The sequence below is a fragment of the Elaeis guineensis genome, chromosome 5 (assembly GCF_000442705.2).
Source record: "Elaeis guineensis isolate ETL-2024a chromosome 5, EG11, whole genome shotgun sequence".
NCBI lineage: Eukaryota > Viridiplantae > Streptophyta > Magnoliopsida > Arecales > Arecaceae > Elaeis > Elaeis guineensis.
Window position 1 is genome coordinate 121,002,982 of NC_025997.2, and position 72,089 is coordinate 121,075,070.

The 72,089-nt window shown below is 35.9% G+C and overlaps 2 protein-coding genes and 1 pseudogene across 7 annotated transcripts; all 3 read left to right on the forward strand.

Moving 5' to 3' along the window:
- Positions 1-21,983: 21,983 nt before the first annotated feature.
- LOC105046113 (probable ADP-ribosylation factor GTPase-activating protein AGD14) lies at positions 21,984-32,430 on the forward strand. Of its 6 annotated transcripts, none has more exons than XR_012141618.1 (13): positions 21,987-22,798; positions 22,965-23,026; positions 26,239-26,326; positions 26,409-26,470; positions 26,578-26,674; positions 26,840-27,286; positions 27,397-27,975; positions 28,146-28,283; positions 29,890-29,967; positions 31,034-31,163; positions 31,238-31,283; positions 31,366-31,795; positions 31,933-32,430. XR_012141618.1 is itself a non-coding variant. In XM_073258339.1 (12 exons), exons 1-12 carry the CDS (start codon positions 22,703-22,705, stop codon positions 31,418-31,420), a joined length of 1,875 nt encoding a protein of 624 aa, XP_073114440.1. In that variant the 5' UTR covers positions 21,984-22,702; the 3' UTR covers positions 31,421-31,934. The 6 variants fall into 6 exon arrangements, 4 of the variants coding, with proteins under 4 accessions (XP_073114440.1, XP_010922919.1, XP_010922917.1 ...); XR_012141619.1 differs by having other exon boundaries at positions 31,967-32,430; XM_073258339.1 differs by having other exon boundaries at positions 21,984-22,798; positions 31,241-31,283; positions 31,366-31,934.
- A 619-nt stretch (positions 32,431-33,049) lies between these two features.
- Positions 33,050-43,669, forward strand: LOC105046111 (uncharacterized; annotated as a pseudogene).
- Positions 43,670-45,799: 2,130 nt separating this feature from the next.
- LOC105046110 (mitochondrial import receptor subunit TOM40-1) lies at positions 45,800-56,799 on the forward strand. The gene is made up of 11 exons (XM_073258341.1): positions 45,800-46,105; positions 48,531-48,612; positions 48,698-48,797; positions 48,921-49,016; positions 49,101-49,151; positions 51,204-51,269; positions 52,396-52,497; positions 54,791-54,859; positions 54,944-55,027; positions 56,062-56,157; positions 56,384-56,799. The coding sequence occupies exons 1-11, from the start codon at positions 45,928-45,930 to the stop codon at positions 56,438-56,440; spliced, it is 981 nt and encodes a 326-aa protein (XP_073114442.1). The 5' UTR covers positions 45,800-45,927; the 3' UTR covers positions 56,441-56,799.
- Positions 56,800-72,089: the final 15,290 nt, after the last annotated feature.

A 72,089-nucleotide genomic window follows, 5' to 3' on the forward strand; every position in this document is an offset into this window, starting at 1 on the left:
TTAAAAGAATCCTTAGATATTTAAATGGTATACAAACTCTAGGATTATGGTATTCTAAGGACTCATTAATTGACTTAATAAGATATTCAGATGTCGATTTTGCTGGATGTAGATTAGATAAAAAAAGTACTAGTGGAACTTGCCAATTTTTTGGAGTTAACCTAATCTCTTGATTTAGCAAGAAATAAAATTCGATAGCACTGTCTACGATCGAGGTCGAATACATTGCAGTCGAAAATTATTGTGCTCAAATCTTGTGGATTAAGCAACAACTCGAAGACTTTGGAATCAAACTTAATGAAACTCCCATAAGATATGATAACACTAGTGCTATAAATCTCACTAAAAATCTAATTCAACATTCTAGATCAAAACATATTGAAATCAGGCATCATTTCATAAGAGAATATGTCCAAAATAAAGATATAATTCTTGACTATGTTTGTACTGAAAAATAATTAGCTGACATCTTTACCAAGATCTTAAGTGAAGATAGATTTTATAAAATTAAGAGAGAACTAGAAATCCTTGATCTATCTGCTTAAGTGTCTCTCTGATTTCAAGGTATCACCACCAAAAATCCTTTTAGCTTAATTCTCATCTTTTTTTTTGAGCTCAAAAGTCCAAAATTATCATTCTCATAATCAATTTTTGGGTAAACATTCTTCTCCTAATGTTTAAAATTTTTTCGAAATTATTTCATCATTTTTCTGAATTTCTCTGTGCCATGAGTCGACCCCCATGATCGATCCTAGGGTAAACTTGTAATAATGACTAAATCCTTCGGGCGCTCTCTTTTTTTTTGGAAATCTCTCCTTGAGCCGATCCAACTCCCCTCCTTCTTCCTTCCACCAAACCAAAGGTCTTCCTCTCTTCTTCCTCAAATCCAAGTTTTCTCTCAAGATCTTTCTCCCACCATCTCTCACCCTCTAAATCGCCCTCTTGGAATCAAGTCCTCCCCTTCTCCTTCTTCATTTAGAGCGATTCGAGCTTACCCTAGACTCTACCCGTCTTCTCCAAATCGGCACATTACTTTTCCAAAATTCTTATCTTTCCACTAAAAATCCTTCATCTTTTCCTCACATTTGCTCTCCTAAGTTCCGTACTAGTCCTGCCTGTGCAAATGGCTCCCAAGATGAAGCTTTCACAGAGGAGAAAATCAGTTCGCGGGTTGGAGAAAAGTATGCGCCGAAAGAGATTAGCAACCGAGACCACTTCTGCTTCAAACCCTGCTCCTGCTTCAGCTCTAGCTACAACCTGGTCACCAATCAATCCTAGTAAGGTACCCCTCTCTGATAGGAAAGTAGAACTCAGAAAAAATATTGATTTTAGATTTTTTTGAAAAAGAGGGGTTCACCATTGGATCAAAGATTAAGGACTAAGGATGGAAATTTTACTGCTCCTTGAAAGAAAATACTTATGTTGATCTTGTCAGAGAGTTTTACCTAAACTTGAGGTACAGCAATGAAACAGTAAAATCCACAGTGAAAGATGTAGACATTAGCCTAGATCCTGTGCTTTTGGGAGAGATACTTCATTTACCTTGTGAGGGGTATACCAACATGGAACTCCCAGTTAAAGAGAAAGGAATAAATGTTATCCTAGGAAGAACCTTCACTGGAAGTTTGAACAAATTAGAGGTAAAAATTCTTTCTATTGAGATGAGATTGCTGCACCACATGGTAACTAAGTTATTTTTTCCTAGAAGTGGTGGACATGATCTTCTCTCTGGTCGGAACATCTGCATTATGTATCATGTAATTACTCAAACCCCCCTGAACCTCCTGGCATTGATGTTTGAGGCTATGTGAGAGACCTTGAATAGGTCCAAGGCACACTTATCTTTTGGTATGGCTCTCACTTTAGTATTTAGGAAGTTTGGAGTTAGCTTTGAGGGGGAGGCAGTAGTTAGACTATCTCACTCCAACACTATCAACCGTCATACTTTGCACCGCATGGGATTTTTCAAAACTGATGGTGGTTAGACAAAAGGTGTGGAAGAGAGAGCTGAGGATAGAGCAGAGGAAGAAAGACCATCCTCACCCCTCTGTGATCACAGGGCAGTATCACCAGATATTCAGTTTGTTTCTGACCACGAGGCTGGCCCATTAGAGTCTGCGAGGAGGCATACTTCAGTTCAGCAGTCGGACAGCAGAGCATATCCTTCAGAGATCAGATTGGCTGATGATTAGATAGAGATGATATCTCAGCGTGTAGCTTCCATACTATCTCGTCAGTTGGGTACTTCAGCTTTTGCACAGGGATCGACATCTCATGATGTATCTGATCAGACACTGATCTCTCATATCTCTATTATTTTTCAGATGATTTCTGATCAGTCAGTACGCATTGAGCAGCTTGAGGGTTGTATATTGAGACTGACTGGGAGAGTACTTGACTTGCAGGGGCAAGTGTTAGCTCTAGCCCATCCACAGCCGCATGAGGATATCACAGAGGTCTCAGACCTATCTGTAGAGGCGGTCAGACTGCGAGGAGTCTTAGAGAGTGGTTTTGACTTCCTGAGGAGAGAGATCAGAGGCTCTAGTGAACATGCTTCCACTCAATTCAGTGCACTGCTACAGTCTGTTTCGAGAGCCTTGAATCTTCTGGACACCATCAGACTCTCACTCATAGCTCAATCTATAGCTTCTCAGCCTTCAGGATCTTCTCACCCCTCTTCTCGTGCTGGCACTTCTACCCGTGGCAGAGGCAGACACGGTCGAGATTGAGCTCGTAGACATGATCCTTCATCTCCTCACCCCATCTCTGATTCATCAGACTCCGATCCGTCCTGCCATGATATCTATTAGATCCAGTATAGTCTGTCCTTTCTTTAGTTTTTGTCTAGGATCTATCTTGTGGGCCATGTAATGTAATGTTGACTGATTGACTCTTGGATAGTTTCTATCCATGTCTTTTATACTCTAAGTTAACACTTATGTATTGAAACATCTATGTATTCAGTCACCTTTTGGATATATATATATATACTTTGACTTTCAATGAATATCTCTGAATGTGATCAAATTGAATTGCTTTTAATTATGAGATTTGTGCTGTGAAATACTTGAATAGCAATATCTTTTAAATGAGCAAATTGGTATATCTTTTACGTTTGCTATATTAAGGGAGAGTAAAACAATAAGCAATAAAGAAACAAGCAATCAAAGAAGGAAGCTAAAGAAGTAAAATTGATTCCATCAAAAGGAAGGAATAGAGAAAATATGTTCTTTAAAAAGGGAAGCAGAGAATCTCAATTGATACTGTCAAAAAGGAGAAGTAGAGAATCAAAATCGAGATTGAGCAATAAGAGCAATAAAGATTGAACAATAAGCAAAAATCCAAAAATCGAGATTGAGCAATAAGAGCAATAAAGATTTAACAATAAGCAACAAATCAAGAATGAGCAATAAGTAAATTGCTAGGCAAATGGGCACATGTGTCATATGCCAAAGAATCAAAATCAGCTTTTCTTTCCAGACAAATATACTTATAAGTAAATTTTAAATTTATAGTAAATTTTAAATTTATTTTTAAACTACTTATGATGTATTTTGTTCCAATACTTGACTATAATATTTAAGTAATGCATCTTCATAACTTTAAAATTCATGTTCAATACTTTATATATGCTTTAGCTTAAGTGTTTTGTTATCATCAAAAAGGAGAAGATTGTTACTTCTTGAATTGATTTTGATGATTACAAAGCATTTGAGGGGGTTTCTAATGATTTTGGCTTAGAAAAATACTTATTGCATTTCAGAGATAAAATCATAATTTTATCAAGACCTGATTCGGAAGCCTTAAGAGTAAGAACAAAAGATGTACAATCTATTGGAGACAATTTCAATATTTTTGGAAGTGTATTTTGTAAGAAAATCAGGTTTATATTTTTGAGTCGACCCCATGAGTCGACTCATGGCTAGAAGGGTTGAACGGCATGCAAAATTTTTTGGCTGGCACACTCTATGAGTCGACCCCATGGGTCGATCCCTTGGCATGAGTCGACCCTATGAGTCGACCTCTGCTGCTTTGCAGGCCAAAATTACAGAACAGTCATTTTTTGCTCTTTTCCACAGAGGTCGACCCCATGAGTCGACCCATGAGCATGAGTCGACCTATGAGTCAATCTCTGTGTCGAAAAATTTCCGCAATGGCTAGTTTTTAACCCATTTCAATAGCATTTAATGCTCATTTAATGTGCTCTAACGGCTCTATTTCAGTCCAGATTACTCTCCATCATTATTTAAAGTTATATAAAGGGACTTAATGGAGGAAATCAAAATAAGAAAGAGATTTGAAAAAGGTTCTTCAAGCATTCTTCTCAACCCTAAGCAAGAGCCCACTTAAAGAGTTCAAGAAGCTTTTAATTCAAGTTCACCAACTCCTCAAGAGCTCATTCAAGTCTCCAACCACCTTGAGAAAATCAGAAAGAGCTTCCTTCTAATTGTGTAAAGTGTATTTAAAGCTTTATTCACTCATTAAAGTAGCTTCATCTGTATTTTCTGTGCAATTAACTGTAATACTCTTTTTTGAGTTATTATTTTTGTTTTGAAAAGATTTCAAAACGTGGAAAGGTTGATCCGAACCTTGAATCGGATTGTATTGGGTTAGCTTTTACCTGAAAAATAAGTGTTCTAGCTTGAGATAGCTAGAGTCGGAGGTTTCGATGAGTGTATTCAGGTTGAATACAGTTTAGTGGATTTGAATTCTCAAGTAGGAGCTTGGAGAGTAGATGTAGGTGCAAGGTTGGCACCGATCCACTATAAATCTTCTTGTTTGTGTTGTGTTTACTTGCTCTCTTTTTAAATTTCTGTATTCTCTTGCATTCTTGCATCTAACTTCTACACCTTGCATAAATTACACTCTCCATACTTATCTTGCTCATTGTTAAATAATCTTCATAGTTGTAAGTTAAGTTTAAATTTTTAAAAATTCAATTCATCCCTCCTCTTGGATTGCATAGCTGGACAACACGAAGTAACTATCTAGCAATGGTACCCGACGTCTGAATAGGCCAAAAATATGCTAAGCAACACTCAAGAACCTATTTGAATATAGTTACCGTATAATTCATCTATTTGATCCAAATACTCAAGGTGACATAGGGTTTAACTGCCAACCCTGATATGGTTATCCATATTGTATTTTAATTTTTAAAATCAATTATATGGATTATTTTGGCTAAAATTTTACTGAATTGAAACACACTGATACATTAATTTTTACTTATTCGGAGGGGTCAATTCCATCTTGACTCACACACCGACTTCACAAGTACTTGACTATGTCCAAAAATTTTTCATCGCAGAATTTAAAATTTAGATAGTCTGACATCAAAGCATAGTGAGTTGCTTGCAAGTCACCGTGGTGATCTCAGATCGGAGGGATACTTATACCTATATCCCTTTGGAGTGACTCTTGACAGCAGAGTGCTCCGAAGTTGGTCACATTCAGTGAAATGTACTCCTATATTTCACTTGCATGCCATACCAGCATCTCCACACTCCTTAGTTAAGAGGACAACCAACCTATATGGCACACAATGATCTACACTTGATATGTCTATCGTCCTAGTAATAGCATATCATTTGATCATGAACTCATTTAAGAACTAAACGATATATCTTCCTATATCACATCAAATAGTCCTAAAGACTTCATTACATAACAGGAGTTCAAAATGAGATGTACACAGTGATGAAAAAATCAAATAATATTTATTAATTCTATAATTCATATACAATTACAATGATAAGCACAACCGTCAATAGACTGACGATTGACTTTGGAACATAATTTCTATAGAAGATTGTTAGATGTATGTCCTAGAAATCAATATGACTGATATATTGTAATAACTCTAGGATATAATTTTATTCTTAAAATATTGATTTGATCAATAAAAGATAAGTTTTATTTTCATTCAAGTCTAATGTGTCCTTGAATCGTTCATAGAATTAATACTTATGTTACATATTATGAAAATATTGAGAATTAAAGGTATGTATAATTAATTTTTAAATTACTCTCAGTTATGGTATCATCATGAGGATGGTGTTCGATCTGGATAGATCGACGTACAGATCACTTCTTTTATAATAGATGAGTCTTTATTCTATAGTGTAGACATACTGAACGACAAGTACGGATAATTGTTAGAGAATAATCAGTATTGAGCATGATCATATGAGAGATTACGTAGATTTTCACTCGATCATCAGTGATCATCTCGATACTGTAGTTATGTGAATGATCTTTTGATCTGCAATGGCATGATTGCTCATAGTAAGGCTACTGAAATTTGACTGACATATAAACATAGACTCTTTGGGTTCTTGTAGTAGATGTTGGTAATAATTGATTCACTATAAAAGTAGGATATGCATCTAGATGGAATCTATCGATTTTGATAGAAAAAAAGTAGTTCTATAGGATTTAAGAGATTAAATCTGTAAATCTGTGACCACAGCAGTGTGATTGATAAAAAAAAATTTATGAGAATCATAATTGGACTAGAGCTAATTGATTTATCATATAATTGATGATGAGGTTTGATGATTTATCTATGACTAGCCATCTAGTCGGGACTCACGATAGAGAGATGGAATCTAATGAAAACTACACTTTGAGATTTGTTATCAGTTCTGCTGGATTGTCACTACATACTGCTAGGTGTCACTGGTGGATTATAAGAGCTCATTATGATTATTTTGAATCGATGATTCTTATTGAGTTAGAGTGAAATCATTTCAATCCATTGGAAAGAGTTTCAATAATATTATGATAAAGATTATGGTATATCTCACTACCAGATAGAATTGAACCTATAAGATCATACAAACAAGAAAACTAATTTGGATTGACTAATTAGACTTAAGAGATCCTAATTGGATTATGATTTAGAGAAATTATTTTAGGTTTAAGAAAGTCTTGCTAGCACATAGTTAAACATAATTCTTTTTTGAACTTGGATTCCTTATTTGATAAGAATTAAATCAAGTTAAGTTACATGCATTAAATCTAATTCAAATTAGATTGAAAATTGTGTTTATGGAGCTCAATTGTTAGACGCCAACATGTTTTGGATCGAGTCTTTATTGTACCATTTGATTTGATCAAATTGGGTGCATTATATAGGGTGTAATTAGAGGGATCATACCCCCTTAAATCTGATTGGGGTGTGGGGCTATGGGATAGCATGGATGGGGTGCAAACCCATCTCCTTGTGGCGTGAGGACATGATGTGGGTGCCAATAGTTGGCGCCACAAAGCATTAAAAAAAAGAATCCTAATGAGATTAGGAATCCTCTTTAAATAAAAATTTGGAGTTTAGTTATGGCTCAAATCAAAAGCCTATATAAGGGAGTCACCCCTTGACTTTTAGGAGTAAACAAGCCCCAAGCAATCAGCCCACAACCTCCTCTCCATGCCTCCCCTCTTTCCCTCTCTTTCTCCAATGCCCAAAGGATTGGGCGTCCACCTTTCCACACCCAAAATCAGGTTGGACGTGCCCTCTTCCTTCCTCTCTTTAGTTGGTGGCTGATCTATATTAAAAAAAATCCAAGAATAGAAAAAATATTGATCAAAGAGTTGATCTAGAAGACTAAAGGCTGATCAAGAGTTGATCAATTCTATATGAAAAAATCAAGAAGATCAATCTATCTTATTCTCGTATGGATATCTGTAGAGACTGGACATTTGTGCGGCTAAAGTTGAACCTATTCTTCTTCTAGATCCAAAGTTGAAGAAAAAAAAATGAAATAGATATGTAATCCGATCACATGATTTTATTTTCAGATTAAAATTAGCATATTTATTTTCAGTATATATACTAGATCTTTAGGTGCTTAGATCACATGTGTGAATACTTAGATTAAAAAGAGTTTTGATCTATTATTCTGCTGCGTTCTTACTTCAAAAGAATTTTGAAATCTGCATACATTCCCACCATACCGAATTCCAAGAGGAGCAGCATAGGTTGGGCAAGGCCTTTTTTTTTTGGAAGTCCTGAAAATGTGTAAGGCTATTTTCATAGATGCAAAGGGTCACTATTTAAAGAAACTTTTATATATATATATGAAAACATATGCTGCATGTTCGGAGGCCACCCATATGTTTTAATTGCCAAGATTAAGAATATAATATTTCTAAAAAATTTTAATGGATTTTAGTATGATCTGAATAATTATTTAATTATTTTTGAGAGAATTTTATTTTTATATTCAACATCAAAAAATTAAATAATATGATCCTACTTTTCACATCCCCTCGATCTACAAATAAAGTCAAATTAGTACTTGCTTCAACTTCAGGAAAGAAGCTTCTCCTTTTTTAACAATCTTGTACTTATGTTGTTGATCGGTGCTTCCTTTCGCTTGCCATTATAGAGCCAAAAGCATTTCGTAGGCCTATCCATCTCCCCCAATCAAAAAAAGATCTCCCTCCATTCTCTTTCTCCTTCACATCATCAAGGCACTTAGAGAAATCCTAGATTCAAATATTTGATTATTAATAATTATAAAAACCCTAACTATAAAATTTCAAGTGGGAGAAGGGTTAAATAAAATCCTAAGGCTTCCATTCTTGGTTCATGTTAGAAGAATTGAAAATGGCCAACCGACGTTGGAGTTATTCAAATTTAAGTTCTAATAGATGAAATCAAGTTAAGGTTCATATAAGTAGTAGTGAAAGTAGCCAATCCATGTTGTTATTTGTTATAGATAGCTTTTAGGATATTAGAGGGAAGTGGCCACCCAACGGTGGAGTTTTTCTCTAATATTCTAAGAGAACCTTATAAGGGTGGTAATACACTTGACTCAGATTAATACTTTAATTCATATTGGAATGGGTGAGAGCGGCCATCTGATGATGGAGCTTTATACTAATATTCTCAAGGAACTTTATGATATTTATATTAATTTAAGAAGCCAAATTTTAGTGTTTCGATACTATTGGATATTTATTATCTAGATAATAATATTCTGACTAAGGTGGGATCTTACTCAATTAGACTGCGACATGGCCACTCGACGGTGGAATGATTTTATGAGGGTTGAGATGCTAACATATTATTATGAGTAGTTAATGGGTAATCTATTCAAGATTGATAATATGCATATATGATGTTGATTTATGAGTGCATATTTTTTTTTAATATATGCAATTTTATTATTTCTTATGCTCATGAATTTATTTATGCTTGTTATATCCAAAAATATCCACTGGCAGCTATCTTAAAAGATAACAAGCTGATCGGACTAAATTATATGAACTGAAAAAGAAATTTAGACATAGTGCTCATAGCTGATAAGTACAAGTATGTCCTGTATGAGCCCTATCCTAAAATCGGACCAAATTCCTCTAAGGAAGAGAAAGAGGTGGAGTAGGCATGGAAAAAGGCTGATCAAATTGTCAGATGTTATATGCTTGCTTCTATGTCCAATGTGTTCCAAAGTGAGCACGAAAAAATGGACAGGGTATATGATATTATGTAGTCTCTTACAGAAATATTTGCTAATAAGAGTAAGCCCACAAAGCGAGCTGCTCTTAGGGCCATAATGAACACAAGGATGGCTGAGAGTATATCAGTCCGAGAGCACATGCTCAAGATGATTGTGCATTTCAATGAAGCAGAAATCCTAAGGGCTAATAGTGATACAAAGAGCCAAATTGATATGGTTCTTGAGACTTTGCCAGAGTCCTTTAGTCAATTCAAAATGAACTATAATATGGGAAAGATGAATATGACTCTCTCCGAGTTGATGAAGAAACTTCAGGCGACAGAGGCTATCATGAAGCCTAAGTCTAGTGTTCATCTAGCCCAGTTTACCTCTTCTGAGCTTAAGCCTAAAGGCAAAAAGTTTGAAAAAAAAGAAAAATAGCAATGTGGTAAGGGACAGAAGCCTCCTAATTCTAGGAAGAAGAGTGAAGTTGATCAGTCTAAGGAGAAGTGCTTCCATTGTGGACAAAAGGGATATTAGAAATGGAACTATCCCAAGTACTTTGCCAAGAGAAAATCAGGTACATCTTAGGCCCTCTTTATATTGAATCTTATTTAGTGGTTGATTCTGCAAGTACTTGGATTGTAGATTCTGGAGCCACTAACCATGTCTGTAACTCTTTATAAGGGTTCAGGAAGATATGAAGGCTTAGTAAGAGTGAGCGTGGATTATGAGTAGGCATGGGAACCAAAGTATAGGCTAAAGCAGTGGGAGATATTAATTTATCTTTTTGTAATAAGATTTTATTATTAAATGATGTTTATATGTGCCAGACATTAGGCGAAACTTAATTTCAATTTCTCATTTAATTGAATCTGGATATTCAGTTGATTTCTATTCTGATATTGACATCAGTAAAGATGAAAAAAATTTATGTTCTGGTGTCTTGCATGATCATTTGTTTTATATTAATCCCATAATACCATCACTGTACCCTATAAAATTAGTAAGCTCATCTTCTCATAAAAGAAAAACGTTAAACACCAATGAGATATATCTCTGACATTTGAGGTTATATCATATTAACCTCAGTTGGATTCAAAGGATGGTCAAGTATGGGCCTCTCAACTCATTAGATCTTGAGCCATCTCCTCGATGTGAGTCCAACCGAAAAGGAAAATGACCAAATGGTCATTTTCAGGAAAGGGACAAAGAGCCAGTGAGATATTAGAATTGGTGTGCACTGATGTGTGTGGTCCTATAAATGTACAAGCTTGAAGAGGTTTTGAGTATTATATCATTTTTATTGATGACTACTCAAGGTAGGATATGTATACCTGATTGTGATGCAAGTCTAGTTCTTTTGACGGGTTTAAGGAATTTAAGGCTAAAGCAAAGTGTCATACAAATAAACATATCAAAGTTTTTCAATCTGATCGAGGTGGCAAATACCTCTTTGGTGAGTTTGAGATTATCTGATACAATAGGATATTGTTTCTCAATTGACTACACCGGATATATCCCAGCAAAATAGTATTGCAAAAAGGAGAAATAGAACATTAATGGATATGAAGAGATCCATGATGAGTCATGTGACTCTATCCATGTCTTTTTGGGGTTATGCATTGGAAACGACAGCATATCTCCTAAATTTGGTTCCATCTACTTAGTGCCTAGGCTCCCTAGGAAATGTGGACCGACGTATGCTTAGCTTAAAATATATTCGTATTTAAGGGTGTCTAACTTATGTGCTGAATGACAAAGCTGGAGAGCTGGAGCCAAGGTCGGAGAGTGTTATTACATTGGGTATCCCAAGAAAGCTCATAGTGGATTCTTTTATCATCCCGAGGGGCAGAAAGTGCTAATACACACTAATGCTAGATACTTGAAGGATGACTTAGTGAACAATGGAGTGCTTACTAATGACGTAGTTTTAGAGGAGATACAACCAAACATCTTCGGATCATCAATTTCGATTGATCAGGCAATTGAAGAGCAGTAGCCAACTATGTACATAAATCTGGAGCCACGTCATAGTGGAGGAATATCCACAACACCAGATCTGTGGGTTGGAGAATCATTTGAGGTGGTCTCTGACGATCAGATGCTAGATCCCACTAGTTACAATAAAGCAGTATCAGATATTGATGCCGATCAATGGCATCTGGCAATAAATTCAGAGATAGAGTCTATGTACTCTAATCAAGTCTGAAATATTGTAGAAGCACCTAAAGGGATAAAATATATAGGGTGCAAGTGAGTCTACAAAAGAAAAGGTGGGGTAGATGGAAAGGTAGAAACCTTAAAAGCAAAATTGGTAGCTAAAGATTATACTCAGAAAAAAAAAATCGATTATGAGAAAACTTTCATCGGTAGCCATGCTTAAATCTATTAGGATCCTCTTAGCCATAACTGCTCATTATGGCTATGAGATATGGTAGATGAATGTTAAGACTGCTTTTCTAAATGACAATCTCAATGAGAGCATCTATATGATGCAACTAGACGGTTTTATTGCTAGGGGTCAAGAACACATGGTATGTAAGCTTAAGAAGTCCATATATGGACTTAAGCAAGCATCTAGGTCATGAAACATTCATTTTGATGAGGTAGTCAAATCTTTTGATTTTAGTCAAAATATGGATGAACCATGCATGTACAAAATATTAGACAGTGATGCTGTCTCTTTCTTAGTCCTTTAGATGGATGATATTACTCAGTGGAAATGATGTTGAGATGTTGTCATTCATTAAGATTTGGCTATTGACATAGTTTAGTATGAAGGACTTGAGTAAAGCTATTTATATCCTAGGAATTAAACTCTTGTGTAATTGTAAGAATAGGACATTAGGCTTATCTCAGGCTACATACATAGACAAGGTCTTAGCTAGGTTTAGCATGTAGGACTCCAAGAAAGGTTTGCTGCCTTTTAGGCATAAAGTGACTTTATCCAGAGATCAGAAGCCTCAAACTCTTGAAGAGATAGAGCACATGAGATGAGTTCCATATGTTTTCACTGTTGGAAGTCTCATGTATGCGATGCTATGTATTAGGCCAGATATCTATTTTGCTATTGGCATGATTAGCAGATATCAATCAAACCAAGGATCGGCTCATTGGACGATGGTAAAGCATATACTCAAGTATCTTAGAAGAATGAGGGATTATATGCTTACCTACCGAGCAGATGACTAATATCCATTGGGTATATAGACTCTGATTTTCAGTCAGACAAAGACACTAGGAAGTATACCTCTGATTATATGTTTACTCTATCAGGTGGAGCAATATCATGAACAAGTATGAAGCAATCATGTATTGTTGACTCTACCATGGTGGCCAAGTATGTGGCAGCATCAAAAGCTACAAAGAAAGCGGTGCGGCTTAAAAAGTTTCTAACGAATCTTAGAGTTGTACAAGCTATGCAGAATCCAATGACCATATATTGTGACAACAGTGGTGCTGTGGCTTGAAGTAAAGAACCAAGGAATCATAAGAAAAGAAAGCATATCAAGTGGAAGTATCATCTGATCTAGGATTTAGTCCAATGAGGTGATGTTGTGATACTGCAAATAGCTTCAGTTAATAATTTGGCTGATCTTTTTATGAAGTCTCTATCGGAAAGAGTGTTTCAAACACACTTGAAGGGAATGGCTCTTAAGTACATTAGTGATAGTCTTTAGTGCAAGTGAGAGTTTGTTGAAATTCTGTGTGTCCTAAAAACTATATGTCCTTGTACATCTTAGTTTAATAGACATACATTTATTTTTTATGATTATTTTTTTTAATAATATCATTGCATGTATAAGATCCATTGGATCAAGTAAATGGCTCAAGTATGGGATAGTTACGTACAGTAGATCTGAGTCATGGATACTTGATTCAAAAGTAAATATTCATAATCAGTTAATAAAGTTGGACACTTCATTATGTGAAAGATTATAGCATGAGAGTCTCCTAAGGATTACGATAGCCTACCTAGGTCATTGGAATGAGATTCCAAACTCATATTGCTAGTGCATCTGGCATGCATTGAATGGGGCCAACATAAAGAGGATTCCTATGATAGTACTATCACTTAAATAGAATCAGAATCTTCATAGCTGCCTAGTGGATGAGTATTCTCAATCTCGAGCATATGTGGATGGATTGATGAAGTTGATTTTTTTTACTTCAATTCACTATGGGTGAAATCTCACAAGCAGATCAACAGTTTTGTATTTTGGGCATTGAGACTTAGTTAATTGGAACATGCATATATGATATAGAGTCTATACCATTCCATAGAGGATGGAGTAATCATCCCTTTGGATTATCCAGCTTAATTACCATAATCTGAGCTTAGTGATATGGCTAAGGGCCATGTCAGGTGATGGATACTTATAGATTCGAAAGAATGTAAGTATGTCATTATGAATGATTAGTTAAAGGATTAAAGGTCCAAAGAGAAAATGTAATCAGGAGGGTGGATAGTACAAGATAAAGATCTAGTCCTGATTATGGGTGTTACGTAAAGGGATACTTTCGTCATTTCATAAGTAGGTCAAGAATAAGGTTGTATATTACATGACATAATTTTATTATACTTAAGTTAGTCATAAAGTGCAGCTTTGGCTATATAGTGAAATTAGCCAAAGTTAAAATGATCAAAGTGTAGTCATGAGATGGCAGGAGTATTTTGGATATTTTGGAGCTAGGGTTGATATGTCCTCAAATCCCTCTTCTAGCCTCAGACTAGCTGGTACTAAGTACCTATCACTTTGAAATTTTTTTTTTTAAATATTCGTTTGTATTTTGGGCTTAGATGGTGATACAAAATTTATTCATTAAAGGGCTTGTGCCTTGTATAAATTATTATTTCTTTTTAAGCCCTAGTATAAATACAAGGCTAGGATTTTCTTTTATATATAAGGGAGGTAAAAGGAAAAAAAAGAAATGAAACACACGCACAAGCAAGGCTGCCCATATAGCCGTGCAAAGAGAAGAGGAAGAGGAATAAGAGAGAAGATTAGAAGGGAAAAAGTAAAAGAAATTTCATGGATGTCAATCACAAGATCTCAATCGAAGAAAACTTCTCAAACTTGGATTGTTGAACCAAATCTTTCGACAACAAATTCAAGAAAAACTCAAAACTAGATATAAAGCTCCAGCAAAAAATAGAATATATTTTCTTTTTTTTTTAATTTTTATGCATAATTTCATCTTTGCTTTGGTTGTTTTGTTTTTATGGTTTAATCTTGCATATTTTTTGCTGCATATCTGATCGTTGTAGATTGAAAATCTTGATTTTCAATAGCTAGATGGATGCTCTCATAAACTATCTCATTGATGGCAATCTACCAACCAACCCTGTGGAAGCCTGGAAGATCAAGTAAAAAGTCCCTTAGTACATCTATCTGGATGGTAGATTATACAAGAAGTCATTTTCATTATCCTTACTCTGATGTCTATGACCATCTGATGCAGATTATGTACTTTAGAAAGTCCATGAAAGAGCATGTGGCAACTACTTAGGGGACAAGTCATTGTTCTATAAGATAATACGATAAGGATATTATTGGCCAACACTGTAGCAAGATATGACCAATCTCATCAAAAGATGTGACTAATGTTAGAAGTATGCTAACATCCAATGAATACTGACGACTCAGGTTGCACCGATTACCACTCTATTGCCCTTCGCCATATGGGGAATTGATATTTTCGAACCTTTTTTATAGGTAGTTGGGCAAAGAAAGAGTTGGATCATCACAATTAACTACTTCACCAAGTAGATTGAAGCTGAGCTTTTGGCACAGATCATAAAGAAAAAGGTCCAAACTTTATCTAAAAATTTGTTATATGCCAGTTTGGACCGTCGCGTACCATTATTACCAACGATGAGTGGCAATTCAATAATTTGAAGTCTAAGGAGTTCTATTCGGAGCTTTACATTGACCACAAGCTCATCTCGATCAGTCATCTATAATCCAATGGAAAAGTCGAAGTGACTAACTGCACCATTACAGGGTCTGGAGTCGAGACTCGGTCAAGCAAAAGGGCTTTGGAACAAAAAACTTTGCCATGTATTATGGGCCTACAGGATGACACTTCGAATGTCCAATGGAGAAACCTCCTTCAACCTCATATTTGGAGCTGAAGCCATCATCTTTATTGAGATCGGCATGCTAATGATCAGAGTAGAGCACTATAGCAAGCAAGATAATTCACATCAACTTTAGACGAGCTTGGACTTGCTGAAAGAAATAAGTGAGCGAGCTCGAATCAGGATGGCTTCATATTAATAGCAAGTGGCTCGGTATTATAATGCTCAGGTTAAGTTAAAGATGTTCCTACTCGGAGACCTCATCCTCAAATGAGTCTGAGTGTCTAAATCTATAGAACAAGATAAATTGGCCCCAAATTGAGAAGAATCCTATTGGATCACCAAAGTTATCGACCTGGGGTCTGCAAAATCGAAGACCTCGATAGTACTCCCATTTCTCAAACTTGGAATGCTGAATTTAAGGATGTATTATCAGTAAGTGTTGTGTTGATTTCTTGATCAATAAAATTTCAGTCTCTATGTAGGTCTTTTAAAAATACCTCAATCATATCGAAGATTTCAAAAAATAAGTCCCAAAAAAATAATGATCTAGACATGCCCGATCTTTAGCTCGATCCTTGATGAATAGAGGTCAAACAAAAACTGACCTGGGAATATCCAAGCTCCGACCTTGACCTCTAATGACTACATAAAAAAGAATTGATCTTAAAAAAATATCTTGATTTTGACTAGGACCTCCTAATGAGTGCTCAGCAAAATACTGACCATAAGGAGATATTCCTATCCAAGTCAAGACCTCTACAAAATTTCAGATCAAAAACATTCCAACCTCACAAATTGGGCCCAATCGGGCACAAACAATGTCATAGACTTGACTAACTATAGTTTCTTTCAAATTTTGTTAAATATCGACTTCAAATATGAGTTTGAACCGATGGATTCCACATTGGATCGACTTTAGAGGTAAGTCTGAACTAATGAATGCTACACCAAATTCACTTCAGATATAAAGCCAAAGTGATCAACTTTGGATATTTATCTGAGTTGATGACCTATACTTTGAGTCTGCCTCAAATATTTGACTGAGCTGACAAATTTTAGATTAGATTATACTACGACCCCAAAGACTTAGAAACATAAATGAGAAATTCATCATGACAAACACATTGGAAAATGAAGAAGAGAAATTCATTTCATTAATAAAGAGAGTCTATTATATGAGATTGAAAAAGTAAATTATAAAAATACTAAGGAGCCTCCTCGGTGGCAGGCTTGAATGAAGGCCTCTAACTTTGAAGCCAAAGTCAGTGGAGACCTTGAAGTCCTCCACAGCCTAAAGCTTAGCCTCAGCAACTGCCTTTGACTTCTCTACAATGGCTTGTATTTTTTCCACTTCTTCTTCTCCTCAGCAGCCTTGATTGTGACCTCATCGAGCTCCAATGCCTCCTCCAGCTCAGCAATCTTCCGCCAATGTACCTCGATGACACCCGACTCTACTACTATGAGGCCTTCGAGGGCCTTGATCTTCTTTCGAGCTGCTAGGAGCTCGGACCTAGCTTGGGAAGCCTTCTCTTCGGCCACCTTCTTTGCCCCTTCAGTGGCCTTCACCCGGCCCTTGGAGGCTCGAAGCTTCTCCTCCAATGAGAGCTTGACACAATTAAAACTGACAAGGCCCTCACTGAGAATGGTGACATCATGGGCCAGCTGTAAAAGAAAAATACACTAAGTTAGAGACCTTGGCTATACATGGAAAGGGTCGGTTGAAAGAAAAAAATTCTTATCTTGAGGTGAGAGGTGTAGCAGGAGCCCGTCACCTCATCAAGGGATGAGACTTCCTTTCTGCTTAGTCGGACGAAAGTAGTACCATTTTCATCAGCTCCCAAGTGAATTGATGATCGTGGAGAGTGGAGTCACCCCTCTGAACTCTTATCACTAAAGTAATAAATCCCATCTCGGTCCCAAATGAGGAGGGGCTCACCTTGGACCTCGTAGCTGAGGTTAGTGCCATCGGAGAGATTGGTAGATATGCCGGATGAGGCAGGGATAGGGTTCGTCAGGGAGGAGGCGGGCTTGGAGCTTGAGCCAACTCAGGAGAGGTCGAAAAAGCTAACTTTTGGGCACCATGGTGATGACCTCAGGCTTGTCATCAATCTCCAGTGTATCTGTGCTTGAATTTCCTACTGATAGCATGGGGATCGGAGAAGAAGTCATCGGCCTAAACTTTTTTTGCTTCTTGGATGAAGGCTCCCCCCAAGGAGCCCAACCTCTTCTTCAGAGCCGACTTGATTGACTTTAGTATCGGCCTCATCACTATAAAATCAAGTAAAGATTGTTAGTATAAAAGACAATGACAAAATGTAGAAAATACTAAGATAAAAGAAGTCAACTATATTTCGAGAAAACACTGAATTGATGTTGGTGTCGTACAGTGCTTGCTTAGTCACCAGCTCCTTCAACTCTGGCACCTTAATATCGGGCAGGGCATGATAGTTTTTGTCATCTTTGGTAAGGATTGACTTCTCCCTATTGGGGGAGAGGTTGGGATCGTGCCAAATCCAATTGAAGCCCCAAGGCAAATCCGAGGAGATGGAAAAAATGGCTCTTCTAATCATGGATTGAGGAGGAAAACTCATTAATAAACTTTCACTCTCATTGAAGAGAAAAGTACAACCTTCTTTTCTCATGAGAGTGTCTCTTCAAGATGAACATCACTATGAAGAGTGAGCATCTTGCGGGGATCTTGCGGAGATCATAAAGAATGATGAAAATAATAATCGCCTAAGTTGAGTTTGGAGTCATTTGAGTTAGAAAGACTCTGTAAAAGTCTAAAATATTACTAATGAAAGGATGGAGTGGAAGGTGAAGGCCAGCTAGGAAGGACTTCTCGTGTATTAGCAACTTGTTCCTCTGGAGCACTTGACTGAAGAAAAAAAATCTGTTTCTTTGGAGAAACGCAGCAAATAGTCATGATGCATCTAAAAAATTTTTATAACAACTTAATAAAGATCAGATCTTTACTTGATATGCAACGAAATTGAAATCAAATCTTAAAGATTCTAAATGTAAAGCCTCGCATAGGTCTGAATTCATAAATCTTTTACTTCGCACGTACGTCAAACTTCACAGAGAAGTAGGATGAAGCCTCGAATTGAAGCACCTTCGTAAGACAACAAGGGAGGAGAGAGGGCCTCTGGTGTGACACCTCACACCAGCAAGAGGGGACGCCCAAGAGGCCTTCATGTCATGGGAAGGTGAGATGCCCAAAGGGAACACGCCAAGGGGACGCCCACAGATCCTTCACGCCTCTTCTCTCTCTTTCTCACCTCGGCACACAATCTAATTGTTACACCATGATAATTAGAGGTCTTTCCTATTTATAGATAATTTTTTATGATCCATAAGGCTAAGATTCTTAATTCAAACAGACTTTGAATTAATCCATAACTTATCAAAGAAGAAGTCCTAAAGGAGAAAGGATTGGCGCCTAACTAGGTGCTCTTATGCACCCACATTTACACCCAAGTGTGGGGTGGCAACAACTAGCACCCCACTACCTCTTGATCAGCCATGAGGAGAGAGAATTTTAGTAAAAGTAAACTCTAAGGATCTAATCTAAATGTGGGTCAATTCAAATCTAATTCGAATCAATTTTTAATAGACTGTCAATCTCAAACTATTTAGAATTTAGGATCAAGTCTAACTTAGATTTATGAACCTAATTAAGTCTAATTAAATCAGATCTAATCTAAAATTAATTAGTACTTAAATTCAATCTCTCATAGATTCCTTGGATCAAAGATCAAATCTTGTTCATCCCAAAAATTGAAATTGAACTTCATGTTTAGTACTAGCTAGACATAACCAACTGTTTAATCTCATAAAATCTATAACTTAGTTTTCAATCAAGTTAATCTATTCACTCAATCAAGTCATGTACTTTCAAATTGAACTTATAGACTTAGGTCAATTCTTTCCTATATTGTTTGACTTTGTGCGTGACTCCATAGGTTCGAACACTAAGTCAGTAGTATAGAAATTATTTTCTGTACTAATCGAAGTTACCATCTAGCAATGATTTCAGACGTCCGAATAGATCAAATTATTGTAAGACAATATTTAAAAATCTATACATATGTTTACCGCATAATTTATCTCTTTGATCCGAATGCTCTAGGACGGTCTAAGGTTAAACTGTCAATCCTGAAGAATCATCCATATTGTATTCTGACCTTTCAAATCCATCATATGAATTATCCTTGTCAAGATTTTACTAAATTAAAATACAGTGATATATCAGCTCCTATAATCCAAAAAGATCAATTCTATCCTGATCCACGCATAGACTTTGTAAGTACTTGATTGTATCTAGTAGCCTTCCGTCACTGCATTAGAAATGCAGATAATTCGACATCAAAATACAATGAATTACTTGCAAGTCACTATGGTGATCTCAAGTCTGAGGGATACTTATGTCTATACGCTTTGCGAGTTGCTCTTGACAGCAGAGTGTTTAGCAGGTGAGTCATTTGTTCAGTGACAATATATTCTTACATCTCACTTATATGCCATACTAGTATCTCCACACTCCTTAGTTAAGAGGACAACCAACTCATATGACACACAACGACTTTCACTCGATAAACATCATCATCTTTTAATGATATATCATTTGATCGCGAACATGTTTAAGAACTATACGATAAATCCTTCTTTATCGATTACTTCATAGTTCTAAGGATTTCATCACAACACAAGAGTTCTAACAAAAAAGATATAATTTTGTGATGAATAATATCAAAATAATTTTTATTTATTGATTAATAATTCATATACATAATATAAAATGAGCACAATCGTTCAAATGATTGACTTTAGGACACATTTTCTAACAGTGATATCGTCTTTTCGATTAGGAACCTCCACTCGAAAAGATGAAGGGATGAAGTATTGAGTTCGGAACCTTTTTAGATTGGACTCAGTGATGCCAGACTTCTCGTTGCTTGGATCTTAGAAGTCTCTGAATCCCCGCACGAGACTATTTGAGCCTTGGGGTTCAAAAGACTAGTGCCCAATGAGGAGCCAGCCTCAGTGCTATTTCAAGGAGTACCCTCGAACTCGACCCATGGAGGAGGCGACTGTCTTGATGATTTTTATCCTCGATCTCACCACTATCAAAGTGGAAGAGGAGGAGAAGAAGAGTCAATGAATAGAATATGATGGCTAAAACAAGAGACCAAATAGAGAAAATAACAAAAATGAAGAAGAAACAAGAGGAAAAGAGGGGGACCAATTTGAAAAAGGGGATTTGAAGACCTAAAAATAGCCAGTGCCGGAGGAGAGGTGGTATTATTGGATGGCAAGCTTCCTTTTGATGGCTATGGTGGTGAAACAGAACAACATGGATTGGATCGAGCAAACAAAAAGAAAAAAAGGTGCAGAAGGATCAATTTATACTATCCATCAACGGTCAGATCAAAGCACCACGGTATCAGATTTTACCACATAGCGTACATTAGAGATGCTGGATTGTGTGGCTCTTCGCCACACCTCCCCTTGATTGTGCCATATAGGCTGATCGATGAAGGTTAGTTTGGGGCACACCGAAGATCGACATGTGACAAATCATGATAGACTTAAAGACAACTGCTGGATCGCTTTTCAAATCATTATGTCATAGAAGGTCGAGTCTTGAAGTCGGCTACTTCGTCCAAAATGGTGAAGTTTAGACTCGAAATTGAGGGGTAAGTGTTATGAGAGGAATTAACTATCCGACTTTGATCTCTCTCATCTCAGACTATGACCAAACACTAACTTTAGATCAAATATGGATGACTTGAAGGACGACTATATCAATGCTAGAGGACCTCTTTGGACATCGGGAAGGGAAGATTGGATAATCAAATTGTTCCACCAAAATGATTACCCCACATCGGCTACAAGCCGACTTTGGGTTCAGACGCATACCAACCTTGATGTTGGGATCATGTCGATGACATGAGACAAATCCTGAGCCATCAGATCATTAAAAAAGGAAAGATTGATCCAAAAAATCTCTCAGAATCTCGAATGGTTTCTTTTAATTATGGATATGTGAGCTAAAATCATGTAGTTAATGTCTATAACTAACAGCCTGCAATCCTCACGTTCATGGATGCTGATTCTCCATTTTTATTATCGAATTTGAAGATAATACATGATTACTTCTTTTCATATAAATGGGGTATATGGACTCACACATGAGTTCTTCTCAAGATAAAGAGTACTCACTCACTTTATCATTTTTTTCTTCTATTGTTCTCAAATTTTGATCGGTTAAGAAAATTTTTTATTTTTTATTTTTTTAAGGGGAACCCGTTTTCAGATTGCCGCCAAACTTCATACCGGTAGGAGGCCATCAGTATCCACCTCAGTTCGCAGTACAATGGTATCTGTATTTTTCAAATAAAAACAAATAGTACGAATAATACTATATTCAATCCCTCTCCGATTGGCTTTCAATCCTATGGAACGCGTGCAACCCAATCTCTGGAATCCAGCAAAAACTTCTCGGCTCGCCCAATCCGTTATCGCACACTGAGAGATGGATGGAGCCAACCTACCAAGAAAACTAGTTTCAAAGCCATCGCTGGTTCTATCTTCTTCCCCACCGTTTAAACCATGTTTCTCCCTTCCCATTCTACTGCTCTTCAAGTCGTCCTTCGTTCCGCGACGAAGCCCTCCTCTCTGTCTCCCGCCTTCCTCCTCCTCGATGCCGAGCTCCCTAAACCCGAGTTTGTATTCGTCGAACTCGCGATCTCCACGAGAATCCTCGGGAGGAAGCCCTAGAATTTTTTTGGGCGGAGAAGACCCCTCCACGCCGGACTTCTAGCATGAAACCCCAAATGGAAGTGTCGAGGAGGGGTTCGACTGTTAGGTTTTGGCAAGATTCACTCTCGGAAGTCGCGCTAGAGATTTGGTATCGTAACTCTCTGTTTTGGTTGGATTGAAACCGAGGTGGGAAGCTGGGAAATTTGGTTTTTCCTGAGATCATTGGTTTGTAATCCTAGTGTTGGGGATCGGGTGCTTGGTTTTAGGAGATTTAGGTGAATAGGTTGAGATTTTGGGTGAAGTTGTACAGATTTTGCTGAAGTAGTTGGAGTTTTGGAGCCTGGGAATTGCTATTCTCCTGGATTTTTGTCTTTTTTTTTTTTTTTAAAAATTCTTGGTTGACAAAATGAGTAGTAAAAGGGAGGAAGAGAGGAATGAGAAGATCATTAGAGGTCTCATGAAGCGTCCGCCGAACAGGAAATGCATCAATTGCAACAGCCTGGTATTTTCTTTTATTTTCTCTTCTTGTTCAATATTAAAATCCAAAACTTTTTTCTTTTTCTCTGATCGTGTTTGTTGTGTAAGTGTGGGTATCTAATTCTGTGTGGTTAATTGATATGCTTCTTCTTGAAAGAAGACTTCTAAATGGTTGTTCTTTCCTGGTACAGGCTCCGCAATATGTCTGTACAAATTTCTGGACCTTCGTCTGTACAACATGCAGCGGGATACAGTGAGTACACTGTATCCGGTTTACTTTATCATGATAAATTCGATTTTTGATTCTTTTATTATCTTGTAGACAGCAATTGTATTCTTTAATCACCATGATCGTTTTTTCCTTGCTATATTTTTGCGGCAGAACATTATGCATTAAAAAGGTTTCTAAGAGATCTGAGTAAAGAATATTTCGTGCTTTTTGTTTATGTTTTCCTCGATTCTGAAGGAATAACTTTTATTATATTGTGACTTCTTTTAGATTATTGGTTAAGAAGGCATCTGAGAAGGTTTTCTTATGGCCTTTTTATTTTCCTGACGTGGAGTTCTAACACTAGCATCCTCTGCTCATTCCTTATCCAAAGCCCCCAATTCCATGTGCCTTTAACAATCAAGCCCTCTGGGCGAGTTGCAAAGAGGCAAATGAGGGTTTTGCATGGAATAAGTAACATCAAGAATCATTCAAAGGCTTGCATGTGTGTGACCCCGAGTATACACTTGTTTGATCGATGGAATATACAGTAACTCTGAACTGAACTTGCATATTTGAAGCCCCTAGTTATCTGATATGTGTCTTTGTGGTCCATATTTTAATAAGACCACAAATATATGATCTTCAGATCTATCAGGTTCATATGTGCAAGCTCATGAGCAGCCATTGTGGCACATTAGGCACCTCAAGGAACAACTGGTGAGGCCCCAAAAGAACTTCTTGCACATATGCATGTGTATGAGCCGTCTATGCACTCATGCTCATAAGAGAAACCAAAATGAGATTTCCTTTTTCCTGCTCGGTATGCAAGGTCATATGACAAGCATGTGGTGCATGTAAGAAGTAATGAAGTTGTACCAAAAGAGTAGTTTGTGACCAAGACCACACATAAATTGTACCATGATTCACAAATTTGTTGTTGCTCAGATTGACACCTCAATGATTGTCTGCATGTAAAGTCAAGGTGCATTATGAAACTATTCGTACTCAGTAGCATTTTACTTGTGTGAACATCTATGCCTGAATGTGATGCCCGGTGTCAGTCGATTTAACTGGAAAGCTCAGGGTAATGGGTTTGGAGCCTTGTCTTGCTTTTCGCAAGCAAGATTGTTACCAATGGAATGTGTTTGAAAAGTCAAATATCCACAACATGTCTAATCCAACTAATTTTGATGCCAGACACATGGATCTTATTTAACATTAGGGTCTTAATTAAGGTCTAATCCTCTGAAAGTTAGTTGTTTTATAACATTTTTTCTTACCTATTCCTTTTGTATTCTGACTTCTGAATCATCATTCGAGGCTTATTCTCATTAAGCGCCTTTGTTATACACCACTCATGTCTGAGAAATTGTGAATTATATATTGCAGCTTTATCCTTTATTGTTGCCAATCTTGCCACCAACTAAGTTGTGTTGATTTGATGTCTGTTGGCCTGCATCCTTGCCCAACATTTTGATCCACTCAATAAACTGGCCAAGTGGCCAGATATTTGTTCCATAAGACAGTTATTTGTTTCAATGGTTTTGATTTTTTGATAATCTCTGCCAATGCATCTCCCTTTTTGGTCATTCAATGTTAACCATGTCACAGTCATCCTTGCTCATATGTCATCCTTTTATGGGTTAATTTTAATGCAGTGAAGTGATTTTCTCATAAAATTTCAGGTTGTAAATTGTCAGTTCTTCATTGATTCTTACCAATTCCTAATAAGCTTGCACTTGGTGTAATATTTTTAGATTCAACTATTTTCTAAAGCTTTGTCTTTTATTTTTTTCTTAATAAGTAACAAATGTTCATTCCTTTCTCATTCTTCTTGAATCATACTTCTATTTTACTGTTATAATAATATTGGTCATCTTCTTGGAAATCAATAAACAATGCATACCATGCAAGCATGGAAAGATATTAATGCTATTTTTTTAATGATGGCTTATTGCCTTTGGATCCTAAATATCTTGACAAGAAATTCACATACTCATTTTTCCTTCCATATATCTCTTTAATACTATCATTGATACTTACTAATTTTCCCTTTCTTTCTGATCATTTGCCAAATAAATTCTTTCGGTACCTTTCTTTTTGCTTCAACAGAAGATGTGCATGCTTTTCTTTTTCTTTCCATAATGTGAATATACACCTGTCATTAACATCGTCTATATGAAGTTAATCTAAGAGTCAAAATCTTTGTTGATTAATGTTGCTTACTCTCTGTTTTAGTCTCCAGAATGTGACTAAAGCACAATAGTTTGTGCAACATAACTCATATCTTCTATACTTATAAATTGGTATTGCTATCTTGTCTCTCATTTATATACTGGTACTTTACTCTCCAAGACCTCATGCATTGATTCGCTGACCATGTCACAGTTCCTTCCAGTGCCTTGTCTTTTTCATCCTTGCAAAAGCCACCTCAACTTCTGCAATCCTACTTAGATTCTTCACCTCTTTCATCATCTTTACACATAGATCTTCCTCTTACTTTCTTCTTAGCCTAGCCATAACCATGACCATCAAACCCTTCCCAGCTGTTTGGGATCAGCTTTATGGATCCTCCTTGTGCCAAGAATTCTTATTTAGGGCTATCCCTGGTATTATGTTCTTAGTATGGTATACCTATTGTTAATTAGTCTTCAGTTTTTGGAAAAGAAAAGATGACATCAAATATTGATCCACAAGTAAAGTAAGACACAAAATTCTGATTTTATTCAGGCCCATCCTCTTGTCAAGACTGGTCAATGCTATTGCTATGTAATCTGGGGACCTGTATGCTTGTTCTAGCTGTACCTATATACATTGCATTGACCAAAATGTGGCAGTTAAGTTATTAAACTGGTTACAAATTTTTTCATTTTTTGGTGCTAATACCTTATCTTTGCCTTGATGAAGATCCATGGAGGCACTTCTACTCACTTGGGTGTTCATATGTGGCATGTTTTCATGATTAACTTGCGAATTCGGTAAATGTGAGGCAATCTCTTTCTTTTATAAATTTTAGATTGCCAGTGCATGCTTAAACTGCAAATGGTGGCCATCTGAAAAAAATTTGCTCATCCGATGTAGCATTTGCACACTGGGTCTACTTTTCTTCGTTTAAGATCTTCTATTTAGTTTTTGTAGCGTCTTGGAGGACATGATTTGCATCTCTTATGCTGTAATGATCAACAGGTGCTTTTTTAGTTTTCTGACAATTTGACTCCTTGGTTTTGATGTCAATTGTTTTCTATACCATACAGTCGTGAGTTTACTCACCGAGTGAAGTCCGTATCAATGGCTAAGTTTACCAAAGAAGAAGTTGATGCTCTTCAAAGGGGTGGCAATCAGGTAACTACATCTGCCGACCTGTGTTCTTTCTGGCTGTGGATGAGTTGCCTCTTCCACTCTCATGTGATATTACTTATTGTAGCATGCGAGAGAAATCTTTTTGAAGGACTGGGACATGCAGCAGATGAGATTGCCTGATAGCAGGTAAAGATGAATTTTTTATTACTCAAACTAGTTAAGCTTGAAAATTATATTTCTTAAATAAGACATCATGCAGGTTGTAATATGACTTATTTGTTTTGTCTTTCCAGTAATGCTGATAGAATTAGGCAATTCATAAAAAATGTTTATGTGGATAAGAAATATGCTGGGGGGCGAACCTCTGACAAGCCATCTAGTAATACAGAGGTAATGTATTTCTGATTGAACATGTCTTCAGGATTGAAATTTATCCTTCATACAACTTATATTTTGAATTTTGTTTCTTTTTTTTTTCTTTCATTGTACTGTATGCTGCTCATGTACCTAGAGTACTGTTCCATTCCAACACTGAGATGTTCATGCTTTGGACAGAGCCTCACAAATCATGGAGAAGATCAGAAGAGGGCTAGTTCTTATCATTCTTTTTCTCAGAGCCCACCTTATGAATATCAGTATGAGGATAGGTGTTATGGAAAACAATTTGGCATGCTTGCAAGAAGGCCAGGTTCAGATCAAGGGCGCTATGAAGAGAAAATCGGTATCTTTGCATGTAGTCCAAGTCGGTTATCCGAGCACATGTATGAAGACAGATTTGCTAATGAGAGTTCTGGTTCGAGATTCTCGGACTTCTCACTATCCAGCACTGGTGATCCATTCAGATCTGATGGCCAGTCACCAAATTCTCGGGATGCTGGATATTGCAGCCCTCCTTTATGCCAAGTAAGGGAAATAATGGTTGAAGATGCACGGCCCCAGATATTAAATAGGCAATCAGAGGCAAATGTCAGGATGAATTTAGATGGGATCATGCATCCACAGGTGATTGATCTTGTTTCTGTGTTCACCATTCATTTTTATGTCCTATCCTGTTATCTTCATGTCAAGGATGAAGCAACTTTTGTTACAAATGACATATCATTTCTTTCCAGAGAACCACATCTACAGGCAGCTTTGGATCCTATGACAGCAACTCCATGTCTCATAAATCAGTCGATTCAGGTGGTTTATCAGATGTTCTTGTGGAGCCTGTCCATTCTACTGAAACCCATCAGGCAGTGGCATCTGCATTACCTTCTTCAACACAATCGCCCGCTTCTTTGCATGTTCCAAAGCAAGATCTTTTCAACCTACCATTTGTTGAATCATCAATGACTTCTTCAACTTTATCTATAGATTTGTTTGCTGATTTCAGCAATCAACCTTCATCTACAATGCTTCAGCAAAAACCATCCACAGTTTCCTTATCAGAAAATGGAAGATGGGCTACATTTGACTTACCTCACCATACTGGAGCTGCTTGTGAAACAAATGTGGGGGTCTCTGCTGTGGATTTTCCTGATGAGGGAGCATCCAAGGGGACTGGAAATGCATTGACATCCATGCTTAAGAATTCAAAGTGGTTTTCAGTTCGAAGTTCTGTAGCTCCTGCACAATTTACACCAACAGCTGGTCCATGGGATGCAAGTCTACATGACGATAAAAGCTCTTCAGATCAGAAAAGCTCCCAGGTGAAGAATTTTTGACATGACTGCTTGCAGCAGTGAAAATAGATTTCTTGTTCTTTCAACAAGGCTTCCTTGGGGTAAAATTGGGCAAGCAATGGCTCCTTGCCTCAGGAATAGTATCAGAGGCTGATTCAACATGATATTCTAATGTTTTATTGTTTTGTTGTTTGTAGTTGTGGAAAGCTTTTGATGATTCTACTGGGAACGTGCCTCATGCTTTGTTTGGGAGTCTACCTCAGAATAAGAATTCACAGGTTCCAGTGACCAAGCCTAAACCAGGTGATCCACATGTTGGATTGAAATTCCCGGAGGTACTGCTATGTCCTTGTTTTTTGTTCAGGTTATGTAATAGCTCTTTGTTCTCGTCTTCTAATTTTGATTCAACTGCAGAATTCTATTAAGGATGGGCTTCAAAAGCCAGCTCTAGATCGTAAGGCCATGTGTTTCAGTTTGCTTAGTGATGTCCACGCATCATCATTTCCTCCATCAGTTTAACCTTTGATGGTTTGCACAAATTTTCGAGCTTTCATCATGCTAATTTGATTTTAGTTGAGTGCTAAGCAAGGGCTGCAAAATTGGTATTGTGAATTGTACCAGTACAATACTGGTTCAGCATGGCACAATACATATCAAGTACTGACATAGGCTCCCAACACTTTCTTCTTGCACCCTCTCATGGTTTTGCTGGAAGCTGGGTGGTACATGGTGGTTCCACTTAGTTTAGACTGGAACAGACTAGTTCGGCTCATATGCTGAACCAAACATGGGTACCATACCGGTACTTTGTTGGGTACGATGCAGTACAATTCAGTTGGTACAACAAGCCTGGGTGCTAAGTAGTAATGCTTTGTAGATAATCTACATATTCACATATCTTATATTAGTACGAGTATGTTTGCCTGTCTCTTTGTTCTTCATACCCTACTTTGCATGGTCGTCATCATCATTTTAAAGAGATGGTAGAGTTGGGGATTTTGTTGCCATCGGTGTAGCCAAACGATCCAACTTCTGAGTCTATGGTGGCAAAACAACAAATGGGCAGGGGCAAGAGCCCTAGGTGCCTAATTGAATAGTATAATTGCTTATTGCTTTGTTGGTGTTTGGAAATTTAAACAACAAAAGAAGGTTCTTTTAGTATATCAAGTGTTAAGCACAAGATGCATGTGAAACGAAAGAAGCATCTGTAGATCATCGGTTGCCTGCAGCCAGATATTGCAATGACAACACCGATAATGACTATTCATATAATTTTTAATTTAATTTATTTACTTTTTTTTGTCTGGAGCAATGCTAATTGCATTATGGGTGGTAAATTTCGGTTCTGTCTGAACAATGTACATATGCATTTGAGGCAGTGATAAGGTATTTGGTGTGGATACCACCTAAAGGGAATAAACTTTAGGAATATATGACATGGAAGCCCACTTAGAAAAAAAAATTATTAGATGGATGATACTGACCATAGGTTGTTGGTGTGGATACCACCCAAGGCAAATAATCTTCAGCAATGTATGACATGGAAGCCCACTTAGAAAAAATTATTAGATAGATGATACTGATCATATATTTATGAATTGTATTTATATACATACATAAAAACATTCATACACATAGAGAATATACAAGCATATACATTTACGTATATGTAAGTACTTGCATTCATACATTATATATATTTGTATGTTTGCTTGCTTGCATGCACATACTCAAGAATAGGAAGATTCACTTGTTTTTCCCTCCCTCACTTGTGACACATGAAGGACATTGGCAAAGGTATTGCAGTTAAGTTGCGAACCTAGTATAAAATTTCAGATGCACTTAGACACATGTTGCGACAAGCACATGCATGTTTAGTATAGGAGGCAAATGCCTACACCTGTTGCTCTGTTTTATAAGTTGTTTCCCTATGTTTTACAGGGAGAGGCTAGTCAGGCAAAAAAATCAGTAAATCCTTTCGATCTCCCATATGAACCAGATTTGGAAGCCAACAGTTTGGTATGTTGAATTTTGGTGAATTCTGTTTGTAGATACTAATGCTAGAGATGTGGAATTCTCTGTAAGCTTTTTATTCTATTTCTTAGTACATGGTTAATATTATATATCATCTAAAATATAGAGATGATTAAAATTAAGGGTCACAAAGATAGTGTAGTAAGTGTTAGACAACCTAAAGGTGACCCTGAGAAACATAACCCATAGTGCTAACACAACTCTTAGCAATATCATTAGCTTTGCATCAGACATTGGAAGGAAACAATTAGATCCAAGGCTTCCATAATGAAGGGTGCTTTAACTTTTTTAATTGCATATTTGAGGCAATCTTATGCTCAAACTTCACTTTCAGCATTGTTTTTTTAAAATCAGTTCTGTTATTTTGCCATATCTATCAATCCTTTTTAACTTTTTTGGATTTGTTTTTACTTTTCATGAATGGGGGTTGGAACTTGGAAGTGTTTTATAAGATCTCAATCAAGAGCAAAATCCAGGAAGTTCTAAATTTCTATGTATTTGTTCTTTTTTTGTCTCTATTGGTGCTGATTCTCCTCAGTATCATTTATGATTTACCTCAAAAAATGATTTTTTGTTTTTGAGTGCAAATTACTTGTTTTTAGTGATCATGGGTCATTTTATGGTATTTTATTAATTGCTTGCCTTTATTTGTTTGTTTGGATAGTAGTTTTGCTGAATGCAATTTGGGATTTGTTGCAGATGTTTTTGCAATTATTTTTTTCATTGCTTGTTCGTTTCTAGTGATCGCTGGCCAGTTTATTGTATTTTGTGCTCTCTGTTCAATATTCATTCAATTCACCACTTCTTAGTGAATGTTTATCCTCACTTAGATTTGCACTAGACTGCCTCTAGTTACTTAACGGTCTGATGCCCAATCCAGAAGAACCAATCTAGCTTCGATGATTTTATTTGCAGTAGTGTATTGCTGTGTTCTAGCATAAGCTGATTATATGCATATACTACTAAAGTTACTGAAGCTTCTCTTGAATGTGAGCTTGTGGAATACATCATGAGTAATTAAGACTTTGACCTAACAAAGTTTCTTTTGCAGTTTTTGGACATGAGCTCTTTAGAAGCAGCATTACCAAATCCACAGTTGCCTATTGATTACATTGACGGGTTAGCTCATCCACGGTTGGCCCAGAATTCTGCCACAACATGCGAACCGTCCTTGGCTGAAGGTAAGTTTCTAGTGCTGCTTTCTAATTGCGGCTTATCATGCTTCTAACATCACTTGATTTTCCACCATTTCCAGCAGGGCTGTCATACATGGCAGGGCAAGCGCCCAGTTCTCAGTTGCCGTAAGCTTTCTTGATATCCTTATGGTTTATATGGTGGTAGTTCTGTTTCCTGTAATCTGAAGTAACATGGTGATGTTGGCAGGAATTTACCTTCCCAAGGCCCTGTTGGACCTTTTCGTGGCAATCCATTTGGATGAGGAAGTCGTGGTGAAGACATTATCCAGGTGCATCCTGAGGTGACAAATGACTTCATCTCATTGTCGTCATCGGGTATCAATTGTGCAATAAAACCAATTTTATTGGATTACCGCACGAAGGTGTGAGTAATTTTATAAGTCCTCCAGCCCCTACTTTTTGATTGGGTTCTGGCTTGTTCCTAAATCACCCGGGAGGGCATATGGAGCTGTATAGGAATTTAAAAGATGATGCGACAGCTCCCCTGATGCTATTTTATGGAGCCCATGATTTCAGCACCAGGGTGCAATATGCTTGATGGATGGTGTCGAAGTCCTGTTACCATAGGCTACCGGAATAGCGGAGCTGGTTTTATTCGTTGCTGTGCTCGTATTTTGGTCAGTTTCTCTATTCTTGCAGCTACAATCAAGTGTATTATCAAGAGAACAATCTCGTCTAGATGCAACACGAGATTATTGTAATGCCATATATTTGTGCTGACATTGTTGTTGATGTGATGGCAAGGCATTTTCAGAACTGCTGAGAATGGGTTTGAATTTGTTTGATAGGCGGAAAAACCCAAGAAATCTCACTTGTGGTGGTCAAAGTGCTGATCAGAGCTTATGGAACGGGTGTTAATGGTCCCACACGGGCATTCGATCGGTGCAGATTTGTGATGGAGATAGCAGGCAATGCTTTCCCGACCTCTTATGATTAGCGTTCCACGTCACACGCCCTGCTTGACGTGCATGCTAAAGCATGGGCTGACTACATAAATCAAGCAGCTTTTAGCTGCCCAAAAAACCTCTGTTATTTGGTTTATTTTCTGCTTGTGAAATTTCATCCTTGTGGATCGTACATGCATTGCATTAGAAGCTTTGAACTACCACAAAACATCGGTGCTAGACTCTCCATCAAGATCTTTGCAAATGTCATTTGGTGTTAATTGTTGAAGTGATCTGTTGTATCGGACAGGCTCAAAATGAGTTTGGAAATAATTATCTAATCTTCAAACAGGTATTTTGGTTTTAAACTGATCAATAGAATCATCAGAATACTTGACGGCGTTATGCGAAAATGCTAGAAATCAGGTTTCTAGAACCTTTTGAGATCTAATCCATCTAGCCATTATATTTTTTTCATTTGAGGCATAGGTCTGCTCTGAGTCCCCAAGCATTTGACAGACAGAAGGGACAAATAGAAGAAAATTTTTTTTTTTTCCGTATATATTCTCTTAAATATTTTAATTTATATAAATATTTTCTTAAAATTAATAATTATATGTATATTTTTATAAAATATTTTTTTTATATATGTATATTTTTATAAAATTAATAATTATATAAAATTAATAATTTATATCTATGTTATTTAACGTTGTTAAAAATTAATAATTTAAAATTAAAATATCTAAAATATTTTTATAAGTAAATATATATAAAAAAATTTATAAGTGAATCCATATAAATAGTAATTTTATAAAAATATTTACATAAATTTGAGTGTTTGAAAAATTATGTGTAAAAAAATTAAATTAAAAATTTTTATGTGTAATATATCTTGGTTTGTTAATTTTTTTTTATTCTAATTTTGAGAAAACACTTCTAGCCTTTTTAATTAAGAAAACACTTCTAATTGCGTGTAATGCATCTTTCTAGCCTTTTCTTTTCCAAGAAGCCGAGAGAAGAACTCCCCACCGAACTCCACCCTCAGATCCCGACCCTTTTCTCCAATCTTTCCAGTTTCTACCAGAAAAAAAGACGAGCACTCTTCCCTTACCTCTCCTCTCGCCTCTCCTCTTCGCCACTCCTCCTTGCTTTCCTCTCCTCGGAGAGACCCCATCAACGGGATGCATCTCTTCCTCCCCTCTCTCCCCAATCAAATCCAATCGCATGGAAGCGTCAATCAACGTGTCCAACGGGTAAACTTTTTGAAGTCTTTCTTTCATTCTCTTTTTTCTGTGTTTCGCGTGTAGAGGGGAAGGGAAGCCTATCCGAATATACTAAGAAAAGAAAAGAAGGCATCACAAAAAAAAAGAGTGTTTTTCCCCCTTTTGCATAAACTAATTATCAGCCCTTGTACAACATGGCCAAAAGAAGTGTTTTGTGCTTTTATTTTAATGTCCATGAGCCTTCTTGTAATTGATACAGGAGATGCTGTTAAACCCTACTCAGTTCCCATCTCATGGCCTAAACACTCAATTTCCAAATCCACTGATGGCTAATTTAAACAATCAAACTTCCAATTCGAGAAATTTCGTTGGAAACCCCGTGGCCATGCGGAACCAGCCTCTTCCGATGCCTTTTCCTTCCATGTCGAATGGCTCCAACGCGCCTCCCCTGGCCCGGAATAATCAGATGGGTGTTTTTCCACAACCGGGGCCGTTTGGTATGAATCAGGCCGTGGAAAGTTTGAACCAGGTTACGGCGTTGCATCTGCTTGGGCAGCAAAATCTGAACTTTCTTGCTTCGTTGCAACCAGGCAGCAGCCTTTGGGCCCATAATCTGCCTCAGAACATCAACCAGATTGTGGGCCTGCCAAATTGATCAGGTTCATTGGCAGAATCTAATGATGCAAGGGAATCAAATCAGTGCTCTCAACATTCCTCCATCTTCTCATCCTACAGGCTCTAACAACCCTGGATTTGTCGGGAGTCCTTATATGGCTGTGAATAATTCAAATAATATTGGTAAAGTGAAATTATCTGTTGATGCAAAAAAAGATCGTGTGCATCAGAGTTGGCAAGCCTATCTCCTGAAGCCCGATGCAGAATCATCAGAATGGGAAGGACGTGCAACGAAGTGGGCACTGACAGCTGCAGGTAGCTGCTGTCTATCCTGTGATTATTTTGGAATAAAGAATGCAAATTAGGAGCTTTGTATTTGTTGTTTGATATGGTAATTCTCAATTTCTTGTTTCCTTGTTCTGTTGATATCTCTTATGTCTCCAATATTGGGTGAATGGAAAAGAAACTCCCCTAGTTCTTTGCTTTATTCAACTTTTTTCTTTTATGTGAAATGCCAAGATTTTGCTAGTAAATTTTGGCCATCTCAACTTCATATTCCTGCTAACTTTAGATGACTTGTTATAAAATGAATTTTCTTCCTTTTGTTTTTCTTTGTGTGTGTGTAATATATTCATTTCTTTGTTATTCAAACTTTCAAATTTGTTACCTAAGTACTAAATATTGATTGAATTGCATGGAACTCTAAGGAATGAGTTGCTGAACTCTTTTCTCTTCTTTCTCTGCCCAAAATCTATTTAACCACCCCAAAGATCCTTACATCTAGGAAAAGTTAACCTTCTTTTAATTTCTTTGATTAAATTACGTGGAACTTTAAGTATTTAACTTTTTCTTCCAGGCAATTACTTGCCATGTCTTAGTAAAAATGCATTTCATTTCTATCCTGTGCCTAAAAGTTTGGAGTAAAACCAACTTTGTGGAAATCATGTGTTTCTAGTCGTTTCCCTTATTTTATTTTGATTTTTTGCGGAATTGACAAATAAAATGTATTGAAGTAGTTTTTTTTCTTCATCTATTCTTATCTTTTAAGACTTGGAACCTAAATATTTGTTTGGGTATACTTATGTAGAGACTTGAATTGTCTGAAGTATTACTAAAATGAGTAATTCAGATAAATGAGAAATGCTAGTCATGATCCCTTTTCACTCAAAGATGAAAGAAATGATATAGAAGCAATACCAGTTACCAAGGTTAAAACTTCAAAGAATCGGTACCTTAATGGTGGCATTCAGACTGGTATAGTGAAGTAGTAACAAATGCACCATATGCCTCTTGGTTCTAGGATACGGAAGTAGAGGTTAAATATCATTTGCTGATTCCATACTGGTACATTAGGTATACTAATATTGGCACCTTATCGGTATGAATCAGCATGTATCTTAATTAAGTCCTTGATAGCTACCCAAATAGACTTAAAGAAACAAATAAATGATCCCAAAGCGAGACTAAAAAGCAAAATAATCAATAAAAGTTTTAGCTAGAGCTCTCTAAGGCTCGAAAATTGATCATCCCCTTTTCTTAACCAGTTCTGTAACCTCATCTTCTTTCTTTTAAGAGCTCTCTTCCTAATATCACCTAGTCGTTTGTTTTTCTTAGAGTTTGTCAAGCTAGTCAAGGTATTACATATTAGTCATCATATTTCATTTAGATGGCTGTCTTTTTTTATCAGCCAAACTACCAGTTGTGAAGGATAATAACATGAACTCATTCTAACCTAAAGAATTTACCTCTATCATATTTTGTACGCATGTTTAATTAAGGTAAGGGAATTTCATAAAAAATGCATTTCTTAAGTACTTTTGAAAGCGTTTGGAATTCTTAAGTAGTTTTTATGTATCTTCTCTGACCTGAAACAATCTGGTTTGCCATCTAGGTGGCTCTAGTTTCTCCACATTTGCATCTTCCCCTTCAGCTTCCCTGTAACTCATCTTCATCTAGTAGCTGACTGTCAACTCATGTTGAAACAGTTGAATATTGCCTTAATCCTTTCACTGCAGTTACCATTTGAGTGTTTAAAGCCAAGAATATTATCTCTTTGTTATTGGAACAGTCTTAATGCGTGAGAGTTTGCCTTTAGACTGTTAGAGGGGCAACTAATCAAAAACATAGTCACTTTTCAATCATCCATCATCTCATGAACATCATAGGAGAATGGCTAGCCAAGGTCCATTAGAGTTGTTATCAAGGATCAAGGACCCCATAGTCCATGGAATAGGTGCTGGACACCAGTTTGGGTGTGAACCAAGCAATCTCACTTGCTTAATTGGTACCAATGAGGACATGCAGGAACCATAGCCAGTTTGGTCACTACCAAGCTGGAACCTAGTCAGGTCCCGTAGTTTTGAAATGGGGAGAGCTTGTGATCTCCATGCTGCTCGCTTTCCCTTTTGCTTCAAACACAAGAGGGCCCCAGAGAGAGAGAGAGAGAGAGAGAGAGAGGTGGCTACCCAAATTTGGCACCCTATAACCTATGCTTGACTCAAAAGCATGTGTAAAGACTAAAAATATTGAAATATTCATTACAATTTCATTTAAAAGAACAAAAGTTTTAAAATTTCTAAAAATATATAAAAAATGAAAAATGCATCATGATATGGTACCGAGACACCAAACTATCCCAAGATTCGGGATAGTAGCATCTCGGTATGATATTGACCTTGGACGAGACTGCTATGGTAGCCAATATGGGGGTTAAGCCCTTAGTTGTTGTTATGCTAGAGATCCATGATATCTGATCTGCATTGATCATCAATAGTGTAAATTATTTTTAACGAAAATTCTCGATCTCCGCACCACTGTCAGTTTTGAGTTTCCACCATTATGTCCTTTTTCTCAAATTTTGATCAGAGGCCCAAGATCTTGGAAAGAGACAGATGAGCGCATTACAGACTGAGGCATAATTTATTTTATATATATATATATATATATATATATATATATATATATTTTAAAATATCATAGAGCATGGACAAAACCCTGAAAGAACATTGGATATACCAACTGCAGATCTTTTATTTTTTTTAAAAAAAGATTTAAAAGCTTTTGAAGGAGTTGTATCAATACAGCCAAACAAATTCATAAGTTTGTTGATCAATCAAGCTTTAGATTGGTTAAAAAAAGAAGATTAATTGTGTTGCACTCCATTTTTTTTATTGTTAAATTGAATGAGGATGCAAAGGACATTTGGGATCTTTTGGAATCCTTTTGGTTTAATCAAGATTGTGCCGAAAACAATCAATCTAAAAGAAGTTTTTTTCTTTACTTTATTTGAGTAGAAATAGTTTCACAAACAATTGGTTTAGATGAGATCCAATTAACTCACTATCTCTATTTCTTACATTAACCATAAATATTGAGATCCGCATCTGCTTTTTCTTCCGGTTGTTCTCCTCTCTCTTCACACAATAGATGCTTGTGGTGATGGAGTTTGGCGAGCTTCTAAGCATCCAGATATGACAACCTTACTTTTCCCATGATGATCTTGTTGAGCAATTTTGATGGGTTGCAACAGTGAGGGAAGTGAGTGTTTGCATGCATTGATTCACTATAGTCTTAAGACATTTGCAAACAAAAAAAAAACATCCGTTTTTATCTGTGTATTTGGTGACTGCTGGAAGTCAACTTCTTTTCCTATAGTTTTCTATTTTTTGTTATATGTAAAGCCGATGTATCCATTAGACAACACAATATAATTATCTTGTATAGGGAACAACATTGCTAAATCCCACCTAGGCTTGCCAACCAGTTAAATGTAATATTCATCTTAATTCCCCTTTGGTGTCTGACTTGCCCTGAGTTTTCAAACATTGTGGATATACATAATCAATCAGGAATGATGCATCATATTTCTATACCTTTCAAAAATATATAGTTCTCCCCCGTATTTGTTGTAATTTCTTTTTTCTTAAATGAAAAATTATGCTGTGAATTTGTTGCTGTCACTTTTGGCTAAATTAGGCCTTTTTGTTTCCAGTATTGGATTGCTGGCAATCAAGCAGATATCCGGGACAGTTCTAGTTTTCCTCATCTTTGTGTTTTGTGTGTGAATTTCCATTGTAGGTGAATTCTGCTGAAGATGGTGAAACAAATGTCCTCTCTGAAAATTCTCCTAGCAAGAACTTTACAAGAAATCTTCATGGATATGGAATAAGAGAATCATCACATATGTGGTGTACCTGCCTTTTAGATTATTTCAGTCTGTTGCTTCTAGAGCTTCCATCTGAAATTCGTCTAATATTTGCAGATTCCAGAAATCTCAATTTCATCAATCAGAAAACGCAAATGGAAGCGAGAGACCATTTAATAGGCCTGCTGGAAGAGGTCATTCCTATTGCAATTTGCAACATTAATTTATTTTTTATAATAATTGTTGTCATAATGTTAAAGCATGCTGCTTTAATATCCATCAAGTGTAAGCAATATGATGTAAGGGCTAATGAGATTGTAAACTTTATCTTGTACAATGCTGCATGCTCCTTAGTAATAAACTTTTAAACTTTTAATCTATGGTTATTGATGAATTACCCAAACTATGCACTTATGGCATAGATTAAGTGAGATACTTTTCTGATCAAAATTGTTGTATCAAATAAACATGATATATGTAACAAAAATTACCGTATTGTTGAGTTTGTATGAACCTGGCGAGTGAGTGTCGAGAGGTAGCAACAAGCCATTGTATATTTTCAAGATAACATGGACTCACATACATGTCATGAATTACACTGTATAAAAGCATTGGTGTATCCTTGTAAATGATTGGTGTATCCTTTTAAATGATCTCAACTTCATCTCTCTTTCTCAAATGCGCTATGGGTTACCCTAGCCAAGAGTTCTCCAATAAATAGATTGGTATTGCCTGGTGGGATGAGTCATTATGATGAAATTCATGGGCTGCTCGATAAATAGGAAGTTATTTTGGAAGAAATTTTTTGAATTCCCTGAAGAGACACTGAAACTCATAATGGTTTGAATTTTGGAAGGGCTCTCAAGCTTTACCCTAGCCATGAGGACCAAAGCAGAGGTCTTCTAAGTCTTCTCAGAAATGTCACCATCGACTTGCAACACCAACCTTGATGTCCCTCGAGTACCGTGTTTCTCTTGATGTGAGATTCAATTGTATCACTGTCTAAAGTCCTTTTACTTATTGTATCAGAAGCTACAAGAATTGGTGGTTCTTTTCTTAAATTCTGCATCATTTATTTGAGTTGCTGTGTTTTTTCACTTTTCCTGGTTTTTTTGTTGTCCTGCTCCTCCTCTATTAACCTCAAACTTCCTTGATCTGCTAGGGTCACTCTTTACCTTCTACTTTGGGCTACCATCACATTTACAATTCTTGTCCTTTCATCTCTGTTTCTTGGATTCTTCTGTTATCATGCCATACTAATATCAGATGCATATCAAAATTTATTTTTTTCTAGAATGTATAGAAACCATTGTCACCAAACCCTTGAACTTAAATCCCCAAATCATAAACTTCTCTAGAATTTTGTTTTATAAGCTCATCATTAGCTATTTTGGTTTGAATTCCTTTTGGTAGGCCAGAGATTCATACACATCTGCTGTAGATTCATCCCAGAAAAATCAGACAGTAGAATATCCCTAAATTAGCATGGAATAGTGGAGTTGCTCTCTGAAACTGCTTCCCCAGTGTGTTCAGCAACATAGGCTGCCACCCAGTCTGTAGCACTGTTAGCCTCTTGATAAATGTGATCTGCATGGAAGAAGGCTAATTTCCCAACCATCCTCTAGATGTCCAGAAGTGGAAGATGAGCTCTGGCTAGGTGCCGCCACTTCATAGGGCTTCCTTGTTCTTCAGACAGCCGATCTGGTGCCCATATAAGATATCCTTGGCTTCCTACTTCTTTAAGTAAATAATATTAGGGGAAGGATAATGAATGTGCCCATAGGGCAGCCACTTAAATTGCTGCCCCACCCTTTCACTAAAAGAATGCTTTTGCTGCTCATTAATTTCCAACATTAGATCTAGTTGAACATGCCAATAAGATCCTGCACATAGTACCGGAAAATCTACCAAAGTTGCATCCTTGCCTGCACTCTGCATGTTTTCTCATTCCAACTACATGCATGCAGTTTGAAGAAGGAAAACAACATCCTGTTTAAATTTGTATCATTCAGGAAGTCTGATGGTATGATGATCGGAGATGGATGGTGATCAGACTATATTAATTTGATATTCTGTTAAATCATGGTAAAATGAAGGTGAGAGAGACCATCAATTGGGTGGTTTTAGTTCTATATTTTTGCATGCTAACATATGCAGTATGATAAACATTTAGCCGTTCAGCTTCTTCATATTAGTATATGCTTCTCCGATGCCATCTGTTAAGATGTGAGGTAAGTGGTGGAAATAAGGACCTTTTTTTTTTTGCCTTTTGTGTGCGTGCATGTGTGTCTATGTTTCAAAAGTCCAGCTAGCAATGTAATGTTGATTTTTGTTTTCTAAGCCTAACTGGGTTTATGTTCCCATTTGTTGGAGAGTAATTAAAGAATTTAATGCACAAGAGAAAATAATGTGCATCAGCAGTTTAATTTAATGCCTTCTGGACATTTGTTATACGTATAATTCTCCATATTCTTGTTTTCTATAAACTAATTGGCCTTGCAGATGAAAGTATTAATATTAGTTCTAGACAAGTTTTCAGTTTCTGATATTTGTATGGAATAATGTAGTAAGCTGAATTTCTGCAAACAACTAAAGTAAATTCTTAAGGTACACAATTCTTTGGGAGCATGAATTTTTGCTTATTTATTTCCTTGCTCTGTTTAGAATGTCAAAAACCAGATCCAAGCATTATCTTTCCAATAGGTTTCTGGAATCCTGTCCTGAGATAATGTAAGCTCAAGCTGTGAAATGCCTCAGGTCTAGCACATGGACTTTAGTCTGTGTATCTCCACAAATATGCAATTTAATTGTTCTAGAAATTCTCTGGAGACCATCAAAACTTTTAGATTATAAGTTTATACTGACCACAGATTGGTGGAATACCATTTACCATAAACCTACATAAGAGCATTGAACTAATGGATCAGCCTTTCTATTTCTGTTTTTGTTGGACTAAAAAATTGGCTTTGCTAACTAATTTTATCAAACAAAACGGAACTACTTAAAACTGTTTGCTGTTCTTACTTTTTAGCAATGCAGGCTGTGGCGATCAGGTGTTAACAAGATATTGTTCTAAACTTCTAATCTCTAGTCTAGATATGGTGCTTGTCATTTTCATCAAAGCTTTTCCTGTACATTTGGAGAAGAAAGATGCTGGTGTATTTCAGGATGGTTTTAGTTATTTGTATCTCTGACATCAAAACTTTGTCTTTTGTTGCTTGCATTGCTTTGAGCAGGACAGGACAATTGGAGAGAAAGAAAACCTTGTCTTGCAATGTGTGATACACCAGCCAGGGCTGGAAGTCAAAGGTATCTATCTTTGCTCTAGTAACTTCATCAGTGCTGCTGAAGAAGTCCATGAATTGTTTATGCTAGTTTTAGCAAATTTCGGAGGAGGGAGGGAGGGAGGGAGGGGTGTGGGGAAAGGTTGAGGTGGGAAAAGATTGTGGGGAATTAGGGGCCGTGGGTAATGGTGGAGGCAGGAACCAGAGGTTGGTGTTTACTGCCATGCAGATGCTGGCAGCTTGTTGCAAGTGGGAAACGTGATTATATGATACACTTGCTCATCAATTAAAATTACTTCATATGTAGGTAATTAATTTGGAAATGTGATGGAAATTTCTTACTTTATATTCTGTTAGAGTTATATTCTCAGGGTGGTGGATGGACTGCTGCCTCCCCCTCCCTTCCCCAGAGTGCGTGCATGAGCATGTGTGCATATTTGCAAGTGCCAACATGCATATCCAACTGCATGCATGCCCGAATCTGCATGTCTGTACATCCACGTTGGTGTGTGTGTTTTTGTGTCTTGCAAACTTGAAAAAGATCAAAACATTTGTTAGGCCTTGATACTTTGAATTACAAACGACTAATTTTTATACTGTTCTCAATTTTGCAATTCAATATGCCTTTATTTGTCTGCACACTACCATGCATATATCTTTTCATTTTCTTAATTGTTTGTTGCTGTATGAATTCTCTTGAAGGTGCCTTCCTTTAAATTATACTGAAAATGAAATCCAGCAATGGTGTGAAGCACGTAGAAAGAACTTTCCAACCAGAACCAACATAGAAAAAGGTAATATATCTAAGCGAGCATCATGCATTCATTATAAGCAATCAGTCAGACAGTATATTTGTGTTGCAGAAATTAACTGGAGGTGGCACAAGTAATGATGATGCTGCTGGCGATGCCAAACTATGCCGCCAGGTACTCCTATGCATTTGCCTTTACCTTTCTTGTGGCCCAAATTAGTTTAGCCAGCTAGAGTCCACTATCCTTAGCTAGAAGATTCTTACTACCATTAGGCAATGGTGCTCAACCATTGAACTGATGTGATCATTGGCGTTTTCATTCTCCTATGTGGATTTTGATCTTTCTATTTTTCAACGAACAACTTTGGATGCATGCAATTTATTGTTGTAATAATCTATTTTTACTTTTTGCAGCAACTAAAGGAGGTTTTTGCCAAACAGGCAGAATTTGGGTGTTAAAGTTGCTGAAATACCTCCCATTTATCTTTCTGAACCTGAGAACCAACCTGAAAATGAAAATGAGAGGAAAACACGGCATGTGACGGAGCGATTTCCAAACAAACACAATAATAAGAGGGGCAGGCATGGTCAGGTTAAGTGGAATGCTAAAAAGCCGGATCTGAAAAATGAGGCATTCACTGATTCTTCTCCCACTGTTACAAGAAAGGAACCAACCCTTCTGCCGAAGCTTCTGAGCGCTGCGATGAAGCGAGACAAGAGCCAGCTTCTGCAAGTCTTCAGACTTATGACCTTAAATTCTTTCGTTGATGCTTGGCCTGTTAAGCCGTTGTAGTTTCCAGAGATTACTGTAAAAGATGCAGGATTGGAGAGTGAAATCAGTTTGCAGAAGAATCCATCATTCGATAGGGTGGATGTTGCTGATCCTTGAGCCAACAAGAATTTGTTAGCCGAGGAAATCAAATGTAAAAAGGATTGGAGTGTAGTTAGCAGGGTAGAAAGTGAAGCCAGCGAAGGTGACGAAAGTGGAAAGCGAATCCTGCGAAGTTGATAGTGATAGTGCTAGTGATGAGGATGAAGTGCATTACAACTATACGAGCAAGGAGAATTCTATTGAGCTAGGAAGGCTGAATGAGAAGAGATCCGTGATTAAAGCAAGATCATGCAGTCATTCGATACGTAGTTTGGAATAGCCAATGTATGATGGTATAAACTTAATTTTCATCTTGGACTAGCGTTTTGGAAAGATGGTCTTTATTTTTCATTTTTTCCCTCCTATCCTCGCATGCTGTTGAACATCTGCCAATGCCAATTGCCATGAAGATAGAGATTCAGTTTTGCAGTTGAATTCTTATTTAACTTGCCGGATGGTGCTGCAGAATGGTGCCTGTCGGCAACATTTGTATTCTGTCCGGGCTCATAGCAGGTAGCTACGACATGTGCTTCCAGACAGTGGGCAAAGGTGAAGAGCCTGTAGGACAACCGGACACAACATCGGAGTGTTACCATTCTTTGTTTGGCTTTTAAGCAGTGGTCTGATTTAGGCCTGGATCTGTATGCTCTTTTGGTCTGAGATGTGAATAGAGCATGGTTAATTTTTTGTCGTGGTGGAATCGCAAGTTTCAAGAATGTCCGGTGGAGTCAAAGCATGGACTTTCTATTAGCTTTGTTGTGATCCTCCTCTTCTTGGGTCATTTGTCATGCTAGCTAAGTTTGCAGCTGAAGGGGAATTGTATGGATGCTTGGTTATATGCCACCTACCTGACATTCTTCACAATTTTTCAAAAACAAAGGGTTTTTAACCCTGCCTGGTACCTGTGCCCACCCCACTCTATCTACAACGGAGGGTAGATTGAGTCGCAGAATTAGAGCTTTTTGCAAATGAGAGGTTGAAGCAAGGAGCGATGCACTTGAGAGTCAGATCACCAATCTCTTGCTCGAAGGGGGAGAATGCCAACCGAGCAAACACTTGGTGGTAATCCATATTTTTCATGTGGATAAAATTGGGCAAAAAGAAGAGTTTAAGATGGTATCTGATATCGTCTACATGGATGGAATCGGCCAAGAATGACATTTTAAGGAGGATATGGCGGGGCCAATAATGCGGTATCCAGAACTTTGCTTAGCATGGTATTTTATAAGAAAAATCTTTGAAGGTCAGGTAAAAGCTCGGTCAATATCTGATTGAGCTAATTAACATGGCCTGCTAGTAGGAAACCTGCATTGTCCGACAAATCTAAATCCTAATGGGGAGTTTGGTAGCATGTAAACGTGATAGGATTAGTAATTATATTACACTGTTTGTTTCGTCATTTTTATAGATAATATTGCATTACATGTAATGCAGTATTATTTTAAAAAAAGATAATCTGATTGTCTAGAGAAAAATGGTTATGTGATTATCTGTAATTTTATAATCCTGTAATCTTACAACAAAATAATTTAAGGATCAAAATATTTTTATCAAAATATCAAATAAATTATGGATAGTCTCAGTTAGTGAAAATAGAAAAGAAAACATAACGGATGATGTCACGGAAAATAATTGGTCTCGAAATGTTGTCTTTTTAGAAAATAGATAATAATCAATAAGCTAGGGTAGAGATATTTTGAAAAAATTAGTTTGTATTCTATGTAATCTAAATTATATATTAAATACTGTAATATAAATTTTTTTATAATTTTATAATAATATTATTATATAGATTAAATATTACAATATATAATTTCTTATAATTTTATCAGATAATTATATTCTCTCTACAATCACATTATCATAGCAACATTATCTATGTAATACACCAAATATCTCATGAAAGTTAGTTATCCAGAAAGTTTGTAGGAACGAAAGTGCTTATGTGTCATGCCAATACCCGAGGTAGCAGTGGACGCTTGAGTAAGTGTTCCTCTTCATAGAAGGTTTGAAAAGCGAAAACAATTTTAGAGAACTTCCTATCGTTATTTTCTATTTATCGCTATTTTCTATTTATATAGAAGATGTTATGTGATATTATAACGGTTAATAAAATGCACACATCCCCCCGCACGGACACATATACACATACACAAATAAAAAATCTTTTTTATGCTCTGCAATGTAGGCCGTCATACAATCTACTTCAGAGTTTATCTTTTTAAACTAGCCATCGATATTGATTATTTTTAAAATTAATTTTAAAATAAAAATTAATATATTGGTCAGTAAAATTTTTAATGTGATTGGATATTAAAATTCATACTATGTATGGGTAACAAATATATATATATATATATATATATATATATATATATATATATATATATATATATATATATATATATATATATATATATATATATGATAAAAAAATTATATATTTTGTTGGAGTTAAATCGAATAATAATTGGGACTAATTAATCAATTTAATATTAAAAATAATTAATAAATATTTTTAATAGTTAATATAAATTTTTTATTAAATTATAATAAATAATATTAAATATTTAGAATATTATTTGCCAAATATTCAAGTTATCGTTTATTTAAAAATCATGAATCTGATCTTTCCTATTAAATTATAATAAATTATAGTAAACACCCGAAATGCTGCTTATCAAAAGGCCATCAATCTGATCTATTTCTTATATATATATATATATATATATATTACATTAGATTATATTAGATTATATTAAATTAGATGGTACATCGAATGAAAAAAAAAAAAAATTTCTTTCTCTTACAAAAGAATTGGACTAAAAAAACCCTCCAAAAACCCTCGTCCCCGCAGCGGCTCGACTTACTCTTGATATAACACCACCACGCTCTCTCGACTCCCTTCTCCCCCTACACCGTCGTCCACTCGTCGTCCTCTCTTCTCAATCGGGGCGCATTCGTTCCCCGAGGGATGGGATCGTCCGTCAGCCACGCTGCCGCCCCGCCGCCGCCGCCTTCACCGCTGCCGCCGGCGGTTGGTCTGGCGGTGGCTCTTCCATCGAAGGCGGAAGAGAAGAGCGAGAAGAAGGTCGACTATCTGAACCTTCCCTGCCCAGTTCCCTTCGAGGAAATCCAACGGGAAGCTTTGAGTGAGTTCTTGGCTTCTGATGGTTTCTCCACAACATATTTTTTTTGAACTATTTTTAGTTCTATTCTTGATTATTTTCTTTTCTGTAGGTTAGGTTTTCTGTGAATTTCATGACTGCTTGTGCTATATTTGCGGAATTTTACTATAAATTTGTGGAATTTTCTAGATTAGATTGATAATACATGTGCGTTCAGTGGAGGCCTTTGAGTTTCCGATATCTTGGTTCTTGATCAGGAAAATTACAATTTATGTTTTGGTAGCTGGTGTTTCAGCGTTGTAGTTAAATTTAATATGGATCAAGTTTTGTTATGCTTGACTTAAAAAATAAATTTTTAAGAAAAAGTTGAAAAGGATCATAAATGTCGGCATTGTCCTTAACTATATAGTACCGGCTTTATGATTTTTTTTCCTGTCCGGTGTTGCAAATGGTTAGCTACTTACCTTATTCATCTGCAAGCCTATCTGAATCTATCCCCACAACATCCACTCAGATTTGTATAAGTTCTCTTTTCTCTCTTCTCATCCTTAACAAAAATTCTGACCTCTCTTCTTAGTACTTTTTCATGTCTGAGTAGTACATGATTATGCCAATTTAGTTAGTTCTTCTTTAAATTAGCCTATATTAGCTCCAGATTTTCTTCCTTCAAATCATGTGCTCCACGCTTCTCTACAGCCCAACATAACTGCCTTAAAGTTTTCTTATTTGATGATTTCGCTTTTAGGTAGATGCCAAAGAAAATGAGCAATTTGTTAATTTTAGACGAAATATTTAAAGCTATGTGGTTTTAATCTCACTAACAATTTGTTAATTTTAGACGAAATATTTAAAGCTATGTGAATTTGTGGTCGGATATGTGTACATTGGTTTAAATCGTCCATTGATGAAATCAATGCTTATCTGCAAGTATGATTTGTCAATGGGAAAAACTGAAAATATGGCAGAATCCTCTCTAAAGGGGCCTGGGAATTATAAATTGCACTTGTAGAGTTGTGATCTTCATGAAGGGGTCACACAATGTAGAAAGAGGGAATTCCTATAATTTATTTCGATCTCTACTAAATTCTTCTCTCTAATCAATGGCGTATACAAGTGTTACAGACCCATCTCTAATCTTGATACAAGTGAACTATTTTCCTAATCTGGGATTGGAAATAGGACACTTATTTTTCCAAAATTTAAGGACTCCTAGCATTTAAATTCAAATGATTAATCAAAAACTCTAATGGCAACCTAAGAGTCACATGGTCAGTCAGTCTAGTAACTATGATTAAAAAAAGATTAACCCATATTTTCTTCAATAAAATTATTATTTACTATCTGGATGAATCATGAAAATTATTTTTTGTCATCATTATTTTGTTTAGATGAATTTTTTAAAAAGATGACAATAGCAATTATTTATAGTTAAAAGTATTGTTCCATAATTCTTGTATATGATGTAATAATTTCATGAATATACTAATTTTAGAAAGCTATACATAATATTTCAGAAAAGGTATATCATTAAAATTACTTTTGTGAGTAACATGAATGTGCTAATTTCTTGAACAGAAGTACCAGTTATACGTAATATATATATATATATATATATATATATATATATATATATATATATATAGAGAGAGAGAGAGAGAGAGAGAGAGAGAGAGAGAGAGAGAGAGAGAGAGAGTAAATGTATGGCATTGATTATTTTTTGTGGGGTGGTAAAAATAATATTGCAACTGGGATTCAAACTGATGTGTGCCTGGTCATCCTTTTAACCACTGCAGCAAGGGAGGATATAATGTTCAAAAGGAACAAATATTTTACTTAAATTATATAATAGAAGGAACAATTTTTTAAACAAAGGGATTGTTGGGCATCCCGGTACAAGACTGGGATGCTGTCCATATTGTGCCAGTATAGTTGGATTGGTTCTGTATTTCTCTGGTAAAAAATCCTTATCACCTCTGCTACTGGTTTTAAAACCTTGCTCTGGAGTCAGTTACCAATTTGTGCCAAACCAAGGTTTTCAATCTTGATACCAGATCCTATGCTAGTAGCTTCACCCTATGGCTTGAGTTGATGTGGCACACCCCCTTACCAACACTGGGTATGTTTCTGGAGGCAAGATAGCAGTTGTATCATGTGTTAGTATGGTACTGTATTGAGCCCTCTATACCATACCAATACATTATCAGGTTGGTATGGTGTGCCCTATACTGGTCGGCATAGAAAGCCTTGGTGCCAGCTATATCTACAAAAGATTATGTATTTTAATATGCTGTAGCTTAAAAAAACCCATTCTGCTTCAAAATTGTATATAAAATAACTATGGTGTACCAAACAGTCAAAAATAGATCTGTCATAAAAAGTAATGATAATCAAGGTGTCAGTGGGCATTATTCAGTTTTATTGAAACTTTCTTTTGTAATTCTTCCTGCAGTGTCTTTGAAACCAGAGCTCTTTGAAGGATTGCGATTTGACTTCACGAAGGGACTCAATCAGAAATTTTCACTCAGTCACAGGTGGCTCTTGTTCAATTTGTGTTGGTTTGTTTGATATGCTGCTGGTGTTAATTTTAAGATCTTTCACTTGACAACCATCTATCAGTGTGTATATGGGATCGACAGAGGTTCCTTCTCCATCTTCAGGCACTATTAAAGTCCCTACGGCACATTATGAGTTTGGTGCTAACTTTCTGGATCCAAAGGTTGATATCTGTCCCTCTAATTAACTTCTTTTATTTAGCAACAGCATTAGCCTTTCGGAGGCTAGCTTTTCTGTGGAATACATCTGATACATTTAAAGTTTGGGAATATTGATATTTCTACAGTTGATGCTTATTGGGAGGGTATTGACTGATGGAAGGTTGAATGCACGAGTCAAATGTGATTTAACTGATAATTTAACATTGAAAATTAATGCCCAGGTATCGTACTGTTCTTGATGGTTTAGTGTTGTTTGGCGTACTCTTAACTGTTATGTTAGTGACTCCTGCTGCATTTTTCTACAGCTCACGAATGAGCCACATTTCTCTCAAGGCATGTTTAACTTTGATTACAAGGTTAGCCTTTCTTAAATGTTCTCTTAGTTGGTGGTCATACAATTCATTGTGAGTTTGTGCAATGGAAGAGTTCATCGCTCCCTCTTATGGCTCTTATCTTATTTTTGTAATTTGATTATCTTCATGCCTGCTTGGTGATGGTAACCTCCTTTTGCTGTTGATAATTAAAACAAACTAAAATAATCTTATTTAGAAAGTCTGCTACCTAAGGCACTGCTACAAGGGAAAGATGCAATAATTCTGATATGTCTGTAACTATGAGATGCTAGCCCTTTATTGAGAAGCTTGTGACTTCTATTGCTCTCTTTTTGATCGATGATCCATTTATTGTATGATGCTAAATTTGCTTTCCCCATTTTTCTTTCCACATTTTTTTCCAACATATTCACTAGATGGATGTTATCTAACACAAAACATTTATAGGACTAGTAGTGATGACCGCATGACCGGATCATATTGCGAGGCTGCTTTCTTTGATACTTGAGATCTTTGATGATTTATATGAATCAAGCTACCATAATAGCCTTATGTCACTACCTGATTGGTTTCTTCTGACTTCATTGATGGCTGCCTGCCTAACCATAGTCCATAAGCATCACTTGGTAGAAGAATGCCACCATAATCTCTCTCTTTCTCAAACCACACCACCCCTCAAACCCCCCAACCCCCCCAACCCCCACCCCACCCATGCCCTTCTTCTCCTCTCTCTCTCCCTCTCTCCATGTGAGTGCATGTGCACAAGCACATTTAGAAGCAAAGTTCTGCTCTCATATTTATACTGTGTTCTTTCTAGTACTTGAGGGGTGTTTCTACTAGATTAGTGCATTCACAATGGTTTACATTAACAGAACAAGAACCTCTCAATTCTGTTCATCTAGCTCTACTTCTATCATTCATGTTTCCACCTATCTCGCCCACATTTGTATGATAATTGATACTTCCGACTTGAAGTATTTATGTTACCCAAAGCATATAACAATCCATCTTGAAAGAACATTAAACAGTAAGATATGCACATAACATTTTTGAGATCCTTTCCATGTGTTGGCTAGTAATGTTTATGCATTCCATCTGCTCCATCTATAATCTTTTTATTGTCCGAATCATTGGAGAAATTGTTTATCTTATTTCTGATGGTTAAGCCTTGGGTATATTCTTCTTGGATATGTGTCATGGAGGTTTTGTTCAAGTCTATTATGGTCTTGAGTAATCGTGTTTTGCCTGACTTTCTTAGGGAATAAATGGATTAAATGCTTCTAATTCCAAAGCTTCTCCTGGTATTTTCTGGGTTCTCCACTAAGTTGAGGCAAACACAGTCAACATATTGTTCTTAAAACTCAAAATTGCTTTCATGATGTATCACTATATTGCCTAGTCATGGCAATATAATGCTTCTTCTTATTTAACAGTTCTGCTGCAGCATCAAAATTTGTGTGGAGTAATGCCAATATCTTCAGCGACATGAGCGACTACTTGTTAGACCTCCAATAATGTTGACCAAGAAAGCTACAAATATACCCCTTTGCAAGAGAAATGATATGTTACCATTGTAAATGGCAGTGTGGCTCAGCTCTTGGAGCTAAATTTATAGTAAATAATGTGGCTCTTGTTGCTTGCAACTAAAGAAATGTCTCCTTGGGATATGTTGTCTTGATTGTGACCTAGTTAACCTGCCTTTTCCCTCTATATTTATTCTGTTGACAAGTAAATATTTTAAATTTCTTTATCCTTATACTGTGAATGCCCTTGATTGCATTATCCTAGGTTATTGGTTTGATTGCTTCCTATTGCCTAGGCTGTCTGCTCATGTATATGCTGATTGTGTTCTTCATTATCCTTTGGCTTTTACGGAATGCAACATGTAGTTTTTTATTCTGAAAACTAGTCAGACTGTAAAACGATTGTAAGTGCAACATGAAGTTCCTTATTTATTCTGGAAATTCGTAACTTTAAAATGTTTGTAAGTTTGTGAAACACACCTGACTATCTCTATTTTAATTTTAAGTTTGGTGCATTCCTATTGTCTTAGTAGTTTATTGACCCTTTGTACAGGGCAAAGATTTCAGGGCTCAGTATCAAATGGGGAATAATGCCTTTTATGGGGCCAATTATATCCAGGTAATTAATCTACTTTACCACACAGTGTATTTTTCAATTCTGGGGATGCAGCAGGATTGAATTTGGTATGATTTGGAAGAAAATCTGTGTCGAATTCCTTAAACTCTACTGTGGAAGGAAAATTAAGTGCCTGTTCAGCAACATATGTATGCTACTAAGAAAATTGTTTCAAAAGCAGTATCTTTTTATGAGCTTGTTGTGTTAGCTAGAAATTAATATTTCAATCTTGATTTATGGGATGATTATGGAGTTGTTTGTGGAAAAAAATTCCATCTTTATTAGGAAGCTTGCATGAGGACATTAAATTCAGGCCCCTGATCTGCTATCAGCATTTGTGAATCCATTGAGTATACTCCTGAACAGTGTCATACCCAAGGAAAACTGACTCCATACATGGATGGAAGGGATGAATTTTAGGGGCCACTTTTATGGGCAGATTAGGACATATCAGCATTATGATGGATCGCGTGACTTGGAATATTTATCTGATTTATTGTAAGTAAAAACTTAGGACTCTCTTTTGCGTCAAATTTTAAATTATGTATACAAGCTGAAAGGATGAACAACATTTTAACATTCAATTATTCATGCCTCGATTGAATAATGAAGTTGTGTCATTTAGATCGTTTCTGCCATTATTCCATTGCCATTTTAATAATTAAATTTGTCATGTCTAACAGTAAATAACTAAAATGGAGAGTTGGCCCTGTTTGGTGTATGATAGTGGAGACCACCGGCTAAACCGCATCTCAGATGGGCCTTACAACTTGTGAACAAAATATTTCTGCTAGCTCAGGGTAAAGTAGAATAGTGATTACTGTACCATGTCAAAAGTCATACTTAGATCAGCAATGCCATTAATTCAAATTATTGTGAAGGACAGCTCAATTATTATATATGAAATTCAGGAACGGTTATAGCTTCTGCTCATGTCGATGTTTCGTTTTTCTGTTTTCCTGGTTCTGAATCTGAAGGCTCTGTTGCAGCTAAGCCATGACTGTAGATTGGATATTTTGATTTTTTTTTTTTTTGTTTTTTGTTTTTCTTTGTCTACTAATACCTTTCCCTCCTCTTTTATATTTTTGTATCAATTTATCCTTCTATTTTACCATTGTTTTTCCTGCAGAGTGTCACACCACATTTATCTTTGGGAAGTGAAGTTTTTTGGCTTGGTCATCAGAGGAAGTCTGGCATAGGTTTTGCTGCTCGATACAACACAGACAAGATGGTATTCTTTCTAGCTGTCTTGTTTGTTTCTCATTCGGGGTGGTTTCCTTGTTCAGCAATGTCATTAGTTTAGCTTATATGTTCTTCCAGCATAGTCTTTCCTAACAACAATTAAAACATCCAACTAGTGTAAAGAAATAGTAAAGAAGGATGAAACAGCATGACTTTGTAATGGTAAATCTAGCCTGGTGCAGAAAAACTTCATGTACTCGGAAAAGGTAATAGAACTATATTTAGATTGGATTGGCTCCTAGTTGTGATAGATTGCTTTTAGTGACTTACCCTAATATGTGTAACAGCTCTTCAATATTCCCTCATCAGAATACTTCAATCAGCTCAGGTAGTAGCAGCTAGCCTCTGATGCATAACCTAACAAACAGAAATATTTACAAAAGCCCTAATCAGGAAGTGATCCAAAGCTCTAATTTGAAACAGAATGACAAAGGTCTACCATGATTCCCATCCTTAAAGTGTTCTATAGCATCAATAATCGTAATTTCTCTAAGCGCATTCACAAGATTTCCACTAAGAAGGCCCTTCTATCTATGCATATTGCAAACTGCCTGATGTGATATATTGGTGTCACCAATTTAAACCAGCAAACATTACCTAAGGGCAGTCTGGTCTGGTAACTCTGATGTTATAAAAATAAACGTCCCTTTTCCATGGTTGTAGCATCTACTAGTCACAACCATATTTTGGAAGCGGGGGAGCAGGGGATGGGGTGTGAATGTGAGAGAGCACAATAAAAATATTGAGTGCGTATGTTTATTTCTTTGAGCTTTACAATCGTTTTCTTTCTTTTTACCTAATCATGTGAGGCTCATCCTATGCAAGTCTACCCTCTTCTTTAGTAAAAACACTCTCTTGAGTCTCTGCAGATAACTAAAGTAAGAATTCACACAACGAACAAACGAAAGTCAATGTGTGAAATTTTATGGTGTATGATATTTTGGTTATACTTTTTGTATTAGACATTCGATCTCATGACTGTGGAAATGGCTTTTTTATATGCTCCCTTTTCAAGTCCATCTCATGCAACCATATTCTTGTCAACAAACTGTCTTGGAAAGTAAATTTAATCTATATTAAGACTTGCTATTCGAATGATCAGTTTGAATATCAAGTATTATAGTTATGGCAATGACAATTGGATCGCGTGAAATTTTCTGATATATGATCTTCTGAGTTAGACCGTATTGCTTTTGGTACTTGATCTCTGGAGGAATCATCTAGCGCCTGAGAATTTACCCTTCTATTCTTTACTGAAATAGCACAATTTAGAAAGTTAACGTGTAGTTTGTAAAGATCATTCGATATGTGGGAGCACTGCCCAAGCTTGAGATCTTAAGTAGACTAAAACGTATCAACAGTGATTTTGTTGAGATGTGCATGTGGAATATTATGTGATAGACATATATCTTGGAGACATGCAAAAATTTTATAGAACAATGATAAGACCTGTAATACTGTATGACTCAGAGTACCAGGCAATAAAGACAGCACATGAAAACAAATTTAGTATGGCACAACTGAGAATATTAAGACAAGTGTGCGGTAAAATATGGATAGATTAAGGAATGAATATATCAGAGGAGCTATAGTAGTTGCATAAATTAAGGACAAAGTAATGGAAAATTGATTGAGATAGTATGGACATGTACAACAAAGATTGGAGGTGACTCATGTAAGGAAAGGTACTTCAGCTAGTGTTGAAGATTCTAAGAAAAGAAGAAGAAGACCTAAATTAATATGGATCAAGATTGTGAGAAAGGATCTGGAGGAACTTGGAGTAACATCAGAAGTAGCCTCAGGTGGGAATACTTGATGAATGAGATCCATAAAGCCGACCTCACATGGTTGGAAAAAGGCTAGATGATTGTGACTTCTCTCTCTCTCTCTCATATACACACACACATGCATGTGCATGTGTATGCGTGATGGCTTTCATGCTCCCAAGGCAACTGTCTTATTGGTTCCATCTGCCAGAATGTGTGCACTGCCATCTCATTTTCTGTTGCTGTAAATGCTTATCTGTGGCCAAGAAGTTGGAACAATTAAAAGATAAAAACTGAAATTTTGTATCTTGACATGGAGATGATAATACAGCTACAATCCATATGTTAAAACATTTACCCCAGTTTGTTACTACTACATGTGATTTTTTTTACCTCTTTGATATGTTCCGCTGTCATCTGTCAGACAGGTTTCTATTTTTCACAAGTGGCAAATTTGACTGTTCATAAAGAGATTGCCTACTGGTAACTTGGTAGGTACTGATTCAATTTATGCAGGTTGCAACAGCGCAAGTTGCAAGCACTGGAATAGTTGCACTGTGCTATGTTCAGAAAGTTTCAGAGAAGGTGACACTTTAACAATATGAGAGGACATCACCATTCTTTGTCATCTTATATGATATATGACATATATTTATACTCTGCTTTCAGGTTTCCCTTGCCTCTGATTTCATGTACAATCACATGACAAGAGATGTTACTTCAAGCTTTGGTTATGATTATATCCTTAGGCAGGTAATTTCTTTCTGGTTGAGTTTCCTTTACGTAACATTCTGTTTTCAGTCCTGATATTGGTCACTGGTCTAGAAATATTGCATGGTCCACGGACATCGCACACTTTTATCATACCATGTAGAAAGTGTTTCTATAACCTTGTGGGTTTACCTTGCAATTGATATACAATCCTCTTTATGATGTTGTCCTTATCTACTATGTAAAGTTTGTATTATTGGATAAATCTTCTCCATTTCTATAAATTGCTACTTAATATACATCCATAAAACTTAGTTTGATGTCCTTGGAGAATTATTAATGGTCCATTGTTCTTACATTTGAAAAATTTATTATGAAATGGTTCTTTTGCACCATGAAATTCTCAAAGTTGTATGTATACAGATAGAGTTAGCAGACAGTTCTTCCGGTATGACCCGAGGTTAAATCCTACCAGTGTAATACATGGGCCATATATTGAAAATTTACACATTGAACCTTGACTTACCAAGATTAAATTAATTGTAAATAAAATGTCTTTTCTTCTTGAGGTTGCTGCTTCATCAATTGATCACAAGATGAGCAAAATACCAACTACGAGATAATGATTTGAATGCATCAAAATTATAGTCCGTTGGTCCATGTGTGTTCAAGATGGTCAATTGATGAATGGTATGCTTTGAAATTTATATGATTGGCATTGAATATTAATTGTGATCAGGTGTTTTTGGAATGGAGTGGTTAGGAGATCTCAAAGCTTGCATAGAAAGAGTGGGTCTTTTGTGCCCCAAGATACATTATACTGATTCTTTTAAATCCAAGATGTTGTTAAAAAGTAGGTGACCTCCTGTATGATGTTTGCAGTGAATATCATGAAGATTTGAACTAATGAAATCATGAAAACGTTGCTGCAGTTGTGCTGCATGTCTGTAGCAATAAATTACTTTTTCCCTGTTATAAATTGAGGGGAAAAAGTTAGAATTTTGGACTCTCTTTACCAAACAGTATACCTGATTTATGTTCTGATTGATCTATTAATTATGGATGAACTGTTTCAGTGTCGTTTAAGGGGAAAACTTGATTCCAGTGGCTGTGTGGCTGCTTTCCTTGAAGAGCGATTAAATATGGGTGTCAATTTTATTCTTTCTGCAGAGGTGAGCATGACATGGATGCATAATGTCTTCCTACAGCTTCACTGTCATTGTTTTCATATTGCATTCTGACCAGCTTGACTTCACATTTCAATATAATTGGATGAGCTTGAAGTTGATCATTTTCTTCAACTTGAAAATGGAACTCTGTCAACAAATTATGCTGCATAAGTATGTTTGTGACATTTAGTGTTGAGTTTTGCATTCATTGGGATCGATTTTTGTGCAGATCGATCATCGGAAGAAAGACTACAAATTTGGGTTTGGAATGACAGTTGGAGAGTAAACTTCTTGATTACCTTTTCTTATAGAAGATGGGATTACTTGTTTTCTTACTCAGTTTTCACTATCTGGGACTTCATCGGTTGCCCGGGCCCACAGGTCTGAACTCAGCTGGTCAAGATCTGGGTGGCTTCTATGTCAAAATTGGAGGTCCAATGAGAAAAGGAAACCTTTTGTATTTTTCTGAGCTCACATTATTTGTATGCTTTTGGCGGCCATTTGACAATGTGCCATTTGAAGGCCATGATTTTCCGTTCCAAGAAAGTAAAGCTGCAAATTTATGCTCATTGAGGTAATTGTTCGTGAATATCCTGAAATAATGTTTTACAGGAGCATTGGAAGTTTGTTGTACTGGTTTAGAAATTTCTCCCATGTTCTTTTAGGCGCCTTCTTAACTGCAGATCAGATGTTTCTGTCTTGCTGCTTTCAAATTAACTGGCTTTATGAATTCAAACTTTTGCTTCAACCAATCCAGTAGGTAGAAGGAACATGAAAATCACGTAGCTGTGTTTCAGTAGTTTTATGGCCACCTTCAGACCTTCAGTCACATCTTCACCAGCGATTTTAGATGCAAACCTTTCTTTTAAAGATTTTAGATACATATTGAAGACCAGGCCTGCAAGTCAAATGGCTTCAAACTATGCACTGCTACAATTTATTTTACTGTTCATAAATCATTAGACTTCGGAATGTATCAGACAGGTACTGTCGAGCACTAGTTATGAACTATTAACTTGTGCTTATGGAAAGGATCAATATTACCATTTACCAGCATTTGGATGTGCAACAATATCGACCCACATCGGTTCTAGAAATCAGGACCAAATGTTGCTTATGAAGTATTTATTTAAAATCTAGTCATTGCCAGAACTTAATTAAGTCCTTGTGAGCTTTTTGTGCATCCCACGAGTGGTAGTGCTCCTGCAACCATCTGAAATTCCGGAAGGATATCTTGACAAGAGTCATATTCGGTTCTGCTTTATCCGTGCACTAATCAACTGGCCACGTCTTGAAGGGCCTTGCAAGTGGTTAGCACAGCAGAGCGGCATCTGAAAATGATGTTACCAGGAGTAATTTAAATGTGTGATAAAAATGCTATGGCTGAGGTCTTGTGCCAACAATTCTGAAAGCTCTCTCGTTTTGCAAAGAAGAGCTTAGAGCATCACAATTATGGTGGTCCCACATGTTAAGAGTGATGTTTCCTTCAGCGGAAGGGAGAGGTCCGATAGATTCTAGGCCTGCTGTGGAAAAATGACTCCTTAACAAATGGTCTCCAATTGACATGGATTGATATGTCTGCCAGTTGCTAAAACAGAGATTGATGCTCATCGGATCAACTGACAGTTTGGTGCAACGTTAACTACACATTAAGCACAGAGATGCATGAATTGCATTGTGCAATGCTTAGTGTGATGTTCATCTAATATTCTTGTAGCTATGCATCGCATGGACATTCCTTTGTTTACTGCATCACCGCATCAAGTTTTTGGTAGAACATCACCACATCAAATTATGATGCGCACCAGACTTCGTTCCACGTTGCAAGGAAATAAATGGCCTATACAACAATCCTCCGCACCTTTGGCTATTGTTCTTCTTGTTCTTTGCTCCAATCTATATATGAATTGGATATTGATATTGTAGAGGTTGCGTGCCCAGAGTGTGCGGACCTTCTTCCACGTGAGGTATTGTTCGCTTTGGAACGGCGCGCACCCCGAAAACGTGCTGAGAACGCTGCCCCTCACGGTTTTGCCCCACAAAAGACGTCTCACGTGGGAAAGAGGGAATCCACACTCATAAGCAGCAGACACTCTCGACTGTGGTCGATATGGGATTTTTGAGGCTCGACCTTCCGATACCCAACCCACATCACAGCCCCTCAGTCGAGTGTGGCTGCTGCGAATTGGGGACTAAGCCCAACCTACTGCTGCGAATTGGGGACGGGTTCCCCTATCTGGCGCGCCAATGTTGAAGTCGCATGCCCAGAGCGTGCGGATCTTTCCCCACGTGAGGTATTGTCCACTTCGGGACGGCGTGCACCCCGAAGGCGTGCTGAGAATGCCGCCCCTTACGATTTTGCCCCATAAAAGATGCCTCACGTGGAAAAGAGGGAACCCATACTCATAAGCAGCAGACGCTCTCGATTGTGATCGATATAGGACTTTCGAGACTCGGCCTCCCGATGCCCAACCCACATCAGATATATTCATATCTGTATCCATATTTTTCAATAAATATAGATAAGAAAACTAATATCCATATTTATTTTAAACAAATATGGATATGAATCGGGTATTAAGTATATCCATATTTATTATAAATGGATACAGATATATATCGATATTAAGCATATATATATATATATATATATATTTTTAGTTTAGATATGGACATAAATAGAATAATATTTTAGATATTAATCAAATTTTAAGCAAAATTCAATAATGAAAACTAGCAATAATGGCTTGATCATTAAAAAAAGATTCAATTAAAAAATATAATTTTAACAAGTATTACTTGAAGCAAGAAGCCATAATCAAAATAAAAAATTTCATTAAAAGTAAAAATTCAATAATAAAAACTAACAATAACGATATACTTATAAAGAATATATTCCATGAAAAATTATAATTTTAATAAGCATTAATCAAGAACAAGAAGCAAAATTTCAATGAAATAAATAATTCAAAAATAAAAACCATCATGGCATATTAATAAAGGATAGATTTAATAAAAAATTATAATTTTAATAAATATTTATTATATGTAAGAGAAATAATCATAATCTAAAGCTTTATATTGAAAGTAAGAAGTAAATCATAAAGCTCTAAGATATTCAGAAAAAGAGGCAATATCCAATAATCTTCTTAGTTAACATGAACATATGCTTGCCTATGCTGCAGTGCAAGATAGCACCTCGAGAGATACTGACGTATTAGTGCCACTCAGAATCATATTTTCGGATCCTTTGTGTGTTAATAAATATGAATTTCATTAAGTTTACAAACTGTGCTTCGTGTTTTATAAGAATCAACAAATAATTCAACATCTGTTTTTATTGAAAGAAAAATTTCTCAAATTTTTTTCTTGCCATGAAAAAAATTCATTGCATAGAAATATTTCTTCTTCCCTAACCAAAGATTGCTCATTTTTAAAACCAGATGAACTACACTAACATGGGAGAATGCAGATGTAATTATTCTCCAATAATGCCCTTCGATCACTGTTTCATAACTCGAGTCAACATTGGCATAGCCAATGTTTTTCTTCTGAATGTAGAACCATATCACAGTGCATATTCCTATGAGACAGCTACTGGCAGGTTTTTGCCAAATCTCATACAGGAGTGGCTTCCCCATCTCTTTCCATCAACAAAATAATTGCCAACAATAGCTCTGCTGATCTTTAGTCTTTGCAGAGACATAATCTTTACTTTACAGAATGAAAAATGAAATCTTTACACCCTTCCCAACAATTAAAAAATTAATAATAATAATTATGAAGTTACTGACTTCGACAGTAACAATTCAAATTTGAATCATATGATATCTTGCGAATTAGTCAGTCTAGGTTATAGTTCATAGTTTACCTTGATTAATGTAGCATCCACAATTCTCAAAGATGTTATTGATAAGGAAAAAAAAAAATCTCTAAGGTCTAAACTTCAACATGGGCAGACCCAGATCGAAGGTTAACATCCAACTATTGAAATCTATAACCACACTCCAGAGTCCAGATTAATAAACAAAGTTCCAAGGTAGGCTCGGAATCCTACATTTCAGTATGCAAAATTGTGACAAGCAGCCACAGAAACATCACATCCAACCCCAGCACAAAAAAATTGGCATTCGTGCTCAATATTCTATTTTTCCATGGATCAAAGAATCTCCCTATCTGAAAACTTTTCCAAAAACGAAGGCAGCATAGAAACGAAAGCACGTTACTTCTACAGTACGTTCTATATCTGGACCAGATCGGATTCAACAATATATATATCTGAATTTGTCCAAATTGGATTTGTCCAAATTGGATGCGGATATGGATACGGTTGGATTAAATCTGAACTATTTCAGCCCTAAATCAATTTCTTAATTTTTATTTGACAATCTCCTAAGGCCATTGACTCTTACCAGGTCGGACTATATCTATCCTATCTTGTATTGTCAACTTACTACAAGAATATATAGTAGCAAAGCTGACCAAGAAGCAGTCTATACCCACCAAATTTTGTTAAAACCACGAGCCCCATTTTGCCATTTAGTGTCTTAAGTTCTAGTGGGATGGGAGGCATCATAGCCGTTTTGTTTAGTTTTGTGAGAAAATGGCATAGGAACGAGGAAGACTTCAAAACTATCCATATGGAAAAAAAAAAAGAAAAAGAAAAAAAAAGAAATAATAAAAGAAAAAAAAAAAAAAAAAAGATAAAAAAAAATGAAAGAAAAAAAAGAAAGAAAAGAAGCAAGAAGAAAAAAAGAAAGAATGGATGAAAAAAGAGAAATGAAAAAAAAGAAAAAAAAAGTGAAAGAAAAAAAATAAATAAATGAATAAAATATGAAAGAAAAAAAAAAAGAGAGAGAGAGAGAGAATGAAGGGCTCCTACAGTAAAAATAGACATCTTTGTTTTCGATTTAAAACCTCGCAATCAACCCTAGCCAGCTAATGTGCACTTAAATGATATATTTTTATTAAAACAAAAAAAAGGAAACAAGAGTAAGAGGTGAATTGGTCCCATATAACGTTCCATCCAATCATTTAGTTTCTAAATTATCTTTTGGCATCGAGCTATTTAAAAATTTGATTGAAGGAGAGGAATGCAAGAAAACCCGATCCAAGTCATGTCTTTTGGAACTATGCGATTCAACAAAAAAGTTAAGATGCCTTGCTCATCTCAACTTCTCTTTGTCAACGGGGTATGATTATGTTAATTGTCAATCACATCAAATACTTTTGTTGTGCCAATCCTCCATCCTCAAAGACCATGTTGTTATGACATGTTGTACAGATATGCGGGGGATGTGTGATGGTATTTCTCGTACTTTAGTAACATAGCACGATGGACGTTTGCGCATAAATTGTTATATATATTTTTTCTAAGAAAAAGAGAAAAAACCTAAATCCGTTTCATTAAGAGAAAGAAAAGGGGGGAGGTGGAAATATTTTTTCTTTTGTCAAAGGTTGAAATATGGGGAGGGTGCCAACTAAGTCCAATGAAATAAGTCATTGAAAGTGAGGTATTAGTAACTTGAGTTCAAGTCTCTCTCATCTTGATGTTGGTCCTTCCATCCAAATTCTTGAGAAAAAATATTAAAAATGCATCAATTGAATATGTAAGATGCTTGAAGCATAATTTTTTTTTTCATCTACTTAGAGGAGATAATAAGTATTCAAATAATAATTGTTCAAATTTAAGAGTGCTCATCCCCTAAACCACTTAAACATGATGTGAGACGGGATCGACGAAAAAAACTGATTTGGACTGGTTAAGATGAGAAATTAATATACTAAGTATACTTAGAGTCATTAAGTGTGCATACGTTGCATCAAAATAATTCTTGTAAAGTTACAAAAGAGCTTAAATTATGTTAATTGGGTGAGGATTTTGTTGATATTACAAGATTAACCGTTAATTAGTATGAAACTCAAAATAACAATAAAAAATTATAGATAAAAAAATAAGATACAAATGATTTATGTGGTGGTACAGTCTTTAGCCTATGTTCAAAGGCAAAGAAGATATATCAAAAAAAAAATAGAGCACAAAAAATTTGCAGTGGCTCAAATAACAAAAGATGGCCCCTCAATAATAAAAAAAGTGTGATTATAATATATATAGTCATCAAATTTTAAAATAAAAAAAATACTCAAATGGATCAATAAAATTTAAAATTGATCAGATCCGTATAATGGGTCACATGAAATTCAAGTCATACTTAATAGTTAGAACCAAATATTTTTGAATTTGTTTTCGTGGGTGTCAAGGGACTGAGCCCCCCATTGTTTTTGCAATTATTTGGTTGGGCGTGAGGGACAAAGGCTGAAGAGAGGGGGGGGGGGGGGGGAACAAAAGCCAGATGCTTACCTTATCCATCTGCTTATAAATTCAAAAATGAGCACTCTAGTTATCAAAACATTTGGATCAATAGGTATGCATGAGACGCCATGTGCAAGGATGGCAAGTTTCCCAACAGGAAGATTTTGGCCGGAGAGAGAGATAAGAAAGTACTGAAATGTTTGGTTATTTTCCTATCACTTTTTTCAGATGTCTAAATAAAGTGAAAAGAAACTTTTGTATATTGATATTACTGTTGTCAACATTTAAAACGAGGTTAAAGTAATTCACAAAAAGCACCTCTCCTTGCTTTCCTAGGCATAATTGACGCAAATCAGGCATGCTTTTTGCTTTGCCCCTAGTGGAATCAATTATATGAGTTGTGTGTCACTTTGGTTCATAATAGTTGATATTTCAAAAGATGGTTTTGAAATACAAGACTTAAATACAATAAATACAAAATTAAAGATGATTTTGATTTTTAAGGTGTGATTTAGTTTTTTTTTTTTTTTTGTGGGGGGTGGGGGTTTACAAATTTGAGATTGTTTTTCAGAGAACTTATTTTATTTTGTTTTGAAGGAAAGCTATAATTTAAGATTCTTCTGTAGCAGAATGAAGAGCATCCACAAAGTCTAGGGCTTTATCTGATGCATGGTGGATTTTAGGGGCCTGTTTAGGGAAAGATGAACCAAAGTTAATTATTTAGAACTGATAATGTATCAAACGCAAAATTTTTTGTGCACCGTGGGCGGTGTAGAAAATCCGATGTGGAGCATACCGCTTTATATGATTGGCCTACGTAGCCACTACTTTCCAATGTGCATTTAATACCTATAGTTTCATTTTTTTTATTTGAAAATTTTGAATGACGAAAATACCCATGTTCTTTAAAAAAATTATGATATTTTATGTCCATATTATAATATCTTGCGTATAGAAAGTTATAATTTTGATGCAGAATATCATAATTTTGACGCAGGATGTCCTAATATATTGCAGGATGTCATAATTTTTTTTAAAGAGCAAGGTATTTTCATTATTCAAAATTTTCAAACTAAAAAGTAGAACTGCAGGTATTAAATATGTGTTGAAAATAAGACCAGTAAAATATGATTTGACTTGCCAATCTGACCCATGTTTGAACTGTCATAAACAGATTTGGATTTAGGCTAAATGAGTTTGGATCATAAATAAATCAACCCATTTAATCCATTTAATATTTGGATCGAATTTGAATTTTAGGTATCTAACCCATTTAACTCATTTATTATTCAGATTGGATTGAGTCAGATAATCTATTTTATCCATTTAACCTGTTTAATCTGTTTAAAATCTGTTTAATCTATTTCTGACCTATTTAATCCAATCTGTTTAACTTATTTAACGCGTTTATGATCTATTTAATCCATTTAACTCATTAAACCCATTTAACCTATTTTGATCTATTTAATAAATAGGTTAAACGGATCGGATCAGGTTACCTGTTTAATAGACAGGTTGAGTTCAGGTTTAAATTTTTAACTCGTTTAATAAACAGATCCAGTTTGGGTCGATGATTTTCTGATCCGATTCGCATTGATCTGATCTGTATATGACCCGATCCGATCCAATCCAATTGTCATCGTTAGTTGAAAAATGGTTGGACAAAAATATCTTTTCTATATTATGATATCCTGGACCATATTATGACATTCTACATGCAGAAAGTCATAATTTGGTACAAGATATCATAATATACCATAGGATGTCATAATTTTCTGGACTATATTATGACATTCTACGTATAGGAAGTCATAATATGCCACAAGATGTAATAATTTTTTTCAAAGAACGAGAGTATTTTCGTCATACAAAATTTTTAAATGAAAAAATGGAACTGCAGACATTAAATATGTATTGAAAAGTGGAGGCTATGTGGACCAATCACATAAAGTGGTGCACTTTTTATCGAATTTTTTACACCGCCCATGGTGCACAAAGAATTTCTTTGTGTCAAACATGATTCTCAAAGTCCATCTTGTGTCTTACATAGTTCTAAACTAGCGTTACCATTTGCATCCAGCTTGAAGTTGGATATACATCGGAGCCAAATATGTATTAGATAATTGAATATTTATGAAGCTCTTTGAATGTAGCTACTTTTAAAGATTGGAGGAGAGTGAAACTAATCGTACATTTATGAATGAGTTAAGGTCTTTCAACGGTGAGTTTGACTCTCCAATTTGATGCGAGGAGTCAATAGTCATTCTTTTCAGGATTTGCTAAAGATGTAGGCATTAAAATATTTTTGCAAAATATGATATATTTACTACTATTTTTATGTTCATTAGAAGAGTATAAGTAAGAAGTATGTATCTATATCGAAAGATGTTAACAGATAATATCTTTTTAACTTTTTTTTAATATTTAAATGGAGGTATAAATATATAATTGACTTAAATTTATACAGGATCCAATATATCCTCTCACCTCTTCTTTTTCCTCTTGCTGGGTCTGACATTTGGATATGTGATTGAATCCAATTCTCAGCGTGGGGCACTAGTCCCACGAAGAACTTGTTGTACATGGGACATAAAATATATTTCATGATGTTTAAAATTATATTTTTTATTATATTTTACATAATTGATATTTGATATCCAGGTCATTATATACCCAGTGGAGGTACAGAAATACTTGTTGAAATTTATTGTCAAATCCTAATCCAATTAGAATTTTATTTTTAGTTGGTTATTGGCTTTAATGACTTTAGGATTTTATTTTTTAGTGTTTCTCTATTTAACTATTTCATTCTAAATGTTGTTAGAATTTGTGTTTTAATAGATTTTTGGTTTGTAAGTCAAGGTGGAGTCAAATTCCCATCCATATAGTGCTCTATTTAAAGAGACCTTTGATATCTCCTTGATATGTACATGGGAAACCAAGTAAAGAATGGTGTGGAAGATTATGTAGGAAGAAAGAGAGAGGAAAGATTATTTGTATATGTGGAGACTCTTTTGTGAGGTTATGATTTTAATTCTTTTTTAAATAAATTATTTTTCTCTCTTATTTTTTATTCTTCTATAATTTTTTTTTTACGATTCTCTGTAAATAAGTTTTGTTTGGTATTTATTTTGGATTTTGGACCAACACAGTGGATCTACTATTTGTAATGTACCATTTTACATGGTATTAGAGCAAAAATTTTGATGTTCATGGCTCTACAAAATATTAGAGCTATAGGCTTAGAGAGTGGTTGAGTGGTTTACAGCTTTGATCAGATTTATTCAAAGCATAGTTTTTTTTTTGCAGTGGCAACTTGATTGTTCGTAATTTCTATGTTCATAGCTTGGCATAGTTGAAGAGCTTTCAATAATTCACTCTACAGTGGTGTAAGTATTTGAACTTTTATTTGATAATTCAAGAGGTGAATCATTATGTCTGATGCTATTATTATCTTTATTAATAGATTGAGTTATGAGATGCCTGATCTTACTAATATCAATAAGACTACTTTTACTAGGGCCACTTATTTTCGTAAGTTGAACAACATCAATTATGCATATTGGAAGGATCTTGTTAGACCTTATTTGAAAGATTAAGATTTATGAGATATTATGAGTCAAAGACGATTCCCATAGATGAGATTGTGAAAAAAAAGTAGAATCTGAATATGGATTCTTCAAAAATTTCAGTTGATAAAGAAAATATCTCTATATTTAGGATGCAAAGGAGGTTAAGAAAGTATAGGATATTCTTATAGATGTCTATCCAAATTTATGGAAGCCAAGATATCTCAAACAAAAATTATCTGAAGAGTAGATTTTGGTTCTAAACCTTTCTAAAAATTTCAAAGATGAACAAAATTGATTTAAAGATGAAGATTTGAAATAGAGAGAACTTGATCAGTTAGACACTAGATTAAGTTTTGAAGACCAAAAGCATGGCAAGGTTGATTAGTTTAAGGATCAATTATGTCCAAAAAATTTTTTTAGAAAGGTTTAGAAAAGATTTTGATGGAAGAATCCATTGATATGAAATTGCTCAAGAAGAGTCAAAGGATGCTATAGTTGATCCAGATATGAAGATCCTTATAGAGGAATTAAATCATGTGAAAGAGTATGATGCTAAAGTTACGAAGGATTTGGATGTTTCATGTGGAGATTTAGTTAGTCATAAGGATGAAGAGTTGACTAATTTTGAAGTAGTTTCAAAGATCAAACAACAAAAAGATATGCTTGGTGGGGATAATTTTTATTATGCCTTGATACCGATTGATTTTGAAGCTACTCTAAATTAAATTTGAGCTATTAAAGACTAAATGCATGAGGAGTTTCCATATTTAGAAGAAACTAACTATACACAGATACTTGAAATAGTCCAACTGGGGGCGTGTAAATATAACCAAATTTTTGTTTTTGATTTTACTTATCTGCAGATAATGGCCGATTGTCATAGTAAATATAATTGGCAACTTGATGTTTGTTGGAATGAGCTAGATGCTCAAGAGAGTTTTAGCATTGTGATTGTGGAGTCGGTGCCGAGAGAAAGTATTGTAGGACATCATCGATTTCGATATATGCATTGAAGAGGACGAATCGATGAAAGAATTATTGTTTAAGCTAATAAAAGAGTTTAGTTATTTAATTATTGGTCCAATAAATTGCTACGTATTGCTATTATTATAATAATGATGGTGATGGGTACGATGGCACTTCATGACATCGACAATTTCAATGTTATCTGCATGGACTTTGCAATGAGTGTTGAGACTCATCACTAATTTCCAATCCAATTAGAATTTTGTTTGTAGTTAGTCATTGATTTTAATGACTTTAGGATTCTATTCTTAGTATTTCTCTATTTAATTCTTTTCTTCTAAAGATCGTTAGAATTTGTATTCAAGTGGATCTTTGATTTATGAGTTAAAATAGGAGTCAAACTCTCATTCACATGATGTTCTATTTAAAGGGATTTTTAGTATCTCCTTATTATGTATGGGAAACCGTACAGAGAATGATGTGGCAGATTGTGTAGAAAGAAAGAGGGAGGAGAAATTATTTATATATGTGGAGACTCTTTCGTGGAGCATTTTTGTGAGTTTATAGTATTTATTCTTCTTTGAATAAATTATTTTTCTCTCATAATTTTTTATTCTTTCATATTTTTTTTGGTGATTCTCTACAAATATTTTTTATTTGATATTTGTTTTGGAGACATGATTTATCTACTATGTATAGCATGCCGTTCTACAATGCTTGAGTCTTTTTTTTCTATTTCCTTGATCTTCAATCTTGATCAGAATAAACCAATATCTTAGCTCATCTCTCTAGTGACATGGCTTCAGAGAATGTCAAAAGACAAGTTTGCTTTGGAAGTAAGGATTGCTAGCTGGCTCACTTCAATGGTGACTTGATGGAGGAAATAATTAACAAATTATTATATGAGCCGCAGAGGACCTATCATGCTTCTCATCAAACAATTATTGTTTAAAATCGTGACTCCATATTATTTTTCCTCAAGGGGGACGAGTGGCAAATGATGATTCATAAAGGTAGCAGACAAATAGTCGTGGCATTGCTGATGTGATTATTATTATTTTCTTATGATCAATCTTCAGATTAAATAAAGCCCCAGTTTTATGTTCTTGATTTAATCTTTCTCCCTGGACACATCAAGCTTACCTTAGGTGGTGACTGTACGGTTAAGAACATGAGCAAATCAAATGGAGACTTACAGTTCGAAATGACTTTTTCATATCCAAATAAGTGGTAGAAATCTAAGGACTACATTTTGTTCCACAGAAAAACAAAAGAAAAAAAAAAAAAAAGCCAAAGGACTCACCCTATCTGTCAATATTTTTTCAAAGAATTTCAAGTTGCCAAGGTAAATCAAGTTCATGTAAAAACTATAGTTCTCTGACACTATGCTACCATGGCCAGCTAAACTGTGCATGCTGAAACCCCAACCACATATATTTGTATATTAAAATCTGATTAAAGCAGTGAAAGCGAAAGATCACCTTTTTCTCTCATCTTTCATCTCTCATCCCCTTCTGCCACTATACATGTTTTAATCTGTATTGGGGTTGGTTAGAATATCAAATCAAAGCCACCGCATTAACGTGACTGGGAGACAGAGATCCAGGCATTCCAATTTTTTTATTGCCACTTGCAAATTGGAGAGCCCTTACGATCGATGTGAGTCTCGAATACTTTTTCCTTTTTGCTGTAATCTCTCTACTGGGTGCCAAGATATAGTGTGGAAGTAGAAGGAAAAGTTTTCAGCAAACCTAGTGATCACATTATCAGACATGTTAGATTCTTTCCAAACTAATATTAATAGTGCTAGCTCTTGTATCACTAAAGGCATTAGATGATCAGTATTCTATTGGTTATGTGTTAGCTTTACTGTTGAGCGGATCCAGCTCCTGAACTAGACCCATTATGCTATCAGACTTTGTACTAATTCAAAGAAGTTGATGCTAATGATCTTCTTAGTAAGTGCACTGGTTTGTCAATCGTTTATAAATACGCCTATTCAACTGTATAAAGCCTAAGCCTTTTACGTGATCACATTCAACCCCATAAATGGAGGTCACCTTTTCACTTCTCATTTCCTTGAAACATAAAGAAGGGACTCAACACAGCTAAAAGATTCCCAACAACATCATGTATCATATTCATGTACTATTATTGCTCGATCTCCCTCGAGACAAGGATATATAGAATTGAATGCCATTGAGTTTAGTATCCAAAGCTTCATTAGATTTCCTTGTCGCAGGTAGATCAGTGACTAAAAGATGTCAGAGGCATCACTCCATAAACGACCTCGGCTAGCAACAATAACAAGAACAACAAGCGAAGCAAAGTTCTCTGAAGAAGAACCTACAAAGGCTGAAGCATTTCACAAACCCAAGATCACCACTGGGGGCTCCACTCATCCTCCTGCACCACTCTCCCAGAAAGGAGCTTGCCAAAAGCCTCAAGATTTAACACGGCCTCTCCATTTCTTGCATGTTTGCGGTGTATGCAGGCGCCCACTTGGATTGGAACAAGATATTTATATATATCGGTATGGTTCTCTTAGCCTTCATCTCCCAGGGTATATTCCTCATCGGTGCTTGAATCACTGCACGTAAAGCATATTTTTGTATGCAGTTTTTTCCCTGCAGAAAGTTTTCATGATAAGCTTAAACAAGAAGTGATTTTATGCACATTTAAAAGAGGCATTTTCAGTAGTCCAAAACGCTAGCTCTTGGTACAATCAAAAAAAAAAAAAAAAAAAGCTTTTAGGCCATTAGTTTGCCATCTAATTGCCGGATTATTAAAAGTGAATAATTTCTAGTAGGTGGTACACTTTTGCAATCTAATAGTACATACCCTGTTTTGTTTTTCCCTTTTCTTTTATATAAGAAGATAAGATATATTCAAAACTAATTAAGGCAGCTTGAATTGACAAGTTTTTTTTGGAAATTTTTTAATTTTGTAAGCCTCAATCATAAATAATATATTTTGGATTAGCCGTGGTGCAATAGTCCCTATGACATGGGTTAATATGTTTAGTCTTCAATGCCAAAATAAAAATAAAATTGTGTTACTCTTTAATCTTTGCAAGTGAAAATTTAAAGATTTCAAATTTTCTTTAATACAACCTTTTTTGGTCCTTTGGTCGCAGGGGTGACACTGCCTTCTGCAGCATTGAGTGCCGAGAGAAACATATGAAGTATGACTTCCTAAAGGGTACTTCTCCTTTCCATCAGTGAACAACCATGCGACAAGCCGGCATTGGATTTGAAACCTAAAAATGCGAATCTGGGATTTTTGTGTGGGAGGCCGCCCTCAATAATTAATGTGTTGCTAGAATGAATTCGTTATTTGCAATAGATCGGCAATGTATGAATGTAAAAAAAATCTCCATAAATGCAAATATTTTTGCTCATATGGATGCAATTTGAACTCAAGAAATTTTGGCTTCTCGTTCAGAAGGAAACATGGATTTTGTTTTCTTTTCCTTTTGTGATGTAATAAGAGAACACATTTTCTTTAAAAAAATAAAGGAGAACAATTAAAGTATTCTATGGAAAATCCAAATGCTATGGTAAACCACCTAGCTCCAGGGAGTGTCTATTGGTCCATCTACAGGGGGTAGCTTCCTCAGGTTATTGATTCAAGGGACCAAAGCAGTCGAGCTATTGAATCATTCGGTAACTCCCTTAAGTTTCTAAATCGCCATCTCAAGCTCCAAAATCTGCCAACCAATCAGCTGGCTGGTTGACCTCACCATAGAACTCAAGCTGTTGAATGATTCACTAAACGATTCTTGTTGCATATTTGCTATATATCTACTTTAGAATATGATGATTCAACTCTAGTGCTGTCGTGTCATCGATATCGAAAGAGCAAAGGATTAGTCATCTTGGGCTACATTCTTAGGGTTGGGGCTATAAAGAATTATAAATATGATTTCTTTATGCACCGTAGTCGGTGCAGAATCGTATGCACCGCCTACAGTGATTGACTAACGTATGGAATCGGAAGAAAAAAATTTATTTTTTCTCATGCATCGTGCTCCGGTCTCGAACGTGAGCCAATTACCGCGAGCGGTGCGCGTGTTCTACACCACTCGTGGTGCACAAAAAATTTCTCATTATAAATTTGCTTGACCTCGGACTGGCCTCACTACAAGAAGGTCTTATGATTTCAACTTCGTTCAACTTCAATTATCATTTATTTGCTGGTTTTTCTTCTCGGATTCCACTTTTATTATTGGTTTCAAGTTTCAGAATTTTTGCTTGAAATCAAAGTTTGTAGGATGGATACTTTCAACTCATCAGAAACAGATTTGGCACATGCATGCTCTCCTTAATCCACAAATACCACAGAGTGCCTCAAAAACAGCAGTTATGGAGATGGTTTGTGTAGGCTTTTTCAGAAACCATCTCAACAGAAAATGCCTTAGGGAAAGCCTACTATCTACTTGCAATCCTTGCCCGGTAAATCACAGTTATTGACCATGGTGCAATTAATGTGGCATCACTAGACATTTCGGGCTTTAAGCATATAACATGGCCTGTTTCTCTAGTGATCCATGACTTCGTTTGAAACGAGAAGAGGCAGTAGGTGGCCCTCAAAAGCCAATTCTACTTCGCGTCTGGATCGTAGAAGTCCCCATAAACGCCAATGAAGCTGAATGCTGCAGTAACATGAGCCAGAGTAACGCTCTGTTCTTTTTGTTGGACTAAGCTGGCCCACGTCTTATCCCACAAAGCTCAAGTTGTTCCATTTGGCTAGAATCCAAATTCGCATTAAAAATTTTTGAGGTGCTATGTTTCTTTCAAAGTCAAGGTGTATTATGTTTATGATACCAAAAAAAAAAAAAAGAAAAAAAGAAGAAGGGTGTGTTATGCTTATGCATAAATAGGCCTATCACTCCAACTCGAAAATCCGGTACTCAACCAGCACCTACCGATGAACATGGGCATTCACTATAGATTTTGTCACTGGGCTTCCGAGGACAGCTAAGAGGCTTCTGTAGCAGAATTTTAGTTTATCAGTTGATTATTAACTTAATTGATGGTTTTATAAATTTTGAGGTTATCAATTTTTAATATTTAAGTTAGATT

Bases quoted from the DNA above. Each gene is read 5' to 3' on its own strand.
- LOC105046113 (XM_010924615.4), top strand. From the start codon at position 22,703: ATGAGTAGTAAAAGGGAGGAAGAGAGGAATGAGAAGATCATTAGAGGT. The intron at 23,027-26,238 runs GTGAGTACACTG...TATACCATACAG, and splicing joins ACAACATGCAGCGGGATACA to TCGTGAGTTTACTCACCGAG. The intron at 27,976-28,145 runs GTGAAGAATTTT...TGTTGTTTGTAG, and splicing joins CAGATCAGAAAAGCTCCCAG to TTGTGGAAAGCTTTTGATGA.
- LOC105046110 (XM_073258341.1), top strand. From the start codon at position 45,928: ATGGGATCGTCCGTCAGCCACGCTGCCGCCCCGCCGCCGCCGCCTTCA. The intron at 49,017-49,100 runs GTATCGTACTGT...ATTTTTCTACAG, and splicing joins CATTGAAAATTAATGCCCAG to CTCACGAATGAGCCACATTT. The intron at 54,860-54,943 runs GTGACACTTTAA...CTCTGCTTTCAG, and splicing joins TTCAGAAAGTTTCAGAGAAG to GTTTCCCTTGCCTCTGATTT.